This window comes from Lutra lutra, chromosome 5 (genome assembly GCF_902655055.1).
Source record: "Lutra lutra chromosome 5, mLutLut1.2, whole genome shotgun sequence".
Classification (NCBI taxonomy): domain Eukaryota; kingdom Metazoa; phylum Chordata; class Mammalia; order Carnivora; family Mustelidae; genus Lutra; species Lutra lutra.
Genome location: NC_062282.1, coordinates 43429898 through 43488399, shown reverse-complemented (window position 1 = coordinate 43488399; position 58502 = coordinate 43429898). Strand labels below are relative to the sequence as shown.

The following is a 58502-nucleotide window of genomic DNA, read 5'->3' as shown; positions in this document are numbered from 1 at the left end:
CGAGCAACACTTAGTTTCACTCACGGTAAGTCACTGCATTTTTATGTGTTTCATTACCTCTGCAAAACCTAACCTAACCTGACTGGTACATCAACAAAGCTCATTAGCCACTTATTCAAACGCAAGTTACCAAATCGAAAAAAACTCTAGATTTTTTTCTGAGGTAGGAGCTTTGAAGAATATCACCAAAAAGCCTGTTGTATGGAAGTGGCAAATCTGAGCCTGGTCTCCCAGGAAGCTCAAAGAAGCTGGAGGCAAGAGCTCTTGAGAACAGAGGCTCCAGGAGTGGCATTTGCCTTCCCAGGTCCCACCTGCCAGCCCAAGTCATTGATTTCAGTTGTTGGCATTAAACATTTCAGATCAGTTTTGGAAACTGCAAGTCTTCTGTGTTCAGATGGGAAACTCTCCAAAAGGGGAAGCAACGGGTTGAGGATCAAACAGGGCAATTCCTAGTTATGATCTTCCCACACGTTTTTAGCCATTTTGACTTTTTTTTTTCTTTCCTACCTAGTTAATTCACAGTCATTGTCTCTTTCTTCAGGTTTTCATATATTAACTCATGTATTCACTTGATAGTGAAAAACTAGTTTCAGTCTCATGAATGGATTTAGAAACATTTTTTTAAAAAAACTTTCTTTTCACAATTGTGATTGTTGTATAATAGTCATAAGTATATACTCATTTTTTAAATATCTGAAACCTCACCTGTACAGAGGTAATCACTATTAATATTTTTTAAAAAATAGGAATGGATTTGTTATTTCTTGTCTTTTTTTATTTTTTTATTTTTTTTAAAGATTTTATTTATTTATTTGACAGACAGATCACAAGTAGGCAGAGAGGCAGGCAGAGAGAAAGGAAGGGAAGCAGGCTCCCCGCTGAGCAGAGAGCCCGATGTGGGGCTCGATCCCAGGACCCTGGGATCATGACCTGAGCCGAAGGCAGAGGCTTTAACCCACTGAGCCACCCAGGCGCCCCCTCTTATCTTTTTTAAAAACAAGATTTTATTTATTTATTTGACAGAGAGAGAGACAACAAGAGAGGAAACATAAGCAGGGGGAGGGGGAGAGGGAGAAGCAGGCTTCCCACTGAGCAGGGAGCCAGATACAGGGCTCAATCCCAGGACCCTGGGATCATGACCTGAGCTGAAGGCAGATACTTAACAACTGAGCCACCCAGGCACCCCATGTTATTTCTTTAAACTGAAAAAATTCACCCTCATCAGTATATATATATAAAAGTTACATAACTTTCTGTTTTTATAGATATATCTTAATTTATTTAACCAAGCTCCTTTTTTTTTTTTTTGATATTTAGGTTGTTTGGGTTTTTTTCTGTTTGTTGGTTTATTTAATTTTGTTTTTAAATCCTGAGCACTGTTCCAATAAACATTGTAAATTTAAGGAGACACTCTTTTCTCATTACCTGTTTAGCACGTCCTATGGCAGTGGTTCTCGGACTTTAGCAGGGCTCAGAATCACCTGCCTGGCTTGTGAAACTGTAGATTCCTGAGCCCCATCCCCAGAGTCTAGGATCTGTAGGTCTGGGTGGAGCCTGATAATTTGTATTTCTAACAAAACTGTTTGGTAGTTCAGATGCTGCTGATTTTGGGACCACACTTTGTAAACCACTGTCCTATATTCTTCTTCCTTCCAAGAACCTCATATCATTTAGGTCCTTAGTTTCCTTCCTTAGAATCCGCTATACTTGGGGTGCCTGGGTGGCTCAGTGGGTTAAAGCCTCTGCCTTCGGCTCAGGTCATGATCCCAGGGTCCTGGGATCCAGCCCCACTTCGAGCCCCACATTGGGCTCTCTGCTCTGCGGGGAGCCTGCTTCCTCCTCTCTCCTCTCTGCCTGCCTCTCTGCCTACTTGTGATTTCTCTCTCTCTCTGTCAAATAAATAAAATCTTTAAAAAAATTTTTAATAAAAAAAAAAAAGAATCCGCTACACTTGGTTTTATAATCTGTGGAGGGGGAAGTTCTTTTGTAGTGTCATACTCTTTCCTCATTCATGACTGTAAGTCCCTTTCACGTTTGCACACCTTCCCAAGTGTCTCTGGCCTGGTATCATTTGCTAATAGACACACGGAGACACATGCACACTGATTTTTCAATGTTAGGTGTGGTTTTGTGGCATTGCCACTCTCAGAAACCTCAGGTAGTGACAAAGTGGGGGTAAATAAAAGTTCTCTTCCTCAGGCAGTGGCATGTTCTGTCCCTTATACCCACTGCATCTGCCTGTCTGCTTCCCAAGGAGTTGTAATGGGTAACATTTATCCAAGGCAGAGTGTTACAGATGCTTGTGAGCTGGAAAGAACTATTGACTCAGAAGTGAGGCGGTATTACGATTAAACTAAGTATCATAATGTATTTGTAGGGAAGTGGTTCAAAGCTTAGGTTCAACAAATTCCAGTTTTATTTGGAATATATTTGGGTTCTGGTACTCACGAGTTATGTGAGCTTAGGCAAATCACGTCTCTGAGCCTCATTTTCCTAACCTGTAATATGTAGGGAATAATATCTTTGTTGCAAGGAGATGGAAAAAAATAAAGTAATATGTACAATGTAGCCGGCAGCTCTCAAGAAATGGTAGCTGTTGTGTTTTCTCTAAGTAATTGTGTTAAATTTTTTCCAGGTCTTTTCTCTGGCGGGGGCCCGGAAAAGCATCCGTTGCTCCCAGGGAACTCTTCTGCCCTGGGCCAAGGTCGTTATCATTTACAGAGATGCTGGTCACCTGCCTTGGAGGCAGCACCGCGAACCCCGCGGGCTTCGCGGAGGCCCTGCTCTTCGGGTATTTACGGCGCGCGGCCGCCCCAGCTCCGGCTCAAGTCTGCGCTTCCAGGTTCAGTTTCAGGGTCTCGCCGGCAGCCCCGGCCCGCGGGCGCGCAGCGTTCAGCGGGGCTGGGACTGCTGGGTCCCCCGGGGGGGCCCCGCCGGAGTTAGGAGGCGGCGCCCGGGAGTCCCCGGAGGAGGATGGGCTGCGGACCCAGCAGGCTGAGCTGCTGCAAAGCCCCCAAAAAGGTAATGGGCGCGGGCGGCGAAGTTTGCCTCGGGAGGGGAGGAGGGTGCGGAACCGCTCCGCCGCAGGGACTCTCGGCGCCGCCGGCCCCCTCCGGTCGTCCCGGGGTGCCGGGCGGAGGACTGCGAGAGGCCGGCGCGGAGGGAGGCGGGGAAAGCTCCGCCGGGCGGCGCTCTTAGCGCCGGTGCGGGGCTGAGCCGCGCGGGGCAGCCGAGTTTACGAACACGGCCCCTGGGCCCGGGAAGCGCAGCTAATTCCGGCTGCCCGAGTGGGGAACTGTTTAGCTGTATGGCAGGTGCCCTTTTCCTTCAGTCTGGGGCTGCTCGCTGTGTGGCCACGGACAAGTGACTTGACCTCTCTGGGCCTTCCGCTTTTCCCACCGTTCTGAGGCACAGAGTCTCCGCGGCCGCTACTCGCAGAGTGGTCCACGGATTTACAGCAGCGGCACCACCCGGGACCTGTTTGAAATGCAGAATCTCAGGCTCTGCCCGGGACCTGCTAACCTAGAACCTGCCTTTTAACGAGATGTCCAGGTGATTACAACAGGCTTTAAACTTTGAGAAGCGCTGGTCTCAAACCTCTTCAGGCCCCAGAGCCGGTGCATGTGGGCTGTCCTGGGAGTACTGGGAGGGGCCAAAGAGGGAGGAGATCTACCGCCTGCTGCTGCCCTTCCTTTCCTTCCTGTCCCTCCCCCGAGGGGCCTCGGAGCTGGGTTAGGGCCGGGGAGACTCTACTCGGGTTTCTGACAGTAGGACCAGGTGCCCCTTGGGTTCTGACCAGCACAGAAGGTCGGAGCCTGGAGCCAGAGGACAACTTCCTCGGGGGGATGCCCGAGGCGCAGAGGGGGAAGGGAGGACCCTCAAGTTCTAACCCTTCTGCCTACTACTCCTTGCTTTTCAGCCAGGTGGGAGTCGGTGGTCCCATAAACTTGATGAGCAGTCCCTCCGGAGACCCGGAGAGGCCCCACACTGCAACCAAAAGTAGTTATTTTTCATAAAACTTTAATTCCTCTCTCTCTCTCTCTCCTGCTTTACTGGGGCCAATGCAAGCTTTCCCTGCCCTGTGCTAGTTCAGGCAGAAGAGTTTTCACCCCAAGTACAATGCCTCTGGCTCCTCCTTTATTCCTAAAAACTTCCCGAAGCTCTGACGGGGAAACCCTCCTGCTGGTCTTCCCTTACTCCAACAGGGAAACTGAGGCTTGCCTGCAGCCGTGGAAGCGGAGGGCTGGCTGATAGGGATGGTAGGCAGAGAAAGCTGAGCCTGCCTTGAGACCTGGAATGGAGCCAGCGATGGGTGGACATCAGTCCTGGCTCTACCATAAACATGTTAGTGACCTTGAGCAAGCCTGTACCACTCTTAGGGCCTCAGTTTCTCCCTCTACATGGAGAGGGAGGGAGATGAGCAGGATGATTCCCAAGGGTCTGAGAGTCTGTGTTCTCTGTATCTGTGTCAACATCTCTGTCTGCAAAGTGGGCCAAGAGTGAATTCCATCTAGGCAGGGGTGGAAGGAGACTGGAAGAGGGGCTCCATTCCAGGCCTGACTCTTCCATAGTGAGCATGGGTTCCCCTGCCTCCTTGCCCTTCCAAGAGCCTTACCAGCTGTCCCTGTCTGTCCTTGGCACAGCCTGAACTGGACAACCCCCCCCCCCAAGCTGTGAAGAGCAAGTAAAGCCTCCACAGACTATCCCCTTGGAAAAGGGCCCTGGGTACCACCTGTGCTGATGCACAGATCAGAGGATAAGGCCTGGAGAAGGGAAGGGTCTTGACTGAAGTCACAGAGTAACTTAGAGTAGAACCCAGGTGTCCAGCTCCCTAGTCCAGTGCTCTTCGTCTGTATCCCCACTCTGTGCTTATGGTGGCTTCTTATCGATTCCAAAGCCTTTTGGCATTAAAGCTTTCAGTCCATTGCCTCAGGGCAGTGTGGCATATCTTCCCGGCCCCAGCAATGCCAGGCCCCTGCCCCTGTGGGGCAGGACCTATAAGCCAGTTCATTTGAAGTTCACGCCTGTTTCCATCCCTCCAGGCTGTGCCCCTGCCCAGTTTCTCATCCAAACCCCACAAGACCTGAGCTCACAAGGCCATCCCCACCAGCTGTCAGTCCCCTCGGGGATACAGGGCCCCAAGGATGGGATGTACAAAAATGAGCTCACACTGCAGAAGGGTTAGGTCATGGCAACCATGACTCACGCTGAGTGGACTTTGCAGAGAGCTTTCACATCCCACGGACCTTACAAAAGCCCCGGAAGTTCGGCTGAGCTGCCGGCTCTTTGCCATACCACAGGTGAAGTCCCAGAGCTTCAGGCAGGAGTGATGCATCCAGTGTCGTAGGGTCCATTGATGACAAAGCTGTTCAACTGAGCCTGGTCTTCTGCACCTCCCTCTGGTGCTCATCGGCTCCTTTAGGTGCTGCCCAACTATTTGAGGGCCAACCAGCCAGGCTAGGGGCCAGGCCAGCGTGCAACAGTGGTATCTCACCCAGCCTCAGGAGATACAGGAAGACTCCTTGGATGGGGGAAGAAGAGGTGTGGGGATGCCTTGACTGAGCATTGAAGGTTTGGGAGGAGTTCCGATTGAGGCAGAGAGAAGAGCCTGAGCCGGGGCTGAGCCAGAAGAAAGTAGAGGCGGCCAGCAGCAAGGAAGGAACCCAGCGTGCTCCGTGGGGACTACCACAGCTGGGGACAGAGGCCTGACCACTAGGACCTCTCAGTCCTTCCAAGTTCAAGGATTAGAGAGTTTGCTGAGTCCTGTAGTCTACTGTGCCTGGTGGGCTTAGCCAAGAGACCCAACCTGAGGCTAAGTCAGGGCCTTACTGGGATGAGCTGAAACCCTGATGAGTGCTTAAGTGGGAATCCCTGGCAGGTGGGCGCTGAGGAGTCACTGGCACTGTCAGGTCCTTCCTAAACCCGTCTTGACTGAGACCCTGGGTGATGTGGTCATGTCCCCAGGAAGACTTGAGGGGGAGGGGCCAAGAAAGAAATTTGCTGTGGACTTGGTTATAGGAATGACATGGGAGTCCAGAGGGGCCTTCCATCCCCAGTAGCTTACAGGGCCCCCTCGGCCGGGCGGGGAGGGTCACCTATTACCTCATGGTCAACCCCTGTGTGTGTACCTGGTGTGGTGTCGGAACTCCGCAGCCCCCAGGACTTTGGCTCTGGCTGCAGCACCACAGCCCAGAGCAGAGAGTCAGAGAACCCACTCAGCACAGCTCCCACAGCTCCCACAGCTGGGCCTCAGGCAACGGGTTCTCAGCGGGTCGGTCTTTCAGGAGCCTTTCAGGAGCACTTCTGGGTAGTAGGCCAGCGAGCGAGGTAGGGATGCAGAAGAGAATGACCTGGAAGAGGCCCACAGGGGCACACGGAATTCCAAAACAAACCACAGACACTGAAGGGGTAGGCTCTAGAGCCGGGGTCCCGTGTTCATTTTCTCCCTGTGCACAGTGGGCTGGGTGTTAGGTGCTGCTTCGGTCTTAGCTCAATCACACTCCGTTAAGTGGCTGTGGACGGGACTTGGCTTCTCCATGCTTCAGTTTCCTCATCTGTGAGAGAGGTGTGAGATTAGCTCCTGGGTCATAGGGTTGTTCTAAAGATTAGTTGAAAGAAGGCACGCAGCAGAGCCCCTGGTACACTGACTGGCAAGTGGCGTGCCCTTGAAAGGAGGTCATGTGGGTGAGGCCAGAGGGAGACATAATCATACTTCACGGACATCACTGCTTGGATTGTGCCCAGCAAAAGCAAACAGGGATGTGGGAGACAGGGGGATATTAATGTCTTTGGGGTTGGGGACATGAAGCCTGGAGCTTGGCTGTTGCCTTCGAACCTCTGAAGGGTTGCCGAGGGGACGTGAGGAGCAACCTTGTTCTCTGTTGTTCCAGAAGGCAGAATTGTGGCTGGTGAAGCTCAAGGAAGCCAAATTCTACTTCTCGTGAGGAAGAAAGGTAGCAAGATTCCCATCTCCAGAGGAGTTCAAGCAGAAGTCAGGTGACATTTTTGCAAGACTAGAAGAGGGGATGTGAGCCCAGGACTAGTAAATATTTAGGATTCGACTTAAGAAATCTAATTCTGGGGTGCCTGGGTGCTCAGTTAAGTGCCTGCCTTCGGCTCAGGTCATGATCCTGGGTCTTGGGATTGAGTCCAACATTGGGCTCCTTGCTCTGCAGGGAGCCTGCTTCTGCCTCTGCCTCTACCTGCTATATTCTGCCTGCTTGTACTCTCTCTCTCTCTCTCTATCAAATAAATGACAAAAATTTTTTTTTTAAAAAAAGGGAAAATCTAATTCTGATTATTATAATATTTAAGGCAAAATTTCAGAGCTTGGGAAAATACAAAGAAGTTTGAAAATCACCATTAAGATATAGCCTCTATGTACATTTTAGTGTCATATATATATATATATATGTGTGTGTGTGTGTGTGTGTGTGTGTGTGTGTATAATGTACATAAGGGTGACTATTTTTATGTGATTGGGACTATATTTTAAAGAGGTTATATTCTAGTTAATATTTTGCTGGAGGCCTTCTTCTTACACAGTCCATGGAAACACGACATTCAATGTCCACCTAATATTCTGTGCCTGCTCCATGGCTTGTGTAACTGGTTTGGACCCTCGGTTGTTTGCATTCCCCACTCCTACCCTCATTCTTCATAAGCATCCTTGGGTTTTCATCCTAATGGGTGGGGGAGGGGTGGCTCTGAGCTCAGAGGGGAGCGGAGGGGCTGAGGGAAGACCTTCTGGGAGAGCTGGCCTCTTGGCTGGGCTTTGAGGGTTGGCGGGGTAGGGCTAGACAGTTGTGTGGGGGTGAGTGGGATAGATGCAAGTCTGGGCTCCTGACACCTGGGCAATAGAACAGGGTAAATCTGACCTTTTAGCTTGGTTTGCCAAGGGTTGGGCAGTTGAAGAACTTGAGAGGAAGCTGACTTTCCTGGGCCCTGAGCCCTGACCCCCAAGCATTGTGGAGACAATGGTGTGTACGTAGCCTCTGAGCTGGTGATTTTTGACCAACCCATAAAATCATCCCAGCTAAATCCAGTATCAGCTTCCATATACAGGCACTCTGAAAATCTTGTGAGGTTGAAAGCCAGATTTCTATTTTATAAGAGGACATCTGTACCAGTGGCCTAAGACTATTAGAAAACTTTATGATGGGGCATCTGGGTGGCTCAGTGGGTTAAGCCTCTACCTTCGGCTCAGGTCATGATCCCAGGGTCCTGGGATGGAGCCCCACGTCGGGCTCTCTGCTCGGCGGGGAGCCTGCTTCCCCCTCTCTCTCTCTGCCTGCCTCTCTGCCTACTTGTGATCTCTGTCAAATAAATAAAAATTTAAAAAAAAATCTTTAAAAAAAAAAGAAAACTTTATGATAATCCTTGCCTTAGAGACACAGTCTTTGGCAACACATTTTCTGCACAAGTATGCAGTTTTAATTCTGTTCTTTTCCTTTGTAGTTGAATTCCCAGGTGGCTAGTGTAGGTCCCCCAAGGGTAGGATATGTCCCCCACCACCTAAAGACTTCCATCTTTGCCTCAATTGGATGCTGAGTTTGGGGCCCATGCTTCATGTCCTTTTTGTTGTAAAGAGGGCAGAAAAGGTAAAACTTCACATTAGTTGCCCAGAAGCAGGCTGCTGTGAAAGTAAAGTTGGTGATGGTCCTGAGTGGGGAGGCACTGCCCCCTGACCTCTCAGCCTTCACAGATCAGCTAGTAAACAACAGCCTGAAATCTGCCTGGAAAGGGTGTTCTCAAAGGTCTTCATATAACATTCATGAACATTCATGTTCAAAAAAGAAACTTGGAAATTGTAGAGACACCCCCCTCCCCCTCCAGTAAAAGGGAGAGCCCGATGGTTGGCCCAAGTTCTGGCTCTGACATCTTGGGGGCACCTGGGTTCCCATATTTGTCCCCTCAGCATCCTCCACCCTCAGAAACCTGTGAGCCCTGCTGGACCATCAGGGAGAGCAGGACCCATAGGTGGGGGAGGAGGAGCTCCTGAGAGCCTGGCGTGGGCAGACAGTAGGAGCAAGAGAAAAAAAACCATCCATCTTTAGCATGTGTAGATCTAAATCTGTCCATTACCTGAAGACAAGTCATCCTGCTTCTCTTGCCAGGTGAATTTTAATCCCTAGGAGTCGTTTATCTTGTCACTTTATTTTCAAACCTGAATCTTCCAGAACATCTAGGCCAAACGCCTTACAATACATAAAACATCCATCCCACGTCCAGGCTTTCCCCCAGATAAGTGATGTACAGCCTGACCTACTTCCACTTCTCCCTCTCCCCCACTGTACACTGAGTATAGGAGGAACCTTGTAGACTTCCTTGCCACTTCTCCACTGCTCCCCAACCCTACCCACTGCCTACTCCCTTAGGATATAGCCTTGACATTAGAAAAGTTGTCTGTACTGGGGTGGGTAAAATGCACACCCCCACTAAAACTCAGGTACACCAAGAACCTATGAATGTGACCTTATTTGAAAATGGGTTTTTTAGGAGATGGAATCCAGTTAAAACGAGGTCCTACTGGATTACAGTGGGCCTTCATCCAATGACTGTTGTCCTCATAAGAACAGGACAAGTTGGACAGGGTGAAGGCCATGTGATAACAGAAGCAGAGCTCAGAGTGCTGCAGACACACAAGCCAAGAAACACCAAGGATTTGTGGCACCCGCCAGAGGCTGGGAGAGAGGGATCAAACAGATTCTCCCTCAGAACCCCCAGAAGGAACCAACTCTCCCGACACCTTGATTTTGGACTCCTAGCTTCCAGAACTGTGAGAGAATCCATTTCTGTTTTAGGGCTCCGACTCAGGGGTAATTTGTTACAGCAGCTCTGGGAAACTTGTTCATCTTCAGGTTAATGACTCCCAACTCCTGCTCTCACCCTCCACCGTCAGTCAAAGTGGGCAGCAAGAACCCAAGGCCTCCCATTTGGACCCATGGCTGCCCCAGAAGAATAGGGAGCATGGCAAGCAAGGAGGTGCTTGGGCAAGGCCCAGAGGCTTTTTCGGCCACCAGCCTCAGCTCCCGTGGGAGAAAGCGCCACCCTGGGAGTCAGCCACGCTCTGACTCCAACCTCTGTCACTCACTGGCTGGGGTTCTGAGCTAGGAGGTTCTCTCCCTGGGCCTTGACGTCCCCATCTGTAAAATGACTGCCTTGGCTGATTTTAGGTTTCAAGAGAGGTATGTCTTCTTGTTGTTAATCCTTTGCACACAAGTAAAACATGAATACATCACTGTTTAAAAAATTCTAAGAATTCGGGTAATAGTAAATCTCCTCCTCCTTGGCTACAACAGTCTTTGTCCTTTCTCTAGAAATGACAAGTGCCGGCCCTCTGTGCTTTTCTAGGGGCTTTTTCTCTGTTCATTTGTGTGCATTGATGTGCCGAGAAAAAAGGCTTATTTTGCATATCCATGTTCTACTAAATGCCTTTCTAACTTTGTAGGTAAAATGTCCTCCATGGTTGAGACTTATGCGTGACCTTGTGTAGTGTCACGTACCTTCGTGTGTCGAGGCAGGCCCCACGACAGACATGCGGCTGGCTTCCAGTGTGTCCCTGTTACAAACGACATGCCCTGAGTTCCCCGGGGAGGCACGGCTGTCCTCGCTAATGTGTGCCTCTCTGTGGGCAGTGCGGTTGCGGGGGTGTGGGACCCCATGCCTGTAACCTGGGGCAGGGGGCAGCTACTGACTCCCCATCACCCTCCGCTCCAGGCAATTACTGCCTCCCCACAGGGGCTGCTCGAGAACAGGGGGTGGTGGGAAGGGCTCAGGACACCCACCCTGGTCCTCCTGAGCAAGGGTGCCTCTTTTCTTGTCCTCTGGGGAAGCTCTCTTCACTCAGGGGTTGACAGCTGAGTGTCAGATCATCTGCCCTGCTCTGACCCGAGCAAACGATCCTGACAAGACTGATACAGGATGAGGTGGCAGGATGACCTCACTCCACCCCTTCTCCTACATCCTAAGCACGTCAACACTAGAAGGACTCCGATGTATCCTCATTGTCCAACTCCAGGCCACAGAGAAGAAGCAACCATAGCCAGGAGAGGGTCAGGTACTTTCCCAAGGTCACACAGCAAGTGGCAAGCCCAGATTTTAACCCACTGAGCCACCCAGGCACCCCGCAAGCCCGAATTTTTACTCTAGACCCCCACGTGGAAGTTTGCCATTGGGTTGGAGAGGGTGGTGGACATCTGGCATATTATCTCAGCCCTCGGCATGTCTCTTCCTCTGCCTCGGCCGCTGACTTCATTCTCTGTCTCACTCCCTCAGGGTCTCAGGCAGACCCAAATGCTAGACTTGGTACTGAGGGCCTTTGCCAGCTCCAGGCCCTCAAAGCTGACCAGAACTGTGGACACCACGAGAAGCTTGTAGCGGACAAGAAAACGTGTGCTCTGGGGAGAAAGACAAGGGATATCGTGCATCGGAAAGCCTTTCTCTCACTGTCTGTGAACAGGGCTGGGCCCCATGCTCAAGGCCTTCCCCACAGTCCACCAAGACCTCGCTGGGCTGGTGCTGAAGAGGGAAGTGGTTCTGTCCTCCTCTGAGATCTCACTTCTCAGTTGATCAGATAGAAGCACTAGAGACCACATCCGGCCCTTCCTAGGGAGCGCTGGGGGCATCACAGGTGTTCTGAGAACGCGCAGTGCCCCGCAGCGGAACTCAGTGGGCAGGCTGGCCCTCCAACCATTAGGCCACCCTGATCTCCTAGCCACGCCAGTCTGTTCCGGGGCAGGCAGGGGGCGATACTGATGCCACATGCTGAAACATGAATGAGGTGAACTAACTCTTCAGTGTCCCCAACATGGTGAAAATGAAATCAAATTCAGGCATTACTTGGGCGAAATGCTTCTGCCCGTCCATCTTAGAGATGGGGAAGCTGAGACCTGTGTCTTTATGGTGATTTTCCAACAGCGCCTCTGTGATTCGGGTGTGAATGTTCATATTTCTCAACAGCCCTGAACATTTAGGCCCTGCCTTTCCTCCCCCTTCTGGAGGGGGCCCTCTGGGCCTCCACACCACCCCACCCCTCCTTCCTGCCTCTCCATTCAGCCAATAGGCTCTGCCTGGGGGTTGTTAAGATTCTGAAACTACTGGTGTGGGCCCCACCCATGCTGAGTCTAGACACCGGAAAGGCAGCTCTGATACAGCACAGGGGTGGGACCTGAGTACCCTGAGGCCCCAGATCTGGTCTGTCCTCTCAGCTTTGGCTATGGGGATCAATCTGGTGTATGCATAAAGGAAATGGAAGGGCCTCCAGGCTCCCCCTTGAATCTGGATTCTCATTAGGGCTCTGCTCCCCTGTTTTGTGGCTTCTGACATCCACCCATCTGAGGCCCACCTCCGGGCCTCAGTTTCTCCATCTGGAAATAGGAAGCGGGGATTGGAATAAACAGTCTTCAGGGATCCTTCCAACCCTGCCTTCTGGGTCCCAGGAAGCATTCCTCAACCAGAATGGGTGTGATAGAACTCTGTGGCTGAGGGAAACCAGGGGACAGGAAAGGAACCAGTAACTTTTTTTTTTTTTGAAAATTTTATCTATTTATTATTGAGAGAGAGAGAGAGATTGGGAGAATGACCAGCAGGAGGGGCAGAGGGAGAAGCAGACTCCCTGTGGAGCAGGGAGCCTAATGTGGGGCTCGATCCCAGGACCCTGGGATCATGACCTGAGCCAAAGGCACATGTTTAACCAACTGAGCCACCCAGGCACCCAAGAGCTAGGTAACGCTTACGGGGCCTTTGATTACTAAATTCTCTAAGTAAAGCAGAAATAGTGAGGACCACTCTGACTGATACCACTCAATCAGAAATACACAAAGCCTGAAGGCCCTTGGAAAGCATGGAGTGATGGTCCCTACAGCGAGGTGAGACCAAGTGTGGTCAGGAAAGCCTGGGCCATCCACCGGGCTCCTCTTGACTCCATCCTAGCAGGGGGCCCAACATAAGGAATGGCTGGCACCTTCTTTCTGTCTGCCTTATCACCGTTGCCTGGTGTGCCTCACAGTTTGAGGGAAATTGAGGCGTCTACCCCCAAAGGCTTTAGTACAGGACTCTGGAAATTCACCCCAAAGTGAACTACAACCTGGAGAACATTTAACAGAACCCTCTGAGGTCGTGTTCATGCTGGTGGCTTTTACACACCACCTGAACTTTACGCTTACCAGAGGGCTTAACTTGCTGAATATCAAAGATGCTTTATAGAATTATAGACTGTCGGAGTTGAAGGTTCTCTGTGATCACTCCATCCAACCTGCAAAATGAAGTTTGCCTTTCTTGCATGCTATCAGTGACGGAGAAATCACTACCACGACCAAACCCCCAACTCTAGGGTAAGGCAGCCTATCTCTGTCTGGGATAGTTCTGAAATTCTACTTCATGTTGAACTGAAACTTCTTGGAACTTCTAGTCCTTAACCACAAGCCTGCCCTCCGAGGCTGCGGACCACACACTAGCAGCTTCTGCCTCACGAGATTTGAAGGCAGCAGCCAGGTTTTCTCTCCTGTTCTTGAAGCTGACCAAGAATTGTTAACAGTAGCTCCTGTAATCTGGTCTGGGGCTCCTTCCACATGTCGTCAGCTCCATTTGGATGCATTCCAGTTTGTCAATTTACTGTTAGAGATGCAAGTATATCCTTGGGGGTCTCACTGGACCCGATGTGAGCTCATCTGGCTTCTCCACAGCTCTGGCCACCGCGCTCCCACTCTGCCCAGACTCTGCACCCGTATCTGGCAGCCACATCCTGCTGCAGACCAGGTTCGTTTCAGGTTGGACTCAAAGCAGGACTCTGGTCTGGGCTGGACCAGAACTGGGTGTGTGTTACCAAGATACAAGGGCGCTGTTTCCGGCCTCCATAGTGGAAGGGCTGTCCTGGCATTTGGAAGAACGAACAGAACAGCTGTTCCGATCCTGACGTGTGGCAGATAGAGAAATTGAGGTCCAGCGCAGGCAAGGGACTTGCCTAAAGTCTCATAGGAAAGCTGGAACCCGGGTCTCCTGGTGTCTCCCCCAGTCCTGGGTTCTCCCTACGTCCTGTGCTGCCAGCTGCCCCCCTTTCGCTGTCTTCTCCCAGTTTCTGTTGACTCAGGAAACCCCAGTGACCCTGCTATCCCTCTTCCAGAGCTCAGTCCGGATGCCTGACCCCAGCCCTGGGCCTCCCTGCTCCACTTTTGGAAGGGGAAATTCTTGTGTCCATCTCCCAGCTCCTGTCCTCTCCCACCACAGGGTGATCTCTGCTCAGTGGCCTCTGAGGAGGGAGCTGCCCGAGCCCCAGACTGCGGATTTTCCATGTGCTTATCAATCCTGCTCAGCTCTGGGCTATGTGTTCTCAGGCTCCTGTGACCATCAGAGCTGCCTGCGTAGACTGGCCAATTAGAGCTCCCCAGCACACCCACCACCCTTGGATCCTGTGGGTCTAGAACTGGGTGCCGGAGGCTGTGTTAAGCAAACATTACAGGAGGTTCTAATACAGGACATCTAATACCATATTCCTAGAAATAGTGTTCTTGGCATCATATTGGATCCTGGAACAAATCCAAAGTGGGTTTCAAACATGGTCCCTGTCCTCAAGGAGGCCCTTGGCCTCGTTGGAGAAACATAGGGAGCCAGGTAGATCCCCACATGGGTGTCCGAGCAGGCACCCAGGCACAGAGCTGCTGGGGACTAACTCAGTGCTGGAGAGAGACAGAGAGGAAACATGACAGGTGCTCACTCTGGAAGCCTGAGGAACCATGGAGGGTGTGTCATGCTGGGATGAATGCCTTGGGATGGCCTCAAACACAGGGATGTGCCCACTGGGGCCAGGAGTACAATAGGCTTGTTTGGTTTGAGTCTAGCAAATTTGCGAGTTTTTTTTTAAGAAGTAATACTAGTCCCTGTTGGCAGGGCTGCCGTAAAACCGTCCTTGTCGTGCGCCAACAGTGGGTGCATTCATGGGTGGAACCTTTACGGAGGGTAAAGCCGGTGGTTTTGGATGGGTAAAAAAATCATACAAATCAGCAAGTGATTAGTGAAAGCATAATTTGGAAATTAAGAAGTGGAAATAAATGAAGTATTCATTCAGATTGTTAAACAATTGAACTCGTTCACAAAGATGTAATATTTGAGTCATTCAAATTAATGTAGCTACAGAACACTTAATGCCATATAGTAAAGGCTCATAATATATTTGAAAAAGTACAACATAAGGAAGTATATGTAGTGTTCCAGTAATTAATAAATAGATCTATTATTACTACCACTATAATTGGAGGGAGATGTTTACAAATGTTTATTAAAGAAATAGGGAGAAAGAAGAGGATGTTCGCCTGAGGACAGATGGTGGTGAGTCTTTTTTTTAAGTCATATAAGTAGAAAGAGAGTGAGTACAAGCAGGGGGAAAGGTAGGCAGATGGAGAGAGAGAAGCAGACTCCTCACCAAGCAAGGAGCCCAAGGCAGGACTTGATCCCAGGACCCTGGGATCATGACCTGAGCTGAAGGCAGAGGCTTCACTGACTGAGCCACCCAGGCATCCCAGTGATAAGTCTTGGACATCACTGGAAGCTGTAATCCTGGGAATCATTTTGTCAGGATCTGGGGACTTGAGTGCAGGGTCCCGGCCTGCCTGTGATCCAGAAGCTGTTAGTGGGGGAGAGCTTTTCATCTTTCTGCGGTGGTGATCTGGCAGAAGACAGTTTTTCATGAGCTCGATGATCTTACTTCAGGCCAGTCTAAGGGAGAGCTACCAAAGCACTACACTACTTTGTTCTTGCCCTGCTTTCCAGACAGAACGTAATAAACTCAGGCAATGTTTGAGCTCTCAGAATATGCCAGACACTCTAGGGCCATTATCCTATCTAATCCTTAAAATGATCACCTGAGGAAACCCAGGCTTGGAGAGGCCATGCAGTCACGCAGTGTTATATTTAGGATTTGAATCCTGGTGTGGGTAATTCTAGAATCCCAGAGTTCTTTCTTTTTTTATTTTTTAAAAGTTTTTATTTATTTATTTATTTTAGAGATAGGGAGGGGCAGAGGCAGAGAAGCAGACTCCATGCTGAGCCCAAAGCCTGACTTGGGGGTTGATCCACAGCCCCAAATCATGACCTAAGCCGAAACCAAGAGCTGGACGCTTAACCAGCTGAGCCATCCAGGCACCCCTGGAATCCCGGGGTTCTTAACCACACTGCTCCTGTCTCTACTGTGCTGAGACCTGGTTCTGATGTTGAGTTTGCCATCTAGGCACAGTGTGACCATGTCCTACCTCCCTGGGTCTCCTGTGATAAACTTGGATGTGAGTACTACGGAGAGGAGCAGAGGTCAGAGGCTGACCTCCACCACGGGGATCCACTAAGACCTTCTTGACCCTATACCTAGCAAAGGAGGGATCAGGAACCCAGAGGAGGGAAGAGATTTGTCCAGGGTTGTAGAAGAGCTGGGACTAGAATCCGGGAATTCTCGGTTCCATGAAAACACCCCCAGGTTAGCGTAGCCAGTGGTGGCAATGGGGGATGAGACAACTATTGATCTCCCTCCTTCCTACAGCCCAGGGTACAAAGGCTGGCTTCTGTCACTTCCCCAGACTTGCTTTGACAATTTCTCTGACTTGGGCCTGGGCTGGGCATCCCCTCTCTCGTGGGTGGAGAGAGCTGAGTCTTCAGGTCTTCACCCTTCACCGGGCGGAAGGAGACCTCAGTTGTCAGAGATGCCGGCCCCCGAGGGCCAGGGGGAAGGCACTGTGTCTTGTTCCATCTGCCAGGGGCTCCCGCTGCACCATGCTCTGTGCCAGGCTCTGTGGGGCAGGAACAGAAGGTTGTAGAAACCTGCCCTTGACTTACCTTCCTTCCCCAACCAGAAGTACGCTTTCTAGCACCAGGTCAATCATTCTTGAGTTCAGGAAATTGTTAATAATTGTATGCAATAACTGGTGTTTAAAAATCTGTGACCAGAGTAAAAAGTACAGTTAATTGAACATTTTCATACCCTTTCCACAGGCTTATTTTTACGTATCTCTCATTTTTTCCTTTCTTTCTTTCTTTTTTTTTTTTTTTTTTTTTAGAGAGGGAGGGAGGGAGGAAGGGGGCAGAGGGAGGGAGAGAATCTTAAGGAGACTCCATACCCAGTGTGGAATCCCAACAGCCTGGAGCCTGATCCATCTCCTGAGTTGAAAGCAAGAGTCAGATGCTCAACAGACTGAGCCACCCAGGTGCCCCTTTTAAGTGTTTCTTAAAATGGGATCTAGAATTTTTTTTTTCATTTTTTTAAGAGCATCTTTTTTTTTTAAAGGGATAGTTGACAATATAAACATTATATTGGTTTTAAGTGTACAATAATGATTCAGTGTATGCATATATTATGAGTATATAATACTCATATATTATATTATTATAACAGTAAGTCTAGTTAACATTCAGGAACATTTTGAAATGTCTGGGTGGCTCATTTGGTTGAGTGTCTGCCTTCAGTCAGGTCATGGTCCCAGGGTCCTGCGATCGAGCCCCACATTGGGCTCCTGGCTTGACAAGGAGTCCCTTCTTCCTCTGCCTCTTCCCTCTGCTCTGCTCTCTCAAATAAATGAATAAAATCTTTAAAAAGAAAAAAAAAGTGATGTTATATATTTTAAAAAGACATCCAAGAACATCTTTAAAAGTTACAGAATGGCTTAATTTATATTTTTTATCCCAGAATCTGGTCCAGTGGCTAGTGTCATGCCTTTGCTGACTTTCTGCCTATCTGGGGTAAAATGAGAAAATTAAAGGTTTAAGTGTGTGTATAACATTGGGTAAGGATGTCAGTTCCCCTTTCCTGGAAGGGTGTCTTGAGCTTTCCTTATTGTATGTTAGAAGGTTAGAGAAGGCCCTCTATTTTATGAAATGATGGTGTTAGTCTGCAGATAATGTTCTCAGAATCCTTGGTGGTCAACCCATATCAACTCTCCTATTAAAAAATATTATTTACGGGACGCCTGGGTGGCTCAGTGGGTTAAAGCCTCTGCCTTCAGCTCAGGTCATGATCCCGGGGTCCTGGGATCGAGCCCCGTGTTGGGCTCTCTGCTCAGCAGGGAGCCTGCTTCCTCCTCTCTCTCTGCCTGTCTCTCTGCCTACTTGTGATCTCTGTCAAATAAATAAATAAAATCTTAAAAAATATATATTATTTACGAAACTCGAAAATCTGGGAGCCACTGACTCTGCTTTGGGATTTAGCCCTTTGGCATAGTTTCCTACTTTGATCAGATTCAACTAGTACTGGCTCAGGTTGGTGAAAAAGCCCATAGATGGCTCAAGCCCTTGACTCTGCCAGTTATTCACTAACCACCTTGACTGAGTCCTCACCTCCCTTAGCCCCAGCCTCCTCTTCTGTAAATTGCGGATATTCCTGTTTCCCAGGATCATTTTGAAGATCAGCTAAGGTAGTGTGGGTAAGACATCATAGTGCCTAGTACATCATGAGTATGGTGTCTTACCCCCAGCTGTCAAGGGAGATACCACTACCTCCTTATCGTTGGCAAAACATCCCTCTAACAAAGAATAAGCATGGTAGAACCATGGCCTAGACTTCTCCTTCTCCTCCTCTTCCTCCCCCTTCTCCTCCTCCTTCTCTCCCCCCTCCTCCTCCCTCCTCCTCTTCCTCCTCTTCCTTCTTTTTCTTCTCCTCCTCCTCCTCATCATCCTCCTCTTTCTTCTTCTTCCTCTCCTCCTCCTCCCTCTCCTCCTCCTCCCCCTCCTCCCCCTCCTCCTCCTCCTCCTTCTTCTTCCTCAAGAATTTATTTACTCATTTGAGAAAGAGATGGAGAGTACAAGCAGGGGGAAGAGCAGAAGGGGAGGGAGAGGGACAAGCAGACTCTTGAGCTGAGCATGGAGTGACACACTGGACTCGACTCGACACACTGGGCTTGATTCCAGGACCCTGAGATCATGACCTGAGCCTAAACCAAGAGTTGGATAACCGACTGGGCCACCTGGGCGCTCCCCACCCCCCACCCCACGGCTTGGAGTTCTGATGCTTTGCCCCGAATACAGGGAACTTGGAAAGAAGTCGTGGTAACCATAGTTCCTGAGAGGAAAGGGTAATTGTCTCTGAACTAGAGGTTGGGAAGTTTCAGCTGTAATTGGGTTGAGGGTAATAGCAAAAGGTCTGGCCAAGAGCTGGAAGAAGGAAGAGGTGGGGAGGGCCTCATGGATGATGGCACAAACCAAGAGAATCTAAGAAGAGGTCAACCAGCAGCAAACTCCCCACTGAGGGTTTCCCTGGAGATGATGAGAAATCCTACTCGGGGAACCCCTTCTCCACAGAGGGAGTGCTGCCTTTGGCTAGTGAGGGAGGCAGCCTAAGTAACTAGATCCAAGGCAAGGTCTGGCATAGCTGGATGTTGGTCCTGTCTTGCTTTTGGAAGGATCCTACTATAGCATCCATCCTTACACTGACCTCCTACCCTCTACCTTCACCTCATTGTTGTCTCATTTCTTTCAGAGGCGCCAAAAACCAGATCAGCCACCCAGACCAGAGCCACAGGAACTAGGTCCCCTCAATGGGGATACAGGTGAGTAGCCAGCCCCATTAATGCCCTCCCTACCCTCCATGAGGTTTCCTACTTTATAATCAACAAAGCTGATACAGCTATTTAATTATCTCATGAGATCTTAGGTAGGTTACATTAATAGCAGTATCATGTCTAAAATCAAGGAGGTGATACTCCTGACTTGTACTTGCCTCTTCCTGGCTACTGATACCACACCTGGAGTGCTGAGTTTATTTCTGGAAAGTACCTTTTCAGGAGAATCCAGAAAAATTGGAGGGAGAACAGTGAAGACAGATCAGGCTGGTGAGGAATCTGGAACCCAGTACTGTAAGGAGGACTTAAAGGAGCAAAGGATGTTTTACCTGGAAAGAAGATGTTGCAATAAAACACAACAGGTCTCCCCAAGTGTCTGCAGTGCCCTCAGAGAGAAGAAAGATAAGCCTTGTTCAGTGTGACCCAGAGGTCAGTACAAAGGCCTCAAGGTGGCAGAAACAGGCAGGCAGAATTCAGTTCAATCTCAAAAGATGTTTTGTGTGATTGTTGATTTAAAACCGCCAGAGCTACCTAGTAATGAAATGAGCTCTCCATCTCTGAAAGGGTTCAGTTACAGACTGGAGACTGGCGGGGCCATTGTAGACGACGTTTAAGTACCAGATAAGCAACTGGACCCGGATTCAGAGGCTCTGTAATCTGCCTGTGCACAAGAATTACCTGGGGGAACTTCAAAGATACTCATTCTGGGGCTCTGCCGCAGACCAGCTCAACAAGAGTCTCTGAGAGTGGGGCTGAAGACTCCGTCCTGGTGGTGACGGTCTGTCTTTGTTCTAAGCCTCTCCCTGGCCAGGGCTGGTCCAGGTACTGGTCTTGTGGACCAACGTTTGGGACCCTGAGCCCAATGGTTTATGAGAGTCTGGGGTTCTCTGAAATTGACTACGGCTATCCCCCAGGACCCAGGGCACTGACTCGCTCCCTCCAACCCCCATCCTGACAGGCAGCCCAGGGCTGGCTTCCTGGCTAGCAGCCCCACTCCTCAGCTTTTTCCTCATGCTCTTTGCCAACCCTGTCTCTTGTGCTCTGCAAAAATAATATGACCATTAATGACAATGTCAACTACATCCGTGATGCCACCCCCTCTAATGGTTGTCAGGAGCAATAATGACTCTCCAGAGAGCATTCAGTTAACAAAGCAGCACATTTATTGAGCAATATCTAGATGCCTGGCATGATGCTTCCTGCTCTGTGTGCATCAGCAGGCAGGATGAGGTGGCCGTCAGGAGGTCTTGCCATGGGATCAGACTGTGCAGGTTCCAGCCCGGGCCCTGACTATGAACGGTGTGATCCTGCGCCAGTTGCATAACTTCTCTGTCCCTCAGTTTCCTCTTCTGTGAAATGGGGATAAACGTAGTCCCCACCACACTGGGTTGTTGTGAGGACTGTGTGTTCCCCGTGAGGCCCCTGGAACAAGGCTGGCATGTGCCTGGACATGGTAAGCTCTCAGTATTCCTTACCTTGCTGGTGTTATTTCTGTCGCCATCATTTCCTGATTTGATCATCTCCATAGTCCTGTGGGCTAGGTGTTATTATTATCCCGATTTCCCATATTGGGTAACTGAGGCTCAGAGAGGGTGGGGCATGCCTTAGGGCACACCCAGAGCCTGTTGGACTCAGAGTGGCATTGGCAGGGCCCGTTTCTGGAGGTTCCATGAGCAAGGGCTAGACTTCCTATTTGCATCTCCTTCCCACTCACAGCAGCCCCTCTGCCTCCATTTTGGTGGGGGGGATGCTAAAGGTCAGGTGTCCCACACTCAGACACTCACAGGTCCCAGCAGGCAAAGCAGGTGGTGAAGTGGCCCCTCAGGAGAGACAGGCGAGGTCTGTGGCAAACAGCAGAGCCCCATTCCAGATGAAGCAGGAGACAGCTGTGCCTTGGCTTTGGGTCCTGGTTGGCATGAAAGTACACACTGCCAGGCCTTTGGCTTCTTCAAGAAAACTTGGAAATCTGTGTATGAAGTAAAAGTTGCCCAGTTATTAAGTCTTGGCAGCTTTTTTTTACTTCATTTTTAAAAAGATTTTATTTATTTATTTGAGAGAGAGAGAGAGTGAAAGCCTAAGTCGGGGGGCCAGGGAGGAGGAGGAGCAGACTCCCCACTGAGCAGGGAGCCCAGGACCCTGGGATCATGACCTGAGCCAAAGGCAGACGCTTAACTGACTAAGCCAACCAGGTGCCCCCCTTTTTATACTTTAGATATTTGTGCGAGCAAACAGCATTGTTATGGGCTGAGTCCGTCCTGTGAGTTACCAGCTCTGCTGTGGATCATAGGGGGCAGAATGAGACCACTGGCCCCCACACTGAGGAGGGTCTCCAAAGCCAGAGAGATGTGAGTGGCTGCCACTGGAGGTTGCTCCCAACTGACACCATTCTTGAGGTGGAGCCTGGAGTTCTCACCCCTTCGCCCTGGCTTCCCAGAGGGAAGACCCCGGCCTCACCCCAGCTCTGTGTGAATTTTTTGCTTCCTCACCTGTAGCCCCAGCCGTCCAGTTCTGCACATCTGAGGAGGCTGAGGAGTACCAGAAGGAGATAACCAGAATTCTCCTGCAACACGAAGAGGACAGGAAGAAATGGACACAACAGGTGAGACCAGGTGACATACAACCCTTCTCTCTTCCTCTTGCTCAGCCAACCTTGCTCTATGCCAGAATGAGGACCACCTTTGGATTTTGGTGTTCTAACTACCTCTTATGCCTTTATCAAGAAGGAAGTTCTTTATCTTTTGAATAAATATTTGTAATTGTTTGCATATAATTCATTATATTCATTATATGCAATGCAAGATCGGGAAACGCTAACATAGTAGAAAGACTTCCTGCCTGGAGTGGGCATCAAGATTAGAAGACTCCTACATCCCTCCCACCTAGACAGTTCTCTGAGAGCCCCTTTCTAAGATCTAAAGAAGGCAGAGTCAGCGACACCTGCTGTGTCCTGATGGTCTTGTGCCCACTCCGAGCTCAGGTCATTTCCATCGCTCAGATGATGGGATGGGACTCTAATCACCAACCTCTACGAAGCTCCAGGGGCTGGTGTGTGAGTAAGGGGGGCTGCATTGAACCTGCTCACTCTCATGCTGGGGGCTACCTCCTGTCCCCAGGCAGAGGAGGACAGGAAGCTAGAGCTTCGAGAGAAACTAGATGAACAGAGAAGAGTCCTGGAAGGAGAGCATGAGGAGACCCTGCAAGGTAAGGATGGAGATTCTTCGCTACCAAGGGTGTGGAGGGCCCCTTCTTTTGTCCCCACCTTCTGAGTTCACAAGGGGACTCCCACTGGCTCCCACCTCCTGTCTCTAGCCCCTCCCTCCCACCGCTGAGCCCTCCCCCTGCCTCTGGCTGCCCCCTCATGCCTCTAGTCCACAAAGAGTTGGCTGCTTCAGGGCTGGAGACTTTAGGGTCCTTGGACTTGTCCTTTTGGACATGACTTTAAAACTGACACCGTGCTTTGTCTAAACTTAGTGGAGAGATTTTTTTTTCCCCTTTCCATTTTAAAAGCAATTCATATTCCTTAAAGGAAATTTGAAAAATCTAGACAAATAGAATTTTTAAATATCTATATTCCTTTCCTACAACAATGACAGGTCTTAAAATTTATAGTTAGGTTATTTTTTTCAAATACTTTTTTTCCCTTTTATAATGTGGTATGACCATCATAAAAGTTTAGAATCTATGGGTTAAACAAAATGATCTTAGAGCGTCATGGTGAGGACCTCAGGCTCTCCAGGTACAGTCCCTGGGTTAGGATCCCCGCCTCTCCTCTTACTCTCACTGGCTGTGTACCCTTGAAGAATTGGGTTAACTTCATTCATAGGGTCTTTATGAGAATTAAATGATTTGATGCACAGATAGATAAGATTTAGAATAGTACCTAATATTTCACAAGATACTTAGTGAACAATTGTTAGTACTTATTACTTTCTTATTGAGAAAATTAAAATTGTATGTAATTCCTGTTACCACTTTGATATAGATCCCTTTCATTCTATGTGTGCGTGCGTGAGTGTGTGTGTGTGTGTTTACCTGGGATATTCATCTACACACATACACACACAGACTTTGGAGGGAAGGAGATAAATTGTTCTCACTTTGACTTCTACTAACATCTTGTCATTAAACTTCTATAGCAGAAGTTTTAGTAATTACACGACCTTCCAGTGTCAGCCCTTGTTCATTTAACTGAGCCCCGTTCATTAGGCATTTGGGTGATTTCAAACTTCTGCCATTGTTTATAATAGCAATGATACTTCCACAGTGAACACTGTCTTGTAAAATCCTGGCCACATTCATGATGTTATCTTTAGAATAACCTTCTAGTAGAAGTGGTGTGACAAAGTTTATGTATTTTTTTTTTATTTTGGTAAAATACACGTGAGACAGTTACCATTAGTGACATTTCATACATCCAGAGTGCCCTGCCACCATCACCCCATCCCGTTCCAGTACATGCTTATCACCCTGACAGTGAGTCCCGTCCCCACCAAGCAGTCACTCCCTGCCCCTCCCCAGCCTCCTAGCTCCTGGCAGCCACCAGTCCACTCTCTGGCCATGGTTTCATCTGTTTGGGACACTCACTAAATGACATCATGCCATCTGTGGCCCCCCGTGTCCAGCTTCTTCACCCAGCACAATGTTTGCTGGGCATATCCCTGTGGCACTGTACATTTGCACTATTTCTTTTTTTCCCTCCCATTTTAAAAGCTAGTCCATTCCTTTTTATGGCTGAGTCATATTCCATTCTCACTGGCATGGACACGCCGCCACACTTCGTAAACACACTTTGTAAAGTTGATGAACACCTGGGCTGCCTCCATCCTTTGGCAACCGTGAATAGTGCCGCTAGGATGAGCACCTGCTTGGACACCCACTTTCGGTTCCCTGGGTATATTCCGAGCGGTAGGTTTGTGGGGTCATTCAGCAAATTTGTGCTCAGCTTTGTGAGAGACAGCCAAACAGTCTGCGACAGCAGTGGCACCGCTCTGCGTCCCCACCCAGTGACGCCCAAGGGTTCCAATTGCCCCACATCGTCGCCAGTCCTTGTCATTTTCCCTTGTTGTTATTGTTGCTATTGTTCCCATCCTAGTGCAGCTGGAGTGGTAGCGCATGGTGGTTTAGATTTGTATTTCCCTAATGCCTAATTATACTGAGCATCTTTTCATGTGCTTTTTGGCCCTCTGTATGTCTTCTTTGGAGAAGGTTGGGTACATTTATTTTTTAAGATTTATTTATTTGATAGAGAGATCACAAAGTAGGCAGAGAGGCAGGCAGAGACAGAGGGGGAAGCAGGCTCCCAGCTGAGTGGAGAGCCTGATGCGGGGCTCGATTCCAGGACCCTGAGATCATGACCTGAGCCAAAGGCAGAGGCTTAACCCACTGAGCCACCCAGGCACCCCGTTGGGTACATTTTTAATGTTACTGAAACAGACCTAGAAATGTTATACCAGTGTTTCCTTTCATTGTTGGTATTTGCATGGTCTTTCTTGAGAACTATCTTTTAAAAATATAGGTAGGATTATTTTTTTTAAGATTTTTTATTTATTTATTTGACAGACAGAGATCACAAGTAGGCAGAGAAGCAGGCAGAGAGAGAGGAGGAGGCAGGCTCCCCGCTGAGCAGAGAGCCCGATGCAGGGCTCGATCCCAGAACCCTGGGATCATGACCTAAGCCGAAGGCAGAGGCTTTAACCCACTGAGCCACCCAGGTGCCCCGGATTATTTTTTTAAATAGATTTGAGAGAGAGAGAGAGAGCACAAGCAGGGGGAGGAGCAGGGGGGAGGGAATAGGAGGCGGAAGAATCTCAAGGAGACTCCATGCAGAGCCCGACTTAGGGCTTGATCGATATTACGACCCTGAGATCATGCCCTGAGCTGAAACCAAAAGTCAGATGATCAATTCACGAAGCCACCCAGGTCCCCCGCAGTTAGGATTATTTTATGTGTAAAATTTTAGATCCTGTTCTTTTCATTTAACATTGTTTCCAACATGTTTCCAAATAATTATGCTGCTTGTAAATGTTGATAAAGTTAGGCCATTGCATACACGGTTTTCCTTATATCTTGAGTCTAGACTTCCAGATTTTAACTGCTGTAAATAACACCGCACTAAACGTCTTTTGCATAAAGATGTGCCCACATTTCACGATATGTCCTTAGATTCCCAGAAATGGAATAACTAGAACAGAGGTCTGAACAATTTTAGGATTCTTGAAACATATCGCAACATTAGCACAAAATGTTTTGGAATGGATCTGAAGCCCTAGCCCTGGGAATCTGAAGAGCTGTGTTTTAATTCTAACGCGCTGCGCAGTGTTGGGCCTGTCACTCAACCTCAGCTCTGTGTCTGTATCTCTAGAAGCTACCTGGAACCTCAGGTCACTTTCCATATCTCTAAAATCTACCTTCCCCTTGTCAGGACGCTATTGTAGGAAAACAGCTCTGTTCTCCATGCGTTGCTTTGATATTATTTTCAGCATTATAAATATATTGATAAGAAAATTTTCCTCATGGAAAAACCCCACAGGAGAAGGGACTGCTTGTCTTGAGTTCTTCCCATCAGTTAGAATTCCTACATAATTATTTCTAAATCACTTGGCTTATATTAGGTGGTAGACCGGTGTGTGTTAAATGAATAAATAAAAACATAGTGGGAAGGAAAATATAGGATTTTATGTGTTTAGGGGACAGTACCTAGATAACTGGGAGAAGCTAGTGGTGGTTTTCACCTTTGACGATGCTTTGTTGTCTTTTATTTTCTCTTTTTTTTTTATTTCTTAAATTATCATACAGTAAAATTGACTGTTTTTGGTATACAGTTCCCTAAATTCTAACACAGGTATACATTCACGTAATCATACCGTAATCTGATACAAAACAGTTCCAACTCCCCCAAATTCTCTCAGGCTATCCTTTTTTAAAAAGATTTTATTTTATTTTATTTTATTTTATTTTATTTTATTTTATTTTATTTTATTTTATTTTATTAGAAAGAGAGAGAAAGCACACAAGCAGGGGAAGGGGGAGAGGGAGAGGAAGAGAGAATACCCAGCACTCCGCACTGAACGAAGGAGTCTGACGGGAGCCTCCATGCCAGGAGCCCGAGATCACCACCTGAGTGGAAACCAAGAGTCAGACGCTTAATTGACTAAGCCACCCAGGTGCCCCTCAGGCTGTCTTTCTGTCCTCAATTCCACCACTACTCCAATTTCTCTGTGTGGAATTACCACACAGGCACCCACTGATTTGCTCCCCATCCCTGTAGTTTTGTCCTTTCAAGGTTGTTTTATAAACAAAGTAGTACCTGATTTTTGATAGTGGCTTCTTTCACTCCTCATGGCATCTTTTTTTTTTCAAAGATTTTATCGATCTATTTATTTGAGAGAGACAGAGAGAGGGAGCATGAATGAGAGAGGGGCAGAGGGACAAGCAGACTCCCCGCTCAGCAAGGAGCCAGACATGGGGCGCCCTCCCAGGACCTGGGATCATGACCTGAACTGAAGTCAGATGCTTAACTAACTGACTGAGCCACCCAGGCAGCCCTCATCATGATGTCTTTGAGATTCGTCCAAGTTACATGTATTAATAGTTCAGTTTTTTTTTTCCCCACTGCTGGGTTGTATTCCACTGTTTACTCATTCACTTGTAGGACATTTTGGTTGTTTCCATTTTGAGGTGAATGTGAATAGATCCTCTTCTGAACACTCATGTACAGATTTCTGTGTGTTTCTAAATTTCCATTTCTCTTGGGCAAATAATGCAGGAGTAGGATAGAGCGGCCATATAATAAGTATATGTTGAGCATTATGGGAAACGGGAAACTGGTTTCCTAAGTGGCCATGATGCTGCCTTCCCGTGAGCCATATAGGATTTCCACCCAACACTTGCCAATTTTTCTTTGAAGTTTTAGCTGTCCTAACTGGTGTGTGGTGATATCTCATATGGATTTGATTTGCATTTCAGTAATGACTAAGGATGTTGACCATTTCTTCTTGTGCTTACTCACTAGTCTGGGTATCATCTGGTCCAATGTCCATTCCGATCTCTTACCCATTCTGTAGCTTGCTTGTTCTTATGTTGAGTTTTGAGAGATCTTTATGTATTTTGGATGCAAGTCCTTTGTATTTGCATATTTTCCCCTAGGCTGGAGGGTTTTTTTTTCTCATTCCCTTTATAATGTATATTATAAAGCAAAGCTTTTAATGTTGATAAATTCCAAATTTATTATTTTTTCTTTCATTCATTATGCTTGAGGTATCATATCTTAGAAATTCTAACCCCAGGCAACAAAGATCTTCTATGTTGTCTTCCAAAATATGTATGGTTTTAAGTTTTACATTTAGATCTATGACCCATATAATTGTGTGATTTTTCTTCTTTGGATGGTTAATATCGTGGATTACACTGATTTGAATTTCAAATTTTGAACTAGCCTTGTATTCCTGGCATAAACCCTATTCAGTCACGTTAATGTATTCTTTTTTATGTATTGCTGAACTTGATTTGTTAATATTTTGTGTTCATGAGGGCTGTTGTTCTGTACTATCTGTCTGCGTTTTAGTTTCAAGGTTTTCTTGCCCCATGGAATGAGTTGAGAACTGTCCCTTCATCTTTCATTTCTGGAAGAGATTGCATAGAACTTGTATGGTATCATTTTTAAATGTTCAATAGAATTTGTGAATGAAACCATCTGTTCTCAAACATTTCTATTCCAGAAAGTATTTAAGTACAAATTTGAATTCTTTAGTAATTATAGGAATGCCCAGGTGATGTGTTTTACCTTATGTGAGTTTTGGCAGTTTGTGGTTTTTCAGGAATTGGTACATTTCATCTAAGTTGTCAAATTTATATGCATAGTATTGCTCATAATAATCTCTTACTATTGTTTTAAATATCTTCTGTGTCTGTGATAATATTCCCTCTTAATTTCTTGATATTGGTAATTTGTGTATTCTCTTTTTCTTTGTCAGTCTTGCTTAAGGCTTACCAACTTTATTAATCCTTTCCAAAAATCAGCTTTTGGTTTTATTGATGTTTTTCTCAATTTGTCCATTTTCAATCTCATTGATTCCTGTTATGTTTATTTCCTTCTCCTGGCTCCTTTATATTCTGTTAACTCTTCTTTTTATGATTTCTTACACTAGGAGCTTATATTACTGATTTGAGACCTTTCTCCTTTTCTTACAGAAGCATTTAGTGCTACGAATTTCTTCCTAAGCACTGTATTTCTGCATCCCACAGATTGATGTGTTGTATTTTCATTTTTGTTCAGTTAAAAATATGTTCTAGTTTCCCTTGAGACTTCCTCTTTGGCTCATTGAACACTTGTAAGTGTCTGGAGATTGGTAGTTCTCTTTCTGTGACTGATTTCTAGTTTGATTTCATTGTGGTCAGAGAACAGAGTTTGTATTTTGCTCCTTTTATACTTTGTTAAGGCTTGTTTTATGACTCAGGATATGACCTATCTTGTGAATGTTTCATGTGCACTTGAAAAATGTATTCTGCTACTGTAGGTTATAGTTTATAAAGTGGTTAAATCAGGATATGGACAGTGCTCAGTTCTTCGATATTCTACTGATTTTATGCCTCCTTTTTCTATTGAATGCTAAAGAGTGTTGAAATTCCTCACTATAATTGTGTATATTTGTCTATTTCTCCTTTCAGTTCTGTTAGTTTTTGCTTCATGGATCTCAAAGTTCTTTTGTTAGGTATACAAGCATTTAGGATTGTCATGTTTTCTTAGAGAACTGACCTCTTGATTGTTATGTAATGCCAATGTCTTCATCCCTGATGTTATTCCTTATTCTTAAGTGCACTTCATCTGAAATGAATACAGCCACTACTGCTTTCCTCTGATTCATGTTGCTTGTTCTACCTTTTTACTTGTGATCTACATGTGACATCTATGTAAAGTGGATTTCTTGTAAGTAGCACATAGCTGGGAGTTTTTTTTTTATTTTTTTTATTTTTATTTTTATTTTTTTATTTATTTGACAGAGAGATCACAAGTAGGCAGAGAGGCAGGCAGAGAGAGAAGGAAAAGCAGACTCACCGCTGAGCAGAGAGCACGAAGTGGGGCTCAATCCCAGGACCCTGGGATCATGACCCCAGCTGAATGCAGAGGCTTTAACCCACTGAGCCACCCAGGTGCCCCGCTGGGTGTTTTTTTAAAGATCCAGTCTGACAATCTCTGTCTTTTCTTTAGCATGTTTAGACCATTTAGTTTGTGTTCATACTGCTATGGTTGGATGTAGGTCTGTCGTTTTTATGCTCTACATTCCTGTCCCTGCTTTCTTTTGGAGTATTTGAACATTTTTTAGTATTCCATTTTTAACTTGTCTCTGGTCTTTTTTACTATATCTCTTTGTATAGTTCTTTTTTTGTGTGTGATTGCTCTAAGAATTACAAAATAGTTAAGAGTCTACTTAGAATTCACATTCTGCTGCTTCCGGGGGAATGTAGAAAGCCTACCATCAAGAAGCCTGGATGGCTCAGTTGGTTGGATATCTGCCTTCGGCTCAGGTCATGATCCTGGGTTTGGGGATCGAGCCCCACATCAGACTCCCTGCTCAGTGGGGAGTCTGCTTCTCCCTCTCCCTGTCCCCCTCACTCCCTTCTTGTGCACTCCCACTCTCTCAAATAAAAAAATAAATATCTTTTTTAAAAAAAGAAGAAGAAGAAGAAGAAGAAAGAAAAGAAAGCCTGCTATCCTCTAGATCCCTATCCTCTCTCCTTTTTGTTGTACTGGTCTTAGGTATGGCATCCACATACATTGACTGCCCCATCAGACAGTGTTACACTGTTTATAACATTGATTTACCATTAATCATATTTTAAAGAGCACGAGGGGAGAAAAAGAAGAAGACTAGTCTATTATATTACCCAGGCATTCACCGGTTCTGTTGTTCTTCCTATACTCTTGAAGTTCGGAAGTTGCCTTTGGTATCATTTGCTTTCGATCTGAAGAATTTCCTTAAGCACTTCTTTTAGATGATCTGCAGATGAGAAATTATCTTAGTGTTTCTTCTTCTGAGAATGTCTTAGTTTCACCTTCGTTCCTGAGGACATTTTCACTGGCTATGGGATTCTAGATTTATGGTTCTTTTATTTTGGCAGTTTTTATTCCCTATTTATGTCCTTACTCTCTCTAGTCTCCAAGCTTTCTAATAAGAAATTCACAGCCATTCAAACTGTTGTTTCCTCTAAGTAATGCATTGTTTTTGTCTGGGTCCGTTCCATGTTTTTTCTTTGTCATTAGTTTTCAAAAATAATGTGTCTGGGGTTGCCTGGGTGGCTCAGTCGATAAGCATCTGCCTTTGGCTCAGATCATGATCCCAGGATTCTGGGATCGAGTCCTGCATTGGGCTCCCTGCTCAGGACAGAGCCTGTTTCTCCCTCTCCCTCTGCCTGCCTCTCTCCCTGCTTGTGCTCTCTCACTCTCTGACAAATAAATAAGTAAAATCTTTAAAAAAAAAAAAAAAGATGTGTTTGGGTGTGGATTTCCCTGGGCTTCCCCTGTTTGGGGTTCAGTGGGTGTCTCTAGTCTGTAGGTTTATATTTTGCAAGATTTGGGAAGCACTCAACCATTCTCTCTTCAAATACAGTTTCTGTACCACACTCTTTCTCTTCTCTTTCTGAGACTTTGATACACAAATGTTAGATGTTTTTGGATTGTTTTATATGTCCCTGAGGATTTGTTCATTTTTTCCCAATTGTTTTGCTCTCAGTTGTTTAGACTGGATAATCTCTATTGATCCACGGCCATGTTCACTGCCTCTTTATCCGTGTTATCTCGATTCTGCAACTGAGCCCACCCAGTGAGTTGTTGTTGTTGTTTTTAATTAATTACATTTTTTAGTTCTAAACTTTCCTTTTGGTTCTTTTTAATAGCTTCTATTTCTATTTGCTATTCTATTTGCTAGGGCTTTCTATTTTTCCATTCTTTTCAAGAGTGCTCACCCTTACTTCACGAGACATTTTTGTGTCAGCTGTCTTAGAGTCTCTGTCAATAATTCCAACATCTGTAGCATCCCAGTGTTGGCATCTGCTGAATATCTTTCTCAGCCAAGTTGAGATTTTCCTGCTTCTTTGTATGCTGAGCCATTTTGGATTTTTATGCTGAGCCATTTGGATTTGCATGCTGAGTAATTATAAATGATATCCTGAAATATATGAAAACATGAGATTCTGAGTCTTGTTTAAAACTCTTGGTTTCATGCTACTTCAAATTCTGGTCTTCTCGCCACATCCCCCTGCCACCATTTACTGTTCAGAGTCTACAAATAGCTATTCCATCCATTCTGCCTGGGTTTTATAGCTACATTGAGTAGGACAAACTGTATGGAGCGTACATCCTCCAGCTTACCTGGAATCAGAAATTGTCTTGATCAGCAAATTAACCGATTTGGCCCATAATTGGAAAAAGTTCAGCCTGTCATTTTTATACAGCTGATCTCTTGAGTTTTGGACAGCTCTATCACATTCATGCAACTGAACGTTGTTTTCTCTCTGTCACTGCCCACTGAGACACAGGCCCACTACCCGGGCCTTTGGTCATATGACACTTTTTTTTTCCTATCCTCTCTGTCCTACTTCCCATCTTACCCATTGATTGGTCACTTCCCCATTGTCTTCTTTCGGTTGAGACAAAGTTGGAATTTTCCACAAGGGACTCTGTAGAGTAGGTGGGATAAGAAATATAACGACACTGATTTGGGGGAATAATAGCAAATCTGCACAGCACTGCCCAGTCTGGAGAGCCCTTGTGTGTCCTTTCCTCACGTCATCCTTGGGTCATCCCTTAGAACAACTCATGTCACAGTTGACGCAGTAGAACTTTTTTTTTTTTTAAGATTTTATTTATTTATTTATTTGACAGAGAAAGACAGGGAGAGAGGGAACACAAGGAAGGGAAGCAAGAGAGGGAGAAGCAGGCTCTCCACCAAGCAGGGAGCCCAATGTGGGGCTCAATCCCAGGACCCTGAGATCAGGACCTGAGCAGAAGGAGGACATTGGGAGAAGGAGAAGAGAAGGGAGTTGGGGGAATCAGAGGGGGAGACAAACGAATCATGAGAGACTGTGGACTCTGAGAAACAAACTGAGGGTTTTGGAGGGGAGGTGGGTGGGAGGTTGGGTGAGCCTGGTGGTGGGTATTAAGGAGGGCACGTATTACATGGAGCACTGGATGTGGTGCATAAACAATGAATCTTGGAACACTGAAAAAATGAAATGAAATGAAATAAAATAAAGAAGGCAGATGCTTAATGACTGAGCCACCCAGGTGCCTGCAGTAGAACGTTTTAATATCTGAGGTGATCCTCTCAAGGTTCCTCGGTTGTGGAAGAAGCAGAATGACAACAAAGTAGATTTCCTGGCTCCAGAGCAAATGTACTTACTGCAGTTCTCTGCCCTGGTTTGAGAAATAATGATTTAATGGTTTCCAAGTTTGGGTAACCCAGCTTGCAAAACATCGGCCCTGTGCACTGTCATGGCCGGTGAGTCAGATGAGCAAGCTTGCCGCAGGGTCTTTGGGTCTCAGCCTCAGTGCGGCATGGGTGCGTCCTGCAATCTGGTAGGGCTCACGGTTCCTCCCAAATATCATCTGTCTCCATTTCCATGAGCTTTCATTAAATCTCGACTATATTTCTGGCACAGCTGCACACCCAGCAAATGAAGGATGAGTAAGACCATCCCCAGCCCCCCGGCCCCTGTGGGCCCCAGCTGATCGCCCAGGTTCTCCGAGCCTCATGAGGCCTGCCAGAAGGCTTTAGGGTAAAGTGCCTGGGTGTCTGAGCTCACGGAGGTCTCCTTTCCCTACAGTCCTCCGGGCCTCGCATGAGCAGGAGAAGGAAGCCCTTACCCACTCCTTTCAGGAGGCCAAGGCGACCCTGCAGGTGAGAGGGAACTCATGGCCATCTCTGCAGGGGAGGGGAAGACCTACAGGAAAGCCACCTGGCCTCTACTTAGGGGTGAGGGACAGAGGTGAGTGTCTTCTGTGTATCCAGCCCCTCGATGTGGTGACTGAGCTATTAGCTCCAGAGGACTTGGTATGAGATCAGGGTTGGCCTATTTCTCTGAGAACTGCACTTGGAGGATCTTGGAGACCTCATGGGCCAGGTACCATGGTGCGACCAGGCTGGCAGGTGGATACACGGGGAGCTTCGGAAGCACGAAGGAAGGCATCTGAGTCAATTTATCAGGTCACGCCTTCCCAGAGGGATGAAACCTTAGCTGGAACCTGAAGGATGGGTTGGAATTCTTCTGATGAAGAAGGGTAAGAGGAGTGCCCTAGGTAGGAAAAAAAAAAAACCCAGTGTGCTTAAAGACATAGAGAAGAGGGGGAAATGTGATTACCTGTAGAACTGAAAAAAGTTCAAGATCCCCCTGGGATGAAGAGTATGAGTAACCAGGGAACCAAGGCTGGTGAGGAGGCAAAGGCCTGGTGGTGGGGCCCATGAGCCATATGAAAGGTGTGCTCTATCGTGAAGGTATTGGGCAAGGTTAGGATGCCAGAAGCTCTTGGAAGGGGAATGTAGGAGGCAAGAATATACTTGGCAATGGGAGGACAGTCAGGGAAGACTGAGGAAGTGCAGAGTCCAGCTTGGGTGGGCTTTCCATGTCGAGCTAGCACCACCAGCCTGGAACACCCGGACATGGTCCCCAAGCGCACTGGGAGTCCTTAAAGGCTTTATGAGCAGAGATGGGGCTGGTATGTTTCAGGCAGGGGTTGAAGCAAATCAAGCCTGCGTTGGTGGGTAGGGCAGGGTGAAGATGCATGGAAGAACCCAAACCGTGCCCTCTCAGGGATGAGAAGTCCACCTCCAGCCTTTATGAACCAGCCTTTGGCCATCTCCCTCCCACTCCCTTCTCCAGGAGACCATCGATGGACTGTCCTCACAGCTGGAGGTCTTCCAGGCCAAGATGAAGAGGGTAGAAGAGTCCATTTTGAGCCGAGACTATAAGAAGCACATCCAGGCAGGTGGCAGTTAACCTGGCAGTTTTCCTTCTCGAATCTCCAGGGAGGTCAGGGTCTGGGCACTGGGAAAATCCGAGTCCTCTTCAAGGCCAGGACTAGACCTGACACTCTTACTTTCACAAGGGCCTGGAAGAAAGAGGGTCCCCGTGTCATTGAGGGGGAAAATAAGGCTGAGAGAGAAGCATGGGGGGTCGTGATGTGCTTGGGCTCTGGATTTGGAAGGAACTAAGTGCAAAGAGGTAACCTAGCACTTAGCACGAGCAACTTAACCGCTCAGAACTACAGTTCCTCATCTAGGGTGGGAACGGGGCTTGCGGCTGAGGGTGTTATTAAGCTGGAAGGAGACGGAGCATGTTAAGCACTTACCGTGAGCCCCGAGGAAAGGAGGTGACTGGGGAGAGGCAGACAGTGATTTGGAGGCAGAATGGGAGAGTAGCAGGTAGCCCATACCCCTCTCTCCCTGCCTGCTGGTCTGATGAGATGATTCTGCATCCATGTCTAGGATTATGGGAGCCCAAGCCAGTTCTGGGAGCAGGAGCTGGAGAGTTTACACTTTGTCATCGAGATGAAGAACGAGCGTATTCACGAGCTGGACAAGCGGCTGATCCTCATGGAAACAGTGGTCTGTGCCTGGCAGCTGGGGGCGACGCAGCCTCAGGCTTGGCCTCTCTGAGCATTTTCTTTGTAAAGGGTGTGGAGGGAAGGCCCTTTGAGGAGGTTCCAGCATAGGCCACACCCGCGTGGACCTGCCACCCATGCTGGCCCTGGAGACAGCTGAGGCTGGTCTGCGGCCAGTCTGGGTCAAGCACGGGCCCCTTCTCATATGGGCCCTGGGCTTTTCTGGGCTATTCCTGCTGCTCTAACTTGGGTGAGCCCAGGGGTACCCTGGCTAATTGGGAGAGGCTGGCAGGTGTTACGTGCCAGGCAGGGGCTGGGGAAGAAGGCAAGGCTGAACCATCAGACAGAAAGGAGGCCAGAATCATCAAGGACAGGCCTGGGGAGTGATGGGCATTGAGCACACTGATGGCTTTGTCTCCAGGAGAAGGGAGGCCTCGGGAACCTAGGGCGGCATCCAGAGGGAGATTATGTTACTCCAGAAAAAATCTCCCTACTTATGGGTGCCACACAAACTGTATTCTAATCAGACCATCTCAGACACTCCCTGTGAATTTTGTTGAACCATTTTTGTGCACTAGCGTAACAGACACATGTAATTTTATTTATATAGATTATATCCTGACTTCGGAGAACCAAAAATATCCTTTCCCTTATGCACTGATGGAGATGTTAGATGGGAGGGGCTATATTTTTTTGCTACGTCTCACGTGGCAAAATTAAAAACTGGCAGCTCTGTGTTCACTCCTCGGGTGTGTTTTTTAAAGTAATCTTACTGCTTCATAAAATGTAACATCAAGTCCAGACTGAGTCAGTGCTTTCAGTGACCACAGATAAGAGGGAGGTGATAGCATCCGTTGTGCCATGTGAGGTCGGTGGCTTTCTGAGTGCCATCTGATTTGTTACAGAAAGAAAAAAATCTGATGTTGGAGGAAAAAATCTCCACCCTGCAGCAGGAGAACGAGGACCTCCATGTCCGGGCCCGCAACCAGATGGTTATGTCAAGGTAGCTATCCCCTGCCCCCATCTCCCCTTGCCACCATTTGGTCAACATCTCCGGTTGGGAGGGTCTTGGAGAACCTGGGAAATGGACCGACAGGCAGGCCCAGGCCTTTCTGGGGAATGTGGCTCCCTCTTTCCTTGACAGTCAAGAATCCCAGCAGACCAGCTCTGTCCAGAAACCTCGGTCTTAGTGTCCTGATTGATATCTGTCCCCATCCTGGCTGAGTCGTATCCACTGCAGAGCCCAATACAGGAAGAGGGGACAGGAAATGTCTAGCTGGGGTGACCTAAGGAATGAATGAATGAGTATATATGAATGAAGGAACCCATTCTAAAGGCTTGGTAAATGAGAGCCACCATCATGTGTCAGACATAATTCATTGAATTGTTTACATAGTATCTTACTTAAGCCTCATAATTACTCTAAGAGCCTGTCCACCTGTTATCACTCCCATTTTACAGATGAGGAAACTGAAACTTGGCAGGAGTCAAGGACTTGTTCAGGGTTACACAGCTAAGTGGTGGGGCAGATCCGAACCCAGAGCTGACTACCTGTGAGGGCCACTCTGCTCTGTCAAGGGATCCAATGACCTCTTGCGTCCAGAGGGACCACAGGGTGGTGGGGGTCCTGATGCGGGCAGGCGGCCCCTCTGTGGAAGGCCCCCTAGAGGAATGGGCTGGTTGATGCAGCCGCGGCCAGGCTGTTCCCCACTGGCAACACGGGCCTCTGTCTGCACCCACAGACAGCTCTCGGAGGACCTGCTTCTCGCCCGCGAGGCCCTGGAGAAGGAGTCCCAGTTGCGGCAACAGCTCCAGCAGGAGAAGGAGGAGCTGCTGTACCGGGTTCTCGGGACCGACGCCTCCCCTGCCTTCCCCCTGGCCTCTGTCACCCCCACGGAGGTCTCCTTCCTCGCCAGCTAGGGCCCGGGGCCTGGGCCCTCCATGACGCCTGTGGTCACGGCTCCCTCTTGAGGACTTACTGAAGAAGACAGCAGGAGCCTCTCATCTTGTCCCAGGAAGGGCGGAGGGCAGGAGTGAGGTGGGAGCCAGGGTGTGTGCCCAGAGGCCTGGGGGCCTGGGCCATGCAGGATCACCCATGGGGTGATGGAAGGCCCCAGATGTGCCTTCCCTGGAGTTGGCCCGGGGAACAAGCAAAAGGAGTCCTTCCGTCCCTCCCTATTCTCTCTGTTCAAATCAGGGAAGTCCTGACCTTTTTCCAGGGGCAATGCGGCTGAGGTCATCTGACAGAGACAAGCCCCCTGGTCCTGACTTGGTAGCTTTCCCCAGATGTTCTCGCCTCTGCTCAGACCCTCCCTTAGCCTCAGTTTACCTGTCCTCTAAAACAGGCAGGGGAACTGAACGAATGATACTTGAGTCTCTACAATGTCCTATTCTAGGTTTGTTTGAAGGACAGACAGGGGGCTGGGGACAGGGGAGGAAGTGGGCCAGACCCTGGGAATTAACAGGGAAAGGTGGGGAGCTGGAAAGGGGGCTGCTGGAGGCCCATCGGGCTGGCGGTGCCAGGGCCCGAACCAGCCAAAGCAGGGGCTAGACATGACCTGGGGTATGCCACTGCTTCTGGTCCCAGAGTCTGGTCAGCCCAGGGGATAAGCCAGATATCCTCCTCCCTGACCAGGCAAGGCTCACTCCCTCAGCCCTCCAGGTCTTTCTGTCTCAGAGCCACCTCGTGGGTCTGGAGACACCTAGCTGCCAGAGCTAGAACCTCATCCCTGTAGAGATGAGGAAACCACGGTGGGGAGTGGAGCCCACAAAGCCAGGACCAGGACCTCAGCTGTCATCCCGCTCTTAGCTCGCTGTGCTTGTTTTTCTCCTCGGGCTCTGGAAAAATCAGATGTGTGACTTACCTTCCTCTACCTGCCCACCCCACAACTTCTGGTTTCTCTCTTCCTCCTGCTCCCTACCTTTACTCCCTCTACCACGCCTGATGCCAGGTGCCAGGACCCCAGATCCTGGCCCTCAGCTTCCCCATTAGTGCAGAGGGGTGGCTGGAGAAACCAGCCTTGGCAGGCCTGTGCAGCCCAGACTGTCTGTGGATTTAATATTCTTCTCAGGAAGCTTCAGGTCAGCTGGACACTGTAGAGAGAACCCCTCCCCTGCACAGAGCATTTTAATTCAATGTTCTCACATACACTCCCTCCTGTCAGCTACCTAAGATTCTTGAAGCCAGTTCTCATCCCTCTTCAGCAGCAGAGCAAACTAAGAATCACAGGAGCTGGAGGGCCTTCCCTGAGATTCCCTGGCTCCAGCCCCAGACCCCAGGCCAGCAAGTAAGAAAGGCCAGTCCAGTAGAACTGAAGTCAGCTCCATCAACCCAGACCTGGTCTTCAGCCATTTTTTGTTCTGGAATTCAGATGTGACTCTCTTTCTCCATTTCTCCCCTAGTAGGGCTAAGGGAGCGCTGAGCTGCTTCTCTGGCTGTGGGCAAACAGGTTATATATCTGGGAGCCTTGGGAACAGCTCTGGAGTGAAGTACACATGTACTTCATGCATCTTTCCCCAAAGTTTGTCTGGGATACGCTAATTCATTGCACATTAATAGGCATGACCAAGAAAAGAATTGATAGCCAAGTAACCTGAGAAACTCTAGATTCCGTTAAGTTAAACAGATCTGCAAAGTGCAGGACTTCTCAGAACCCTTAATGCGCTAATGTGAACTGCAAATTTCCAAAAGGAAGCAGAGTATCCAGCATTTTCTAAACTCCTTTGACCAACGTCCTACCCCAACCTAAGCACTTCAGGCTGCAGAATGCACTTTAGAAAGCATTGTTTTAATTGAGAAGCGCTAGGCTGGAGAAGGGGCAAGTTGTGGGGAGCAGGGCTTCCCTCCTGTAGCCTATGGCGGAGGCAGGGAGATGAACTGTGGTCACACCCTCACCCTGGGGAGACAAGCCGCGGGAACCATGGCATTGTGTTTATTTGGCCCCTGTGTTTTCCTGAGAGAGGAGGGGACTCCTCACTGAGGAACCAGGGTCCATTGAGCAATAGGTCCTCGGCCTGAGTGACTTGCCAGTGGCTCTGGGCTCCCTTCTGGGGTACTGGTACCCCACTGGCCCTAGCTCTGCCCAGCCTTGGAGTGGGGGCTGATGTTGGAGGGAAGGCTGGCCGTCAGAACAGCTCAGGGCTTGGAGGGAGGCTGTGAGGTTGATGGAAGGCGTGGAAACAGTGATGTGCGGGCAGAGTATAAGGTGTGAGTGCAAAGGTTCTTTTTGCACTCTTTTGGGAGTAACAACTCCTTGGCATCAAAAACACCAAGGTTCACATAGTTACCTACCCCTGTTTGGGCCCATTGCTCCACACCAGCATGCCTGCAGCTAGGGAAGGAGCTAGGAAGCAGCAGGGGAGACGTGAGGGCTTCTGGTCACATGGATACAGATGGTGGCAGTCCCCGTGCCCTGAAGGTTGGTGGGCTGGCAGGAGTAGATGCCTGGGTCCCCAGCCCAGGGCCTGTTCCACATACAGGGTGCTGCCTGCCTCCTGCCACACCCGGCTCTCTCGGCAAACGACACTGGCCTACTCCCTGATGTCGGGGGTCAGCCCAACTGCCGGGACAAAAAAAATGACTGTTCATCAGCCAGCCCAGGTGTCCGGCTCAGGCACCAGCAGGCAAGTGAGAGACACTGTGTGTTCCTTCAGGGACAGGGACTCATCCAATCCACACACGCAGATCAGAGCACCTGAAAGAAAAGGTTCTTTGTGGCAAATGTGAGCTTCTCGAGTCCCTGGGGACAAGCTAGGATCTCCTCTCCAACTCAAGGAGATGCAGGAAGTAGCTTGGCTGGGAGCAACAACCCCTCATCCCCCGGTAAGGCACTCTGGGTTTGTGTGGTTGTTAATGGTTGCTACCTCCCCAAGGGGGAAGGGTTCTATTATGAAAATTGTTTGGGAAACACTGAGTCAAGCATATTAAATTGGAAAGACTCAGACCACTGAGTCTGTCACATGTGCGTGTGAGTTGTGAGTCTCCAAGGTAAGAGAGAAAAAAAACCTTTTTTGGGGTTTGAGGCTGGACTTTTTGGTATCCAAGGAACATATCTGGGGAAGGACTAGTACAGCAAAGCCATGTCTCCCAACCATCTGTGCATTCTTTTCCCCTGTTGGGTCTCAGTTTCCATTTTGGACAAGTGGGAGAATGATCCCCCACTCTTTCCCTCCTAAGGCCTCTGGAGAGCTCACCTTCACCGTGTCTTTGTTGGTCCAGCCCTCCCTCCAAGGCTCAGGTTGAATTTCATCTCTTCTAAGAAGCCCTTTTAAGGATTCTTGAAGTTGTCGGTGCTGGTTGAACTACTGTGTGACCCAGTTGCTCTCCAGATGTTTGAGGGTTATGGGGGTACGGTCTTTTAGAGGAAGGAACATCACTGCCACCTGTCCAACAACACCTTAGGAGGGTCTGACCCACGGCAGGTGCCCGGGGAACAGTTGCTAAAGGATTTCATCCATCTCTTATTACACACACAGAGCATAAGGCCCGAGCACTTGCCCCAGCCCCGTGTTCATGCCATTTGGGCCAGTCTGATCTCAGCTTGAATGTCACCTCAGAGAAGACTCCCTGACCACTCTGTCTTAAGAAGCTCCTATGACGTTGCCCTGATGTATCCTTGATACATCAGGGATGTTTAGTCTTCTCTCCATGATCATGGTCATTTCCCACTTCTTCCTCCCCAGGTAGACTGTATGCTTGCAGATAGCAGATGCCAGAGCCTTTTGTGCCTCATCCTTGTGGTCTCTGCACGAACTACAGTGTCTGGAATATGGTGGCTGCTCAGTAATTATTATTAGACAAATTAACAAAGGAACACATTATACATTTTATACAATAAACAAGGACACTGAGGCCCAAGGTCACTCAGAGTAGCAGTCCAGCAGTGGTTCCACTTGGACATGATCACTCCCGACCCTCACTCTCGTGCTCTTGGCCAATACACCATCACCACAGACACACATCTGCAGCCTTTTTTTCCTCTCTGCCCTGGATATTCCCCCAGACAAAGCCCACAGCAATTTCCGGCTCACCCAGAGACATACAGGTCACACTGAAGTTCTCTCCCAGTTGGACTGATGTTGCTGAAGCTTGGACGGTGGTGTGGGGGAGGAAGATGGGTGTGCTATGGAGAAGATGGGAGAGAAATGGGGACAAACCTGTTGAACTGATTGTTAGAACGACTGAATGAAATGAATGGGTGGAATGGTTGTGTTCATAGAGGATGAATGGTTGGGTTGGTTGAATTGATAGATGATGGGTAGCTGATGGAACAGGTCATCTGATGGATGATGGGTGAATAGGGTGATGGATTTGAAGGGAGACGGGTGAATGGAATGGTGTGGCATGACTGAGAATGAGTGGATAGACAGCCTTCTGGATGCAAGTTTGTTCAATAGCTGATTGGCTTGCTGGCTGGACAAGACAGTTGACTACATGGGGGTGTTGTTGAAAGTTGATCAGTTGTTTAGAGTTCCATAATCCAAAGAACCCAAATCTGAGGTCCCTAAAGGAGGCATCTCTCCCCATATCCTCCCTTGCCCTGCCCACCCAGGCCCTAGGACCGTGCACAGTTGGTGTAGATCAGCATCTACTTGGTAGAGATTTGTCTCAAGCCACTGAAGCAGCCAAGCAGAAGAGGGAGCCAGCCGAGGAAGCTAGGGGCCAGTGGATGGTGAAGCCCTTCTTCACATCAAAGGAGATGTCAATCCCATCCCATCCACTGGGACTTCCTCCAGTGGGAACTGCTGAGGCAGTGTCCCCTGGGCCAGAGTGTAGGTCACCTGGAACGGAAGCAGGACTGGCTGATGGCTGCACAATTGTACCACCTCATAATAATCCTTGGAGGGGAGGGGAACAAAGAGGTGCTCTGGGTCTGGGAAGGAAAGAGGGAGGAAGAAGAATGAGCTTGATCTAGACAAGTTGTTTAATGGGGCTCCATGACCCACCAGCATGAAGTCCCTCAAGGGCAGGCCAGAATCACCTCGAAAGGCTGGCCAACACTTTCCTCTACTCACCCCCCTGGGGAGCCGGCCTCAGGGCTAGCAGATCGGGCCTGCCATGCCCCTAGGCCCAACCCTAGGTTGGGTTTTCAGGCTTCAGCCCCAGAGGCCTGGCCTGCAAGCGCTCCAGATTGGGGACCCCTGAGCAACACCCCAGGACTCTGACTGCCACCCAAGAGGAATTCGCACCATTTGGAGCTGCGCAAAACCCTCAGAGTGGGAGAAACTGGCATGCCCCGCTGAGGCCACCCCCACATTTGGTGCCCTCCCCAGCCACAAAGCTGGAGCCTGATGCCCCGTCTCACCACTGTCCTCCACTCAGCCCCTTGGGGAACCCGCCTCAGCACCAGCCCATTGGTGCTGCCATGCCCCTAGCCCCTAAGCCTAACTCTAGGCTAGGTTTCTGGCTTCCATCCCCAGAGACCTGGCACCCAAGCCCTCCAAATTGAAGACCACTGAGCCACACCCCAGGACTCCACCTGCCACCCAGGAGAAATCCATGCCATTTGGAGCTGTGCAAAACTCTCAGAGCGGGAGAAAACTGCATGATCCCCCCTCCCCCACCACGAGGCATCCCTCACCTTCAGCGCCCCACCGGGCCACAAACACGGAGGCTGACACTCAGTTGAACCCCCTCCCTCCACACTGCCTTCAGAAATCTCCCCTGGGCGGGGGCCCTTGGATAAGCCACGGGGACCCAGCCCGTGTTACCGGATGGTGGCGATGTGCACCTAGCAAGAAAGCACTCTAGACCGTGGCACCAGCACGGCCTGAATCGCTGCGCAACGCCGGCCAGTTCTCCGGGGCTTTCTGCCCAGATCGATGTCGATTTAGGCTTAGGGTTAGGGCTTAGGGGCATGACAGGCCCGATTTGCTGGTGCTGAAGTGGAATGGCGGGGGGGGGCTGAGTTGTCCGGCAGCGCACCAGAATCTGGGCTTGGGGCGGGGGCGGGTGGGGGGCGCTGATTGTGGAGGTGGCTTTAGGGGAGCATGCAGGTTTCTTCCTCTCTGAGGGTTCTGCGCAGCTCCAAAAGGCACGGTTTCCTCCCCCGTGGCAGGCAGAGTCCTGGGGTGTCGCTCAGGGGTCCTTAATCTGGGAGCATGGGGGCCAGGCCTCTTGGGATGGAAGCCTGAAAACCCAAACTAGGGTTAGGGTTAAGGCCTAGGGGCATGGCAGATCCGATCTGCCGGTGCTGAGGCAGGCTCCATGGTGGGCTGAGTTGAGGGCCGGTGTCATGTGGCACAACAGACTCTGAGTTTGTGTCCAGGGGGACAACTGAAGCTGGGGGTGCCTCAGGCGTCAGGCAGATTATGCTTCAAGTTTCTGCCCAACTCCAAATGGCACCGTTTCACTCTAGGTGGCAGGTGGAGTCCCAGGGGGAGTCTCACGGGTCCCCAACCTGGCAGACTTGGGGGCCAGGCCCCTGGGCATGGAAGCCTGTACATCCCACCTAGGGTTAGGGTTAGGGACTAGGGGCATGGCAGGCCGGATCTGCTGGCCCTGAGGCAGGCTCCTCCCGGGCCTGAGTTGTGGGCATGCATCCAGCGATGCACCAGATCCTGATTTGTGGCCAGGGGGCCATCAATGGTGGGGGTGGCTTCAGGGGGGCATGCAAGTTTCTCCCTCTCTGAGGGTTCTGCGCAGTTCCAAATGGCATCATTTTGCCCTAGGCGGCTGTCGGAGTTCTGGTGTGAGTCTTAGGGGTCCCCAATCTGGCAGGCTTGGGGCCACGTCTCTGGGAATGGAAGCCTGGCCACCACAGCTAAGGTTATGATTAAGGCCTATTGACATGGCAAGCCCGATCTGCCAGCACTGAGGCTGAATTCAGCCCTCGGGGCTGAATCAAGGACGTGGGTCCGGAAGCTCTTCATGCTCTGAGTTTGTAGTCAGTGGAGAATGCCGAATGTGGGGGTGGCCTCAGGGAGGCATGAGGGTTTCTCCCATGAGAGTTCTGAACAGCCCCAACCAGCATGGTTTCCTCCTAGGTGGCAGGCGGACTCCTAGGGTGTGGCTCCAGCATCCCTAATCAGGAGGGTTTGAGGGACAGGCCCTTGGAGACTGAAGCCTGGAAACCCAACCAAGAGTTAGGCAGAGGGCCCAGGGGCATGGCAGGCCCGATCCGCCAGTGCTGGGGTGGGCACCCCAGGGGGGTGAGTAGCAGGAGGTGTTGGCTTCACGTGCACCTGGCTTGGAGAGGGCTTCTTCACAGGGTTCAGGCGGCGTCCACTCAAGACCCTGGGCCAGGCACAGGCAGCGACCCTGCGGGCCTGCACTGACAGAAGCAAGTTTGCGGGGCGGGGGGGAGTTCTGGCCAATTCTCACGAGCTTTCTGCCCAAATCGATATCATTTGAGCAGAAAGCTCGTGAGAATTGGCCGGCGTGTGGCAGCGATCGGGCCCATGCTGGCGCCCGCAGTTAGAGCGCTTTCTCACTAGGTCATGTTGCGGGCGTCAGGGAACACGCGCCGGGCCCACGCAGCTCCCCTGAGGGCCCCTGCACAGGGGAGCTTTCTGGGGACAGAGTTGAGGGAGGGGCTCCGGCTGACAGCTTCCATGTTTGCAGCCCGGTGGGGTGCTGAAGGTGGGGGTGGCTTCAAGGGGAGCATGCAGGTCTCTCCCCATCTGAGGGTTTGGCGCAGCTCCAGATGGCACAGGTTCCTCCTCAGTGGTAGGCGGGGTTCTGGGGTGTGGCTCAATCTGGTCCCTAGACCCTAAGTTCTGGGGTACCCAGTCTGGAGGGCTTGGGGGCCAGGTCTCTGGGGACAGAATCTTGAAAACCCAACCTAGGCTTAGGATTAGGGCCTAGGGCCTTGGCAGGCCACATCTGCCAGCGGTGATGCTGTATTACTGGGGGGCTGAGTCAAGGACAGTGGTCAGGTGGCATGTCAGGTTTTGTGTCCGGGGGGCCGCCGGATGTGGGGTGGCCTCAGTGAGGCATGCGGTTTCTCCCACTCTGAGGGTTTTGCACAGCTTGGAATGGCACAGTTTCCTCCTGGGTGGCAGGCAGAGTCCTGGTGTGCGGCTCAGGGGTCCCCAATCTAGAGGGCTTGGGATGGTCTTGGGAGGTCTCTGGGATGGAAGCATGAAAACCCAACCTAGGGTTTGGGTTAGGGCCTAGGGGCAGGGCGGGCCTGATCTGCCAGTGCTGAGGAGGGCTCCCCAGGGGGCTGAGTTGGGATGGGCATCAGGGAGCAAGGTCAGGCTGTAAGTTTGTGGCCAGGGAGGGCCGTCGACAGTAAGGGTGGTCTCAGGGAGACATGTGGGTTTGTTCCATTCTGAGGGTTCTGCGCAGCTCGGAACGGTACGGTTTCCTCCTGGGTGGCAGGTGGAGTCCTGGAGTGTGGCTCAGACGTCCCCAATCTGGAGGAACAGTGCCAGTGTGGCTTTAGACCTGTGGAGGCATTGGGAGCTGCTTTAGGAGTCTTTGGAAGACCGGGCAGTGCCGGTTCACGCCACTGGAGGGAGTGGTGAGCTGTGGTGCGGGAGTCCCTGGAAGGCATGGGAATGCCGCTTGCCACCACTGGAGGCAGTGGCGAGCTGCAGTGGGATACACGGGAAGAGGGGTCAGGGCAGCCTATTGGCTCTGAGTGCAGTGGTGAGGTGCTGGGTGAGAGACCCTGAAAGGTGAGGCTCTGCCGCTTGTTTTTACAGGAGGGAGTGATGAGCTGTATAGTCTCTGTTTCTCCAGGCTCAGGAATGGTGGTAGCAATTCCTGGAGCCGGGCCCCCACTCAGCATTGTGCCCCATTTTCCCATGTTTGCTGGCAATGTGCTGTCAGGATGGTTCAGGATGGTCCTCCCGATGGGGGTCTGGAGCCGGAGGGAAACCAAACCCAGCTCATGGTGCATTTGGAACCAAAGAGTTGAGTGTTTGGAAGAGTATATTTGCTTCTCCAAAAAGGACAAAGGCATCGGTCAGCTTTAGAAGGAAGTTAATTACCACTTAAGAAACAAGCATGTGTCTCTCCTTCTCCCAGGAATCAGAGCAGGTGTGCGGGCTGTAGGTGAGAGGTGCCTGCTTATCCCCGCCTGACAACCCTTCTTCACTCTGGCTCCACGAGATCTGAAGTTTGGAAATCAGCATCTGAGTCAGTCATGCAGCTTTTCCCAGGACGTCTGCGTTCAGAGAAAACAGCAGGCCCATTAGGCGCAATGTCACATCCATGCCAGGATGGGAAGTAAAAGTTCTCTTTCACCCCAAACCTCCTGGGCTTTTTTCTGGTCTCCAGTGGAGCCACAAAGTCACACTGAAGCAGATGTCAGCCATCTAGAGTGGGGGCCAGAGTTCCCAAGTTTCCCTGCAGGGAGCCCATGGCAGGGGATCCCATTTTCTCTGTTCATTTCTCGCTTACAAAGGTATGTGGAACATCTCTTTCCTAGGCAATCCCTTGGATTCGAAAGGGAACATGATATGGACTCGGTGTGTGTTTTGAACGTATATGTGTTCCTTCATCTAACAGTGTTTATTTCACTGGGCCTAGGCTGTGGTGGAATGGCCAGCATCTAGAGTGAGGTGGCTGTTTGTAGTCAGATAGAGACTTGGATGATGGCTTCTCCTTTGTCAAAGGTGATGTATCCAAATTGATTCATCTTTTCATCCAAAGAGTTCCAATGAGGGCAGAGGGAAAATTCAAAATGACTTCAAGGAGCCTTGGACGATTTAAAAGGGAACCTTGACTTTCTAGTTTCACTCAGTGGACCATCTAGAGAGTTGGACATGCCGTATTTTCTCTACAGTTTCATGGGTGGTGAAGTCTGAAGGAGAGTCTTTGGGACTTCCCTGGATAGAGGCATCCTGGCGCCTTCAAGGGGCTTGGCATCAGGAATGCTGCGGTGAATTTCTGTGGCTGCTTGCCCGATGCTGGGTGAGTCAGGTTATCCCACAGATTTTCCATTTCCTCCTTAGGAAATTGCTAGCAGGTAATATTCTGCTCAAAGCAGAACCCACCTGCACTGTCGATGGGCATGCGGGCTGTTGCAGCCGCTCTGGAAAAGAGTCTGGTGGTTCCTCCAAAAGCTAAAAACTGAACAACCCTAGGATCCAACAATTGCCCTCCTAGGTATTTCCCCAAAGGGCACAAAAATGCACATTCAAAGGGGTACAAGCACCATAATATTTACAGCAGCATTATCAACCAGAGCGAAACTACGGAGGGAGTCCCAATGTCCAGTCTCTCTCTCTCTCTCTCTCTCTCTCTCTATATATATATATATATATATATATATATATATATATAAAATCTCCCACATCTTCTGCATGGAATCAGAGTCAGCTTCTACAAGAATGAAATCTTACCATCTGCAAGGATGTGGATGGATCTAGGATGGATTAAGCTCAGCAAAGTCGGTAGGATAAGACCAATATCCTATGACTTGACTCCTTTGGAATTTCAGAAAGAAAACAGATGAACAGAGTGAGGGGAGAAGGATAGGCCAATGAGGAAACAGACTCAACCTTAGAGCACAAACCGAGGGTTGCTAGAGGGCTCCCCCAAGGGCCTCCATGCAGGGGAGCTTTCCGGGGACAGAGTTGAGGGAGGGGGTCTGGCTGAGTGTCGGCCTGCGTGTTTGTGGCCCGGTGCAGCATTGAAGTTGGGGGTGGCCTCAGGTGGGGCATGCAGTTTCTCCCGCTCTGAGGGTTTTGTGCAGCTCCTAACAGCACAGTTTCCGCCTGGGTGGCAGGCGGTGTCCTGGGTTTTGGCTCAGGGATCCCCAATCTGGAGGGCTTGGGGGCCAGGCCTCTGGGGATAGAAGCCTGAAAACCCAACCTATGGATAGGGTTAGGGCCCAGGGACATGGCAGGCCCGATCTGCCAGCGCTGAGGCGGGTCTGCAGGGGTCTGAGTCAAGGATGGGGGTCAGGTGGTGTGTCAGGCCCCAGGTATCATGGCCGGGGGGCGGGGGGGGGGAGGGCACCGGAGGTGGGGGTGGCCTCCGGGAGGTATGCGGGTTTCTCCCAGTCTGAGTATTCTGCGCAGCTCTGAATGGCACAGTTTCCTCCAGGATGGCAGGTGGAATCCTAGGGTGTGGCTCCAGGGTCCACAATCTGATGGGCTTGGAGGACACATCTCAGGAGGCCTGCCACCCAGGAGGAAACTGTGCCTTTAGGAGCTACCCAAAACCCTAAGAGTGGGAAAAACCTGCTTGCCCCCACTGAGGCCACCCCCACCATCGGCACCCCAGCGGGCTGCAAACACAGACTGATATTCAGACAGACCCCCTCCCTCAACTCTGCCCCAGGAAAGCTCCCCTGCATGGGGACCCTCGAGGGAGCCTCAAGGGCCAGGCCCTTATTCCCGGATGGCCACGACACACACCTAGCAATAAAGTGCTCTAGACCATAATATTGATTTGGGCAGAAAGCTTGTGAGAATTGGCTGGAAAACCACCGGCAAATTCTTTTTTGGCAGTGCTGGCCCACAGGGCCGCCTGATCCTGGCCCCGGGGTCCCAAGTTGTCTCGGTGGAACCCTGGGAGAAAGCCCTCTCTGAGCCAGACACACGTGAGGCCAATGCCTCCTGCTACTCAGCGCCCTGGGGTGCACACAGGCCTGCTATGCCCCTAGGCCCTTGGCCTAACCCTCGGTTGGGTTTTCAGGCTTCTGTGCCCAGGGGCCTGTCCCCCGAGCCCTCCAGATTGGGGAAACCTGAGCCATAGGCAGGACTCTGCCTGCCACCCAGGAGGAAACTGTGCCCTTGAGAGCTGTGGGAAACACTCAGAGCGGGAGAAAGCTGCACGCCCACCTCAGGCCACCCTCACCTTTGGCGCCCCCTGCTGCCAAAAAAAGCCCAAGCCCTACACGCTATTTCACACACACACCCCCAATCTGCCCCCAGGGAGCTTTCTTCTGCGGGGGCCCTCAGGGAGAGGCCTCCTGGGATGTGGCTCAGGGGGCCCCAATATGGAGGGCTTGGGGGCCAGGTCCCTGGGGACAGAAGCCTGAAAACCCAACCTAGGGTTAGGGCCTAGGGGCATGGAAGACCCAATCTGCTGGCACTGAGTCAGGATCCTGGGGGTGGGGGGGCTAAGTCAAAGATGGGGGTCAGGTGGCATGTCAGATTCTGGGATTTGTGGCCAGGGAGGCCGCTGGAGGTGGCGGTGGCCTCAGGTAGGCACGAGGGTTTCTCCTGGTCTGAGGGTTCTGTGCAGCTCCGAACAGCATGGATTCCTCCAGGGAGGGCAGGCAGAATCGTAGGGTATGGCTCTGGGGTCCCCAGTCTGGAGGGCTTGGGGCACAGGCCCCTGGGGATGGAAGCTTGAAAACACAACCAAGGGTTAGGCCGAGGGCCAAGGACATGGCAGGCCCCATCCGCCAGCACCAGGGTAGGCATCCCAGGGGGCTGAGTAGTGGGAGGTATTGGCCTCGTGTGTGCCTGGCTTGTAGATGACTTTCTTGCAGGGTTCAGGCCGGGACCACTTGGAAACCCGGGCCAGTCCCATGCGGTGGCACTGCATGCCCAAACCCCTGGATGCAAGTTTACCGATTTCCGGCCAATTCTCAGGAGCTTTCTGCCCAAATCCACATTGATTTGGGCAGAAAGCTTGTGAGAATTGGCTGGCACTGGGTGGCGATTTGTGGCACACTGGCGCCCGAGGTCTAGAGGGCTTTCTTGCTAGGTGTGTGTCGCAGCCATCCAGGATCACGGGCCAGTCTCACACGACTCCCCCAAGGGTCCCCGCACGGGGGAGCTTTCCCACAGCAGAGTTGAGGGATGGGAGCTGGCTGAGCGCCAGCCTCCATGTTTGCAGCCTGCTGGGCACCGAAGGTAGGGTTGGCCTCAGCGGGGGGCATGCAGGTTTCTCCTGCTCTGAGGGTTTTGCACAGATCAGAATGGCACGATTTCCTCCTGGGTGGCAGGCAGAGTCCTAGGGTGTCGCTCAGGGGTCCCCAATCTGGAGGGCTTGGGGGACAGGCCCCTGCAGGTTAGGTAGTGAAGGTGGCCAGAGTGGATAGAAGTTTGGTTACATTGTGTCAAGTCTGTTGATTGGGCAAATAAGTCAATACATTGGGAATAGTTGGATTTACACTTTGGTAATGCACTAACAAAGGATTCACAATCATGGCAAAGTCCAGTTTGAAACTTGAGATTTGGGTTTGGAATTTAAAATACGGGTACGAACTCTTATCATCTTTTTAAATATGCAACTTAATCCCAATTATTCATGGATTACATGTTTCAGGATTCGTTTGCTTGCAAGAATTTATTTGTAACCCCCAAATCAACCTAGTCTTTTCATAGTTAATTGCAGACATGAATAGAGTCATAAAAAAAATCAGAGTTTCTAACCTGCATGTTGCCAACTGAGGGCGAACAAAGCAATGCTCTGCTTTTTGTTTAAATGACCACAGTGTGAACAAAAAAAAATTTTTTCAGTCTGCTTAGTGCCATAGTTTTCACATTTCTGTACTTGGAGAGGGGGGCAGATTTTGGTGTTTAAAATGGCTCCCGAAGCATGGTGCTGAAGGTCTGTCTAGTGTTCTTTTTTTAGTTTTAATTAATTAACTTATTAATTCATTTATTTTTACTTAAGAGAGCAAGGGAAAGGGGGTGAGCGAGGGAGAGAGAGAATCTTAAGCAGGCTGCACACCCAGCATAAAACCTGAGGCAGGGCTTGATCTCACAACCCTGAGATCATGACTTAAGCCAAAATCAAGAGTTGGTCCCTTAACCGAATGAGCCACCCAGGTGCCCTCCATTGCCGCTTCCTGATGGTGCAAGGGAGAAGAACGAGGCACAAACAAGTCAGCTGCAAGAGAAAGGGAGCGGGGACAACAGTAGAAAAGACTGTTGTCCCGAACAACTCCTCAGTCCCGCTTTTATTAGATATAGACAGTAATCCACAGAAGAGCCAAAGAAGGCCAAACATTAGTCATGTGCCTTGTAGATAAACAAGAAGGAGGGCAAAATACTGGACAAGCCATATAAAGTTTATACTTGAACAAGCACATTCAAAGGACTTATTTAACTAGCCACAGGCGCACTGGGGGCTGGGTGGGGGGATGGGGAGATAACGATAACGGAAAAATGAAACCGGCGGCGTTCAGCCCTGAGCGGGCCGGGCATTCCCAGCTGCTCGGCTTCAAGGCCGTATACCATCCTCTCCCCCAGAGACCTGTTGCCAGTATGTGTTTTTCTTTTTTCTTTTTTTTTTTTTTAAAGATTTTATTTATTTATTTGACAGAGAGAGATCACAAGTAGACGGAGAGGCAGGCAGAGAGAGAGAGAGAGGGAAGCAGGCTTCTTGCTGAGCAGAGAGCCCGATGTGGGACTCGATCCCAGGACCCTGAGATCATGACCTGAGCCGAAGGCAGCGGCTTAACCCACTGAGCCACCCAGGCGCCCCCAGTATGTGTTTTTCTTAAGGCTGTATCTAAACGTGCTTGGTAACTAGTAAAATTTCCCATGGGTTATATGTTAAGTAATACATTGTCCTGAGGGATAGTTGCATCTCCCTCTTTTTGTTTGTGCGGAAGAAGAAAAGTCAATTTTGTAACTTCTTGATCCATCGATCGTTGGAAGGATTTTTGCGTGCATCCGAGGACGAAGCATAAAAAGAATAATAGAAATAGAAAGAATAGCAATAGAAAGAATAATCATTCCACCTGTAATGCCAAGACCAGTTTGTTTGATCCAAGTAAAAGGGTTTAAATTAAATAGAATATCGTTATTCCTTTGAGCAAAACTCACTCCTGTAACTGATTGTAATGATGAATGAGTAGTGCTTTGAATAGTATCTTTTTTTTTAACGATTTTATTTATTTATGTGACAGACAGAGATCACAAGTAGGCAGAGAGGCAGGCAGAGAGAGAGGAAGGGAAGCAGGCTCCCTGCTGAGCAAAGAGCCCGATGCGGGACTCGATCCCAGGACCCCAGGATCATGACCTGAGCCAAAGGCAGAGGCTTTAACCCACTGAGCCACCCAGGTGCCCCTTGAATAGTATCTTGAAGTTGTTTAATATCTAAAGTTAGATTATCACCATAATGATTAGTAATATGACAGCAAATTTTGTTCCATGATATTTCTGATTCATTATAGACATGGGGAGTAACACAGAAGGAAGAAACATTCCAGTCACATAAAATGTGAAGCCTAATCTTTATATTTTGATGATCGTCTCTTATATATATCATGGCTGCTTCTAAATCAGAGATACTTTTATCTAATTTTTGATCTATGATCGTTTGTTGATTCCAAGCTTTGCTAGCATTCTCCTGCCATTTCTGTACAAATAGTGTGGTTTGTACAGTTTGATGCAAGGCTATTCCTGTAGTGGTAGCTGTAGCAGTAATGGCTATAATTCCTATAATAGCTGCTATAAGCAACCTAAGAAATCTTTTTTTTTTTTTTAAAGATTTTTTTTTTTATTTATTTATTTGACAGAGAGAGATCACAAGCAGGCAGAGAGGCAGGCAGAGAGAGGAGGAAGCAGGCTCCCTGCTGAGCAGAGAGCCCGATGCGGGGCTCGATCCCAGGACCCTGAGATCATGACCTGAGCCGAAGGCAGCGGCTTAACCCACTGAGCCACCCAGGCGCCCCTAAGAAATCTTTTGTTCTATGGACCCAGTCCTTTAAAACTGTTAAAAGTACATGCATATCTGGAGAGCTTTCCCAAACACGATGGTGTTTCTCTGGTAACCAGATGTCTATTCTTCTTCTAACTATGAGAATGATAGAGTTGTCTGTATAAACATTTTCATCCACACAGGTGAACATTTTACATCCAGGACAGTTTATTTCCCTATTGTTATGATCAAAAGTCATTCTTTCCAATAACAAAAACATAGGGATCTCTAACACAAGCTTTTACCCATTTTTCTTTCATTAGGAAAAAGGAGAGTGCATAGTTATTAGACTGATAAATGTAAGAGCTGTTCCAAACTCTTATGTGATTTAAAGCAGTGGTGACCTTCCATAAATTCTTTTGTCTTTTATGATAATTAACAATAGGGGATGGCACCGAAAGTCCTTGCCCCAGCCAGGCCAGAGGTGCATCTCCTGAGGTTAAGGTTTGTGGTAAGATGAGATCATCAAAAACTTGTCATTTTAAATTTTGATGAGAGGATCAGGGTCTCCCAGTGCAATTGGTGACTGCCATCCCCTTAGGGGACCAGTCCCATACAATTCCATAGGAATCATTAATAACAATACTGGGGTGAGAAGCTCAACAATCCTCCCATAAAGGGTGAATTCCCTCATCAGACCACATTTGTGTTAGTTTGCATTCGGGAATAGGGGGTGCTGCTGTGCTGTAGCTAGGACCCCGATATTCATTGGCTAGGAATCCTTTAGTGGAGAGTAAATGTAACTGGACTTTAGTCAGATAATTATTGGTAGGAAAGTCCACCAACCATCTTTGATCATCAGGGACAAGACAACTGGAATGATTGCTGATACATATTGGTCTATTTTGATATCCTAAGGTAAGATTAATATTTGTGCCCTCCTCTAGGGGCAATAGTGGCAATCTAGGACCCAAAATGTCAGGTACCCACTTTGAGGCATTTAAATAAATTGGTATTATATCTTTTCTCCACTCTACTGGATGGAGTAGGGGAGGATTGGGTATATAAGCCTAATAAGTAAAGTTATTTATTTGTGCATAACATCCAGGAAGACTTACGGCTACCATGATGAGGGTCATCATATTACATCAGATGTAGAAACAGTAGCAGTTTCGATGTGCTGTAAAACACATACTGTATATAAAGAATCAGATAACAGATTAAATGCAGAAGAAACATCTTAAAACAATGTAATAACCACCATTAATTCTGATTTTTGTGCTGAAAGACCAGTAGTAGATATTATCTTCGAGGTAGGACCATAAGAACAGGCTTTGCCTTTGACAGAGCCATCAGAAAAATAAGTAGGGGCATCTGTTATGGGATTTTTAGAAGTAATTTTAGGAAGGACAAAAGCAGTATGTTTTCAAAAGGAAACAACAGGTAAAGAGGGATAATGAGAAGTGTTTCCAGTAAAGCCACTAAGGGCAATTTGCAATTTAAATTATTTTGGAATGCTGTTTCAATTTGTGTCTTATTTAAAGGCAGAACAATAACCTGCAGATCATATCCCTGTATTTGGCGAGTTCTTTTTCTTCCTAATTGAATAGTACTGCCAATATGGTCTATATATGTAGTGAGTGTTTTAACAGTATTCTTTGGAAGAAAAATCCATTCTATGATTAGTTTTTCCTGAATAATTAATCCAGTGGGTATATGTGGAGTATGAAAAATAAGAAGATCGAATGATATCTCTGGTTGGACTCTATCCATTTGCATTGATTGAATCTGGCTTTCAACAAATTTTTAATTCTTTTAAGGCCTCTTTTGATAGGGTCCTAGGGCTGTTTAAATTAGGATCTCCCTTTAAAGAGGCAAATAGATGCTGCAAAGTATAAGTGGGAATTCCAATTTTAGGTCTTATCCAATTAGTGTCTCCCAATAATTTTTGCAAATCATTCAAGGTTGTAATTTTATTTCTACAGATTTGAACTTTCTGTGGTTTAACTGCAGTCCTGTCCATAATGAACCCCAAATATGAGAAAGGTGTGGTGACTTGTATTTTTTTCGGAGCTATAATTAGTTTGTATTTTTCAAATTTTAATTGAAGCAATTTAAATGCATCCTGCAATTGCATGTTATCAGAGGCTGCACATAATATATCATCTATATAATGGATAAGATAAATTTGTGGAAATTGATTTCTGACCGGCTGTATAACTTTTGCCACATACTCCTGACAGATAGTGGGGCTTTTTAACATTCCTTGTGGTAAAACTCTCCATTGATATCGTTTGGCTGGTACTCTTAAATTTATACTGGGAATAGTGAAAGTAAAACGGGGGCAGTCTTCCTCAATAAGTGGTATAGTATAAAAGCAATCCTGTAAATCTATGATAATTATTGGCCATTGGTGTGGGACTAGATTAGGCAAAGGCAATCCAGGTTGAAGAGACCCCATGGGTTGGATAACAGAATTAACCATACGCAGGTCTGTTAAAAGTCTCCATTTTCCTGATTTTTTCTTAATAACAAAGACCTGTGAATTCCAAGGACCATGAGATTCTTTAATATGCCCTTTTCTTATCTGTTCGTCTACTAGGGCTTGCAAAGCAAGTAATTTCTCTTGTGTTAAGGGCCACTGCTCCACCCAAATAGGTTTGTCATTCTTCCAATTTAACTTAATGGGTTCAGGAAAAGTGGCCCTCTGAAAAATCTGGGAATCCTCCTTAGGGGAAGGTATAACCAGAGAGGCTTCCCACTGACTTAGTAAATCTCGCCCCCAAAGGTTAATGGGTAAGTCTACAGAATATGGCTGCAGATAACCCTTTTGACTATCAGGTCCTTCACAGAAAAGAATATTAGAGCTCTGACGCACATTGCCAACCTGTCCTAATCCTATAGTAGTAACAGAAGAGGAATTATATGGCCATTTTTTAGGCCAAAGTAATGAGTTTATGATAGAGACATCAGCTCCAGTAACAATTAGACCTGAAAATTCCTTTCCTTGTATTTTAAGATGACAAATTGGTCTATCTTGATAAATTTTCTCAGTCAAATATGCTCCAGTTTTTCCAGTACTTCCAAACCCATTGGAGTTTGTTTGTTTTTAGATTGACCCTGGAGGTAGAGTAAAAGTAGCAACTGGGCAATGCAGCCTCCTTTTTGAAAACGGTATGGAGCCGCAATAAGTAACATCACTGAAATTTCGTCAGTATAATCTGAATAATAACACCAGTGTGAACTAGTACTCCCTTTGAAGTAAGGCCAGATCTCCCCAAAAGTAACCCAGTGATTCCCTTTGGTAAAGGGCCATAAATATTAGTTGGAATTTTAGCAGGAAGCTTGGCAGGCATTAAGAGATAATCTTTGGGAATGGGGTTATCTAATCCAGCACCACCAGGCGTGGCATGTAATAAATTTAAAATGGTACATTTGTTTGAAATGTTAAGGGAGTTAAGGGAGTTAAGGTGTTAAGGGAGAATTGGCCCCCTTGTTTTTCAGGGCTGAGGGCGTTCCCCGAAATAAGTTTCCCTGAAGGGGGGATCCATCCTTGCTAAATTTGGAATGACATTGACTTGCCTAATGGTTTCCCTTTGTACATTTAGGACAGAGACCAGGTGTTTTATTTTTTACATTTTGCGGAGGGAATTTTCCTTTTTGCCTACATTGAGCTTTAGTATGCCCTGATTGCCCACAGTTGAAACACTGTCCTTTAAATTTTCCTGTGGTCAGAGCAGCCATTGCTTGAGCTAACAAATCAGCCTTATAGGTCTCTGTTCCTACTCCTTGGCATAGCTTAATATAATCTGTCAATGTCCCCTTGCCTTTAAAGGGTGCTATCAATTTCTTACCATCAGCGTTGGCATTCTCATAAGCCAACAGTTGAAGAACGGTATCAGCAGCCTCAAGATTATTTATGTCTTTTGATAGCCTCTTGTAATCTTGCAATAAAATCAGCATAGGATTCTTTTGGACCTTGTACCACCTTCTGAAAAGAAGAGCACTTCTCTCCTTGGGATTCTATTCTCTCCCAGACTCTCAAACAGCAACGCCAGAGCTGCTCAGTAGCTTGATCATTCATTAGTACCTGGTCTTGCACCCGGGCCCATGGCCCAACACCCATGAGCTGTTCCATGGAAATAGGAACTTCACGAGCTCTGTTATGGGCAGCTGCAGTTTCTGCATGATCTTGCCACCATGTTTTAAACTGCAAGGACTCACTTGAAGATAAAACTGTTTTTGCTAACAATGACCAATCGGAATAAGTCGATTGCCTTCTGTGATGCCTTGAGTGATTCCCGTTGTAAATGGAGAATTAACTGCATAGTTTGGTACTGCTCGTTTTAGTTCCTTCAATCATTTGAAGGGAAATGACACATGCTTGGCCCCATAGATATCATTAGGGTTTTTAGGATCATGTCCCAGAGCAACAGGTTCTCTAATAATAACCAGGAAATTAAAATGCAAGGCGTCTAGGTCTCCCGCGCACTGTGCTTCATGGAGGCCCTTTTGAATGGCTGATAGCATGAATTTTTCATTTTTTTCACTAAATGGTGCCTTCTCATAGAATGATGAAGCCAATGGCGGCACTGCCATTTGCACCTTTTGTTCTGGTATTGGAGGAGGAGGAGGGGAGTCCTCCTTTATATATTCCTTTACGATGGCCTTAGTCATTTCTTTCTCCTCCCGGATGGCATGTTCAGGTTCCTCTTTTTTAGTTTCTCCTGAACATTCATTATCGCTCTCCGAATCAGGGGTTTGTAAAGGCTCCAAAATGGAGCGAATGAGGGTCCAAGTAGGCCGTATAGTCATTGGAATTGGTTTTCCTTTAGCATGCAAAAGTTTTAACTCATGACCTACTTTTTCCCATGCCTGTAAATCTAAAGTCCCTAATATAGGGAACCAGGAGCTAAGTTCTTTAATCACTTTTAAAAGCTCCGTAAGGTGGCCCTCGATGACTTTTGCTCCTCCCGCCTTTAGGAGCCTTCTCAGTAAGCAAACATAAGGTCGATAATCATTTGTGCTCTCTAGATTACTCATACCCTGCGATAAGTACCCACAACTCACCAGCAGGAAAAAGGCACTGCCGTGCAAAAACTCACGTTGGGGTTTCTTCTCCTGTTTCGTTTTGGTCCCTGTTCGGGCGCCACTTGCCGCTTCCTGACAGCACACGGGAGAAGAACGAGGCACAAACAAGTCAGCTGCAAGAGAAAAGGAGCAGGGACAACAGTAGAGAATACTGTTGCCCCGAACAACTCCTCAGTCCCGCTTTTGTTAGATATAGACAGTAACCAACAGAAGAGCCAAAGAAGGCCAAACATTAGTCATGTGCCTTGTAGATAAACAAGAAGGAAGGCAAAATTTGTCGGGACAAGCAGTATAAAGTTTATACTTGAACAAGCACATTCAAAGGACTTATTTAACCAGCTTATTTAAGCCAGGTGCTTTGGGTTGGGGGGAGATAACGGAAAAATGAAGCGGGCGGCGTTCAGCCCTGAGCGGGCCGGGCGTTCCCAGCTGCTCCGCTGTAAGGCCGTATATCGTCCTCTCCCCCAGAGGCCTGTTGCCAGTATGTGTTTTTCTTAAGGCTGTATCTAAACGTTCTTGATAACTAGTAAAATTTCCCATGGGTTATATTTTAAGTAATACATTGTTCTGAGGGACAGTTGCACTCCATCTCTAGTGTTCCTAGTACAAAGTAACTATGATGTAACTTATGGAAAAAAATACATGTTTTAGATAAGCTTTGTTCAGGTTTAACATACACTGTTACCGTGAGTTATGTCTTAATAATGAATAATATATATTAAAACATTGGTTTTCAACCAGAAACACACAGAGAATTGTGGTCGTGTATTTATCAGTTGGT

At 48.5% G+C, this 58502-nt stretch overlaps 1 protein-coding gene across 1 annotated transcript; it reads left to right on the top strand.

The window, feature by feature from the left end:
- The first annotated feature begins 2801 nt into the window (after positions 1 to 2801).
- Positions 2802 to 41972, top strand: CCDC69 (coiled-coil domain containing 69). Its single transcript, XM_047729558.1, has 9 exons — positions 2802 to 3021; positions 19451 to 19520; positions 22025 to 22131; positions 22646 to 22733; positions 33354 to 33427; positions 34407 to 34508; positions 35012 to 35131; positions 36033 to 36130; positions 36870 to 41972. The coding sequence occupies exons 1-9, from the start codon at positions 2974 to 2976 to the stop codon at positions 37045 to 37047; spliced, it is 885 nt and encodes a 294-aa protein (XP_047585514.1). The 5' UTR covers positions 2802 to 2973; the 3' UTR covers positions 37048 to 41972.
- Positions 41973 to 58502: the final 16530 nt, after the last annotated feature.

What these genes read in the sequence shown, in the direction of transcription:
- CCDC69 (XM_047729558.1), top strand. Translation starts at nt 2,974, where the DNA reads ATGGGCTGCGGACCCAGCAGGCTGAGCTGCTGCAAAGCCCCCAAAAAG. An exon ending in GGAAGAAATGGACACAACAG is followed by an intron (nt 22,132 to 22,645) that starts GTGAGACCAGGT and finishes TCCTGTCCCCAG; the next exon opens with GCAGAGGAGGACAGGAAGCT. An exon ending in GCATGAGGAGACCCTGCAAG is followed by an intron (nt 22,734 to 33,353) that starts GTAAGGATGGAG and finishes CTTTCCCTACAG; the next exon opens with TCCTCCGGGCCTCGCATGAG.